Source organism: Camellia sinensis, chromosome 10, assembly GCF_055761805.1.
Source record: "Camellia sinensis isolate YWXY chromosome 10, ASM5576180v1, whole genome shotgun sequence".
Lineage (NCBI taxonomy): Eukaryota > Viridiplantae > Streptophyta > Magnoliopsida > Ericales > Theaceae > Camellia > Camellia sinensis.
Genome location: NC_138970.1, coordinates 20545802 through 20606749, shown reverse-complemented (window position 1 = coordinate 20606749; position 60948 = coordinate 20545802). Strand labels below are relative to the sequence as shown.

The 60948-nt window shown below is 31.0% G+C and overlaps 2 protein-coding genes and 1 long non-coding RNA gene across 12 annotated transcripts; 2 read left to right on the top strand and 1 right to left on the bottom strand.

Annotated features, from left to right (window-relative positions):
- Positions 1-5399: 5399 nt before the first annotated feature.
- On the top strand, positions 5400-11486 carry LOC114305267 (OVARIAN TUMOR DOMAIN-containing deubiquitinating enzyme 9-like). Of its 10 annotated transcripts, XR_014341755.1 has the most exons (9): positions 5544-5726; positions 7847-7974; positions 8292-8450; positions 8544-8698; positions 8805-8865; positions 8991-9335; positions 9720-9774; positions 10473-10547; positions 10671-11277. XR_014341755.1 is itself a non-coding variant. In XM_082890982.1 (8 exons), exons 5-8 carry the CDS (start codon positions 10416-10418, stop codon positions 11314-11316), a joined length of 288 nt encoding a protein of 95 aa, XP_082747108.1. In that variant the 5' UTR covers positions 5400-7974; positions 8292-8698; positions 8991-9335; positions 9720-9774; positions 9888-10415; the 3' UTR covers positions 11317-11486. The 10 variants fall into 10 exon arrangements, 2 of the variants coding, with proteins under 2 accessions (XP_082747108.1, XP_082747107.1); XR_014341758.1 differs by lacking the exon at positions 8805-8865 and adding an exon at positions 11284-11486 and having other exon boundaries at positions 5400-7974; positions 8292-8698; positions 10671-10744; positions 10836-10884; XM_082890982.1 differs by lacking the exon at positions 8805-8865 and adding an exon at positions 11284-11486 and having other exon boundaries at positions 5400-7974; positions 8292-8698; positions 9888-10547; positions 10671-10744; positions 10836-10884.
- A 3255-nt stretch (positions 11487-14741) lies between these two features.
- Positions 14742-16124, bottom strand: LOC145800202 (UPF0481 protein At3g47200-like). Its single transcript, XM_082889847.1, has one exon. It carries the CDS (start codon positions 16122-16124, stop codon positions 14742-14744), a length of 1383 nt encoding a protein of 460 aa, XP_082745973.1.
- A 4626-nt stretch (positions 16125-20750) lies between these two features.
- Positions 20751-24987, top strand: LOC145801575 (uncharacterized). Its single transcript, XR_014343189.1, has 3 exons — positions 20751-20926; positions 21732-21770; positions 22386-24987. It is a non-coding gene; the product is annotated as an uncharacterized LOC145801575 (long non-coding RNA).
- Positions 24988-60948: the final 35961 nt, after the last annotated feature.

Genomic DNA, 60948 nt, shown 5'->3' with positions numbered 1-60948 from the left:
TTTAATCTTTTACTAATATCACTCTCTTTGGTTTTGATTTTTTAATAACTGTTTTTTAAGTTTTCATTTCATATTTTTTTTTTATAGATTTTTTAACATTTCATCAAAAAAAATTTTACTTTTGACATCCACTTAATTTTGATACACTTAAAACGTATAAAATTTGTATAAAAATCTTTCAAAAATTCATTAAATATAAAAAAAATATATAATATATATTCCGAACATTTTTGTATTTTTTTCATATTCAATGATTTTTTTTTAAATGCACAAATTATATATTTTTTAATTGTATCTAGCTTAATCAGATGTAAAATGCTAAAAAAAATTTATTAAAATGTTTTAAAAAAATCAATGAAATTTTTTTTAAAAACTATTTAAAAAAAATCAAAATCGAAAATCTATTTCGTAATTAAATAATATAAAAATTAAAATTAATATTTTGTAAAGAGTTAGGCTAAACCAGGCCGAATCAAGATAAAAATCTTTATCTCAAGTCTTAACTCACTCGAAAATGAAATAAGTTCAAAATCTCAACTCAACTTTATAGCTTAAACAAAAAAATAATTAGACCGGACTAACGTTTGTTTTGAAAATTAATTAAAATAATAAAAAAGTCAATTCTTATTATTATTATTTATTTATTTTTTGTGTGTGCACATCCTTTCATTAAAATTTTTAAAACAACCTTAACACTGTGTTTGGTTTATGAATTTGGAGAGAGATTTAGAAAAGAAAAGAAAAAGATAGATGAAATATGAATAAAATATAATCATATTTCACACACATTTTTCCTTTTCTCTTCGAATTCCTTCCCTAAATCCATGAACCAAAGGAAATGAAAATGCAATCTCACTTTTTGTTTGGTCAAAAGATTTGATGAAAGAAAGGGAAAAAGAATAACAATACATTCTTACTTTTTGTTTGGTTATAATAAAAAATATATGAAAAAAGAAAATGAGAGCAAAATGCAATCCTACTTTTTGTATTAACTTAGACTATTTTCTTTCTCTATTTCCCAATTTAACCAATAATAGTTTGAAATTCGAATCCTATTAATTCTTTCTTCTTCTTCTTTTTCTTTCTATTTATCTCTCCCTTTTCATTTCCGTTATCAAATCTTTCAACTAAATACAACCTAAGTAAATTGGACACCCATCAAACCAATAGCCGCCCTACCTACCCTGGTCAAAACCCATCTCAGCCCAGATGTGGATAGTGACTTTTATTTATTTTTATGATTATGTTTTTTATTATATCTATCAATATAAGAATCTCTTCGGTTGAAATGGAGCGTTTTTATTTTGTCGAAATTATTCTCAACAAATGGTTGTATTCTTTTCAAAGAGTATGTATCACATTTGCTTTATAACTAAAGAAGAAAATGATATAATTTCATATTTTTTAAGTTATAATTATAAAAAAAAGAAAATAAAAGAAGAAGTTATAACCAAATACTACATGAGACGTAAGCAAATATATCAAAATAATGTTATAACTAAAGAAGAAAATGGCATAACAAAAAATGCATATGATAAAGAGCGTGTATTGTGAAATTCTTCTACATATACAATTACAAAACAATAAAAGTCAAAAACTAACAATAAATACCTGACAATGTTGGTTGGATGATGTGGAGATAATATTCTTCAAATCAAATCGGACCAACTATTATTATTGACTGACAAAAACGAGTAAATCTTTTGTTAAATCTGAAGTAATAATAATGTTTCTTTGCAACTAAAAAGTATGAATGATGACTAGTTAAATAGCCCTTTCCAATTCTTTACTTGCTAAAGAGATTGAGTAAATAATAAATTTTGAAAAGTTAAAGATTCTTTAAATCAGTTCACAAGTAATATATCGATTATGTTTCTTGGAAATTACTTTAAAGTATCTTTTAATTTTTCAAAATTTATTACTTGCTTTCCTTGTTGGACTTATTTTTTTATTCTAGGCCTCCTATAAGTCTATTTTTAAGTCATATTTGAATGACAAAAGTTTTTAGGGGAATGAGAATCTCATTGCTAGTAATGGAATCACTAGTAATAAAATCCTTGTATCAAAGTTATTTAGGCATTGAACCAAAAAAAAAAAAAAAAAGTTATTTAAGCATTTGGTTTTGTTAGGAGTCTGAAAGTGATATATTTTTAAATATTGTGGTCCAAATTATTATTGTTTTACACTTAAATGGTTAAAAAAATATGAGATATTTATTAGGAAAAATTATGCAAATAGTCCATGTAGTTTACACGATTTGTCAATTTGATCCCTATTATTTCAATTTGCTCGATTTTGCCCCTTAATTAATTTAACGGATTGTGTCATTTTAGTCCAATAAATAACAGTTGTTAAGTTAATTTGATGGAAAGTCAAACAATGTGTCAATTTGGTCCTTGTATTTTACGCAATATGTCAATTTGGCCCATGTCAAAATCGAGAAAACTATAACAACAATGACCAAATTGACACATCGTGTAAAGTACAAAGACCAAATTGACACATTATTTGACTTTTTGTTAAATTAACTTAACAACCGTTATTTATTGGACTAAAATGACACAATCCGTTAAATTAATGGGCAAAATCGAGAAAACTGAAACAATATGGATCAAATTGACACATTGTGTAAGCTATAGGGACTATTTACATAATTTACCTTAGTTATTATTAAAGTCAGAGAAGACTAACTAAGGCATTTTGTTGTCTATATGTATGAGTATGGGGTTATATTTATGGTATACAAAAGGGGGTCTTCAAAGCAATATAAGTATTACGAAACAAACCCGCCCCTATAGGTTTAGCGTCGTAACTGGTCAGTAATCCTTAGATTACCAAAAGCCTCTGTACAGAATAACATATAATTAAGGGGCTAGCAGAAGCAACTTATAGAAAATAATGCCTATAGAGCTGTGCAGACATACACGAGACAAAAAAATTTAAAACTTTATATAAATATAAGTGACGTCAAATAAACAACAGTCTTACATCACCTGATATACAAACAAAACAGAATGTAACTTAGCCCAATATTCAGATACAAAAGAAAACAGAAAGACAGTGAACAAAAACAGAAACTGTCAGCATAGAATTTGTCCACACTTAAGCTTTTTAGGAACCTCTTCGTGAGGCACAGTGGTTTGGCTGACTCAGATAGATCTGGGCAATCATCTTCCAGTCTAGTCACATGCCTGATCACCTACATACATAAATAATAGAATGAGTTGGAGCCCAGTGAATAATAATAGAGTAAATGTGTCACGATCCAAACCCGCCCCTATAGGTTTAGCATCGTAACCGGTCAGTAATCCTGCGATTACCAAAGGCCTCTAAACAGATTAGCGGAAGCAAATACATAAATATAATCGTCCAATGAGCTGTGTTGACTTATATGAAACAGAATATTGAAAACTTTATATACATATCCAAAAATCATTCTCATGTTATATCCACACACTTAACTATAGCATCTTAAGTACAACCAACAAAAACAAACAAAGTCTTATATATAGAAACAATCGGAGCTTATAACACGTGACACATCAAGAACCTCCACGTGAGGCACAATGGTTGGTTGACAACAGAACACAAATCCAGACAAAAGTCTTCAGGCCTGGTCTCCAGAACGCTCACCTATACATATATATACACACAGTGAGCTAAAGCCCAGTGAATAACATAAAGGTAAAGATGTTAGTGAACGAATTCCGAACATATCATATTCATAAAACAGATCATAACAGAATCAATTCTCATATCCGAACATCATAATGGTACATCTAATAGAATATATCACATTGTCATTTGACTAGAGTAATCGGTTCCGGATACCGATTAAACACATCACTAATATGACAAGTGGCTAACGAGATCTTGTAATTACATATATGTCATGGACTTGCATTAACATCTCGTCCCCCATGCCTTGGGACTATCTATGGATGCCATAATAGATTTTAAATATAGGACATCCGTTCGTGTAAACAAATATCATTTCAGAAATCATAACTTATCAAATCACATTTGGAACATAATTCATATGAACATATCTTTACAATAACGTTACTCACAGTGGGCTTCCAGAAACAGTTGGTCAGTCTTCGAGTCTTGACCTACAAACACAAATGTACATAGCACAAAACATGTCTCATTATTACTTATATGGCCATTCATGGCTTACCTTTCTTCCTTTAACTTCTTATTCATTCCATGCCATGTAATTTGTTCATATTGAACACATACTCGGATTTGACACATATTTTTTAATTCACTTACGTATGTTATTTCTTAGCTTATTAATCCTTAATGACTCACAAATCATGCCTAAAAATGCCCGGAAAGAGATGGGAATGAAGATATATACTTAAAACATCTTTTGAAAACATGTTGAAAATAAGTTGTTGGCTAGAGCCTACTTTTCGTCGCTAGAGCCAACTGAAGGCAAAAACTGAGCTCACTCGAGCCACCATTTGGTCGCTCGAGCCAGCTTTTGCAGAGTTCAAAATACTAGGAGCTCGCAATGTTGGTTCGAGCCACCACTTCCTCGCTCAAGCCAACACTGAATTTTCTGGGTTTCTAGAAAAAAAAATTGAGTTCCAAAAATGCATTTTAACATGTAAAAGCTTTCATGGCCATTCCAAACTCATGGAAACACTTTGATAACACATAGAAACTTCTTTAAAATCATGAATCAAAGGTCAATTTACTAAATCAATGCTCAAAACTTTCATGCATGCAAGATTTTTAACCCCTTTTTATCTCATACCCTTCAAAACATGGATTTGAGCTGCAAAACAATATAATTTATGAAGTAAAACTCTTGAAGCTTTCAGAAATCAATGATGCATGTGTAAATTAGCTTCCAAATCATCATGGGTGATAGGATTCAAACTCAAGAATGGAAAAACATGGAAAAATCATGCATGCATGTGGAGTTACTTCAAATTCTTTTTCCAAAGCTCATAAAACATGAAATTCACTCCCAAAAGCTTTGTGAATTATGCAGGCATGTACAATTCATCTTCTAAATTCAACATGGATGACATGAATCATGTTCAGAATGATGAAATTAAACAAAAATAAGCATGCATGTATGAATTGCCTCTAAATTCATCATCTTTAGTTCAATTCTTGCACATAATCACAAATTCCTCTTGAATTGATCTAATTGATGGCTTAAACTCATAATTAAGTCTTGAATTCTCACCTAGAGTCTTGAATAAGCCAAATTCTTGTAAATCTTTGAGCTTCTCTTCTTAATCTTTAAGAATCAAGCCTTAATCTTCCAATTCTTTAGCTTTCTCTCTCTAAAAGTGAACTCACTCTCTCTCTAGAATACAATCTCAGATTTTGCTCTAAAAAATTGTGAAGTTGAGCTCACAAATGAGTTGCCTTCTAGCGGCGGCGATCTCCGTCGGCGTTACCACGGTGGTTCTCTGGTGTGGTAAGTTTCTCTATCTCGTTCTCTTGTTCTGTGTGTTGACAAATTCACCCATTCGATCCTCTTCCTTCTCTCCCACTCTTGTTCTGTGCATTTTCCCATCGTAATTTGCATTATTTTCTTTTTCTTTTCCTTTCCTTTTCCGTCACTTTCTCAGCTTCCAAACAGCACTATTTTGGTCTGCCCCCTTTCTCAGGGAGGTTGGTTAAGAGAGCATATGATGCATTGTTGTTGGACGCTGGTGGCACTCTTTCGCAATTGGTGAAACCTGTCGAATAGACTTACGGTTAGCTTCACAGAGTTGTTGCTTTGATTCATGGAAATTTTAACTCAATGTTGTTTAAAGCTATGGATTTAAATCAGTTGTGAATTATGATGCATTTGGAAATTGTTAGCTTTGACTTCTCATGTGGAAGATGAAATTGATTTACTATCTATCTATTTTCTTGGGACTTTTGCAGAGTTATACATAAAATGCAATTGAACAAAACCCTTTTTAATTCAAATGAATTGTAGAAGTTATTGTTAATGTAAATTAGGGACTCGTTGAAATTGATTAGCTGGAAGTGAAATAGTTAAGCATACACTTTTCCTTTTCTTTTTCTTTTTTTGAAAAAATCCTCTTATGTTAATTTTACTAATCCAAACACAACCTTAATCTTCATACAAAATCCAAGGCAGCCCTTGACATATGATAGTCGTCATCATTAATTAATTAGGACTATAGGCCATGTTTGATTCCACAAGACTAGTAGTGAGGTATTAATAATCCAATCAAATTAGTGTGGTATTCACAATGCCACCCCTACCTCATTACTAATAATCCTACAAATTTGTTAGATTAATTATCCATTGGATTGATAATCCTAAAACAAAATGTCAAAACAAACATAGGATAATTGGGCCCGCGGATTAATAATCCCAATCCCATGTTCTAATCCTTCTAATCAAACATGCCAAAAATGTATAACAATGTAAGGTTCTAAAAGGCCAATGCAAATATTTTCCTGGAATGTGAATGAGTGGTGGGTGTCCAGCCTAGGTCTCTTGCAAGTGGGATTGCAACAAAATCACAAACTGGACTTGCTATTTCACACATTTTGATTGTCAACCAAGTGTAGAATATATATTAATATAATATAATATATCTGCAAAAGTAATATGAATTCAGAGAACAAAAGACACTTGATTGAACCATGGTGGTGGTTCTGGTTTACCATCATTTGCAACAATGGTTGAGACATATTCTTTGGTAGATGTGCTCTTTTTTGAACCATGGTGGTGGTTCTGGTTTACCATCATTTGCAGCTATGGTTGAGGCATATTCTTTGGTAGATGTGCTCTTTTTTGTTCCAGTGCAGATTTTTTGACTCAGAATATGCCTCAAGTTCGTTTACCCTTTTCCTAGATTCTGTTAGGAGGTGCATAACTCAAAAATCTTTTGAATAAGTTGCAAAATTGTTTGGTGCAATTAAGATATGAAAAAATTGAACCTATTTGGCAGATAAGTTGTTTACTAGCTTGTTACTGTGTAAATATTCCAAATGCCTTAGAAGTTCTGGGTGATAATCCAACCAAGCCCCTTTATGGCATTTTTGTCCAACTGATAAAAGTTAAAAAATTTAATCCAAAAAAAAAAAAAAAACCTCTCTTGTAGTTTAAAAAAACTAGCATTTTCCCTAAAAAGAAATAGATTTGTCACTCCCTCTCTAGAACTGCAGTCTGCAGTTCAGAGCTTGAATCATGTTAGAAATGTGTTTCAATCCAGAGACAGAAACATGACTCAACCTAGAAATATATATATAATGATCTACAACTCACTAACACAGACAAAGGAAGAAAAAGAGAAACAACGGATCATACATCAACACACCTTACAAAAAAGTTCTCCATGAAACCCCCCTGCAACCAGAAAATTATCCCTCACTGCTAGCGTGTTGATCTGAGTTTGTGTAAAACCTTCTAACAAGCTCCCCGCATGTCTCTAAATTACCAAGCAAAAGAAAAATTAGCTACACCGGACATTCATTAGTTTTTAAAAAAAATGAATGCTGGCCACCAACCTAGAAATTACTTACTGAGTCTGAAGATCGCTTGAAACTGAATGCTGGCCACTAGCAATGGCTATGAAATTCTTCCTGACAATCACTTTTGGGTTGTACTCAAAGATTTGTAAATCAAGCCACACAATATTCATGATCTAAACAAACTTAGAGTCTTCTATGTACCCTCACCCCCATCCCTGCTTCTTGCAGGTATTGTATAATGTAATATGTTATTACAAGCTCCATACAATCAGTAGTCAGAGTAGCTAAATTAGTTATTTGTTTCCATCTTTTGAGCTTAACAGACAGTTTAGTTCCGTTTAGTCATTTTGTTAGTAAATTATGGCTTTATGTTCTCCAGGATTTGCAAGCATTGAAAATGTTTGAAGCCGAAGCAAACTCTCAAGCTAACTCCCAACTACCCGTTGATGGTTTTTCATAATATCATTAACATTTGAAGACAATCTGAACAGTTGTTGTAACAATAAGGTGTGTTGAGTGAGTTGAATTGAGCTCAGTTTCTATTACCAGTTTGTTGCTGCTGCCATCCCTTTCTTCCTATATTAGTGATAGTAGTAATATCACACATTTAACTTAATGATTTATTTAATGAATTTTAATGCATTTGGAGTTTTAAATAAGCCATTCCAATTGGAAACAGCGGCATACTTCTATACTCATGTGCTTGCAGAAGTGTTTTTGCATGTGGATTAGTGTCTAGGAGTTGTAAGTCTATCACATGATGGCAACAATTGGCTTCTGATTTAAATTTTTATTAATAGACTTGCTTCTTGTTTTTCACACAGATGCTATGATCAAGCATTTGGAAGCAACTGTATCTGCTACCAGATTGGATATGGAGAGCTTAAACTCAAAGATGGAAGAGTTGCATGTTGGTTTGAAATTTAAGGAGGACGGCATTCAACGTTTGAGAATCTCGTAAGAGATCTTGAAGAAAGAAAAGAGTGATCTTCTATCTAGCAACAAGAGATTTTCTAGCAAATAGATTCCCCCTTGAAAAAATTCTGATTTCTGGGTTATTTTCGAACCTATTACAGCGATGGAGAAGCCTATGATAAGATTCAATATCAACCAAGTGAGCAATTACAGCTATGGAGAAGCTGAGGCATTGACTGATGATATTGAAGAAGAGAGTCAGGTTTTTGGGGAGGTCTTGAGGATCAAAAAGATTATTGATAATTGTCAAGATGAGGTTTGTCTTCATAACTTGTACTAAATCTTTCTCTTTTATGTGAATTTAATTTTCATTTCTGTATTTTGTTGCTTTTGAAAGTTTTTTTTTTTTGTTTTTTTGTAAGAACTTTGATAAATGGGAGATTAAGCAGAAATTCCCTGTTATATTCTACATTTTGCTTGCTGGTGCGCACTCAGTTCTTTCATATTTTTTTGTCTCTTTTTTGTTGTTTATATATTCATTTTACAGTTTGTGGGCACCGATTGACTTAGGATCGAATCATTTGTTTCTGACATGTATTGGTTTGTAGGCATTAGAAATTACTGTTTGGTGTGATGGAATGGAATACCAGTAGAAATATTCCCGTGGAAAGCCTGTTTCAACTTTAATGTGTCATGAGCTTCCTGATGAATCAAAAGACCACTAAGGGGCACACATTAAGTTTTGGCCTGACAAAGCAAGTTAGTCTCGACTCTCAAAACCCGACATGCTTTTGATGATTCTATTGATTCAATTTGTAGCAATAATTGTATTTAGGGGTTTTCATAGTCTTTGTCTAACTATGAACTTTTTTGCATTATTCATTACTGCAATTCAGTTTGATTACAGCACTATAGCTGGACGGATTACGGAGCTGGCTTTTTTAAACCCTGAGGTACAGTCATTACCATCTGCTTATTGTTCTATGACATCTTTAAACCTTCTAAGTTGTTATTCTAATTTTTTTTCTTAAACTTCTCATTTATTTTTCAAATGTAGATTTTTTTTAATTTTTAAATTTTTTAATCTGGTAACTTGCTGCATCTTTTGCAATGGAGAAATACCTTCGGTTGATGAAGCAGCTATTGTTTTAGGACAGGACAAAAGCTCCCCTTCCCCTCGTCTAGAGAAGAAAAAGATTATGCGTCTTTGTCTCTTTTGCCTTCCTTTATTATTATTATTTATTTTATTTTATTTTATTTTATTTTATTTTTGCGGCTGTGGGATTTTTATTTCATATATATAGTTTTTGATGCTGGAGATGTCTATTTTTCTTCAGATTGCAGTTATATGAGATAGTGGAGTTTAAGGTTCATGGAGATGGAAATTGTCAGGTTAGTTTCTTACTACACTGCACCTCATGTTGTTGCACACCTCAAGTTCCATGTATTTGTGATGTCTTTTGCATGCCATGTGATTAGAGTTGCCTTTGTCTCTTGATGAACAGATACCGCAAAAGTCGATTTCTTGAGTCGCACTAATCATTATTTTTTGGTGGGATGATGTGGTTTTGCCTTCAGTTTGCTTTGTTTCCCCCTCTTGCTTGTTTTCTTTCTCTATACGAGATGGCGTACTTCAGTACTATATTTTTCAATTATTTTTTTGCTTTCCTTTGTCATTTTCCTATTTTCTATCTATGTAACTCATTTTTTGATGAAGCATTTCTTGCGATGGAAGAAGATTATGTACATTTTTTGATATCTTCTTTCCATTTTTTTAACACTCTGTCTTTGATTTCTACTTTTTTATGTTTCTTTTGATGATTTTTGTTTGTGGCTCTTCATTTGGTATTTGGTTTGGTAATCACATTAGACTTGATAATAACCAACCTGATATTGTAATCTAATTATTTCTGAATTTAATATTTTAGTAGACAATGTGGTTGTAGTTGCATGGTCTTATTCATAGTTTACTTCAATTGATTTGATTTGTTTTTATTTTTCCTAGTGGAAAAAATGCCTGAATATTATTCAATATGGTGCTTAACGTTAACAACTTGTTTCATATCTCATTAGTGCCATATTTTCCCCAGTTTCGTGCTCTATCAGATCGGTTTTATCGCTCTCCTGAGCACCACAAGTTTGTGAGACAACAAATTGTAAATCAGGTTGGTAACCTGTCATTATAGCAGTACTAGCATATCAGTTTGCCAGCTATGTTTTAGAATTGTATGAATGTAATTGTTGTGTACTTGTGCTGTTTCTTATGTTGCAATATATTGGTTTATCAGCTTAAGTCTGCCCCCGAGATATATGAGAGATATGTCCCCATGGGTTATGGTGACTATTTGAAGAAGATGTCCATGTACTTTTCTACTCCTTTGTCATTGATTTGGTCATTTAGTTTTTGTGGGTCTAAATTTAACATTCTTCTGTTGTCATATGATGGACATTAGGAATGGTGAATGTGGTGATCATGTCACTTTGCAGGCTGCTGTAGATTCTGTATGGTTCTGCAACTTCATCTTTTCTTTTCTCTTCATTATTAATATAGGCTTGTTGGTATTTTTGTGTACTACCACTGTGGATGGGTGGTTGAGGATTTTGTAGACAATCACAGACAGAAATGACACTTCTTCTCAAAGTTGCATGCAAGGATGAAGTTTTGGCATGGTAATAGAGCCCATTTTAACAAGACTTGGTCCCTTGAAATCCTATATTTGGAAATTTATGGGACATTCCGAACAAATGCAATATTATGTCACATTCTATTATGGTCAAAGTGTACATCCCACAAGCTTCATATTTTTTCTTTTGTAAGACAAGAAGAGTGTCTACAAAAATAGTAAGTTTATTCATATGTTTTTAGTAGTTTCTGAATTAATTTGTGTTTTTATTTTTCAGGTCAGAAATTTCTTGGAGAGATGCAAAATATAGTCAAAGAATTCAAGAACTTAGTTTTTTCAAGTTTTTTCATTTTTTAATATATGTGATCACAGTTAAATTTTTTTTATTAATTCCTTTGTATATACTTTTCAACATTTAACTTTCATTTATGGAATATATGACGTTATTTCATTTAGTATATGGTTGTGATTCAAAATATAGTATATAGTGTGTATTATATTCTTCAAATGCGCGTACAAAGATAATATTGATTATTCTTTAAATATGTCGAATTTTTTTTTTTTTTATCACAGGTTTTATTAGTTATTAATCACACTTAAAAGATGTGATCTAAATATTTTTAATCACATTTAAAAGATGTGATCTAAATGTTTTTAAGCACACTTAAAAGATGTCTAAATGTTTTTAATCACACTTAAAAGATATGATCTAAATATTATTAATTACACTTAAAAGACGTGATGAAATTATTTTTTAATGACACTTAAAAGGTGTATTTAAAAATAACCTATTTTAATCACACTCTCAAAGATCACATTTTAATAAAATTTAAAAGGTGATTAAAAGACATACATCACACAAAAAAAGTGTGATCTTTATTTATATTTATAATAATTGACTATGTACATTGATATTTTATGATGTGCATTGATGTACCATTTTTGATTAACACAAAGGATTTTTGAAGCTGCGATTGAGTATTTTTACGAATATGTATGAGTTTTAATTTCTAGAAGTAGTGTGAGTTTATATGTAGGGAGGGTTATACTCTGTTTTTGTTGTTGATGTTTTGTTCAGAATAGACAGTAAAATGTTCCTGTCAGCAATCAGAGTAACATGTTACTGTTTATGTCAATTTCGATGATAATTTTTTTTAAATTTTTTTTTTAAAAAGAATTTCATAGTCAACCTAGATCTTATTTTATATATTTTGATGAGAGGATTATAAAAATATTAATTTTATGAAAAATTGATATTTAGATCAAAAGTTATATCATTTTAAAGTTTAAAATATTGAATTAGTCACTAAAGATATTTTAGTAATAGTAGTGCATGTTAAACTTTTCAAGAAATTTTTTTTTTACTTGTCCTTAATAAATTAAAGTTTTATTATGAGAAAGTTTTGACAAAATCTACCTTTTTAAAAATAATTTTTAAATTTATAATTCTATTTTTAAAAATATTTTAATCAATATTTTTTACTTTTTAGATCCACTTAAGTCTCGTTTTCCATTTGGCTAAAAAAATAAAAAAAAAAGTTACTATCAAATCATTTTCTCTATTTTTCTGCATGTCTCTTTGTAAAAATCAAAAATTAATTAAAATAATTAATTTCCAAACGAGGCCTTAATTTAAATACAGTTAAAAAGAATGAAATTTATAAAAAAAAAATAAAAATTTACTAAATACTAACAAATATTGAAAAATACAATAATATTAGTACATTTTCGTATTTTTTATATTTATTAATTTTTTAAAATATTTATTTACAAATTTTTACTTTTTAATTACATCTACATTAAATTCATTTAACAAATAAAAAAAAATGATCAAAATATAAATTAAAAAATATGAATTTAAAATTCAAAACTCAAAACTAAACAAAATTATTGGCACTGCAATTTGTGCTCTCATATTATTGGTATCATGATTTGTGAGAAACGCCAATAATTAAATAAATTATAATTAAATGATTGATTGATTGGTTTTTTCTTTTTATAAATGATATATATTAAAATTCTTACAAAATGAACGTTTTAAATCATTAAAATGAAACTCATAAGAGTGTCTCCAACGCTTCATCAACTTTGAATAAAAATTTGATAAAAAATTTAATCTCATATGATGCATTGCAATGATAAACTTAAAATTTTCATCAAATCTTGTTACAAGCTCGGTTGCCCAGGACGATGTCCTGGCAAACATCCGTCCATAAGTGAAAATTGATGTTCAGATAAAGAAAGCTCGGTTGTCCGGGAAAACATCGGGTGGACATTCGGCTCAACGGTCACTTATAAAATTTGATGAAAGATAAAACTCCATTGATCTAATGAAAATTTTAATTCTCTCTTCATTTGATATTGTTTTGATGAAATGATTGAAACACCGTTTTAACCAATTTTTCATCAAATTTAAATTTAATGAAAGATTTGATGAAGGATTAGAAATGACAGGTCTGACAGACTCGAATCTATACAACCATACTGAATTTATGTGTACACCTATAACCTTTCATATACTAGTCTTTGTAACGTGTTATTTTTAAGAGTTTTTCTAGTAGACCCAAAGAGGGGCACTAAGAGCTTCTCTCTATAGCGATTTTCAATGCCTTTTCGACGAATTTCCAACGAGTTTCAAAAACACTTTTATAGTGTAGATATGGATTTTTATACCTACAAAGAATGGTTTGAGAGTTTCTCTTTTCATTTTGCATAAATTTTTAGATTTTCAACGCCTACAAAATATCCCCCACTTCAAAGCAATATAAATATTTAAAGGCAAATAACTATTCAGTAGTGTTTGAAAAAAAATAATTACAAATAAATGGTAAACATTATAAATGTTAATAATTATAATTATAATTATTTTATGAATTTGTAATATTGGAAAAATTACCATTTAGTGATAATTTTTAAAATTTAAAGGGGAAATGAAGGACGTCTAGTTGAAGGGAAAAAAAAAAAAACAAAAAAGAGGGGGCAATTTAAATTACTTTCTAAACTTTTATGGGTAAAAATATAGGGTCCGTTTGATTTAGTTTTAGAATAATGATTGGAGTATGGAGTTGTGTTTTGAGGGTTGAATTTTTGAATCATGATTTGAAAAGAGAAAATTTGTTTAGTTATGAGTTTTGAAAATAGTTTTGAGATGATTTGTAATTTTTTTATTCTTTTTGATTGCTTGATATATAGAATGTGAGGGGAGAGAAGAGAGAGAAAAAGTGATTGATTGATTGATTAATAATAATAAATAAATAAAAAGAGAAGGGAAGATTTTTAAAAGTAATTTTGAATTATATTTTAAAAATATGTTTAATTAACATTTTTCATTCAAATTATGATTTAAAAATAAAATTAAAAAAAAGAAGAAGAAGTAAACCAAACGCTACCATAATTTTGAAGAAGGGCATTCTGCCTCCCCCATCCGTCCCTGATCACGGGATAAGCTAGAATTCTAATATAAAATAGACAAAAAGTAAAATCATACTTCATTTTAACAGAAGAAATCACAAACATATAAACCAAACGCACAAGAAATCACAAACACTCACATATCACATTTAATATTTTAGTTTGTAGGTTAACTTACTAACCACTACACTTACTCTGAAAACACATTCACTCTCACTCAAATTGACACAAACAGAGAAACTGTCTATATATGCATATGCAAAATATTTTGTTGAAATAAAAAAAGTGGATGATAGGGTGGAAGCCTAAGCAAACAACATTAGATCAGTGTCGGGACGGGGGTGAAATAATAATTGTAATTAGGGCAATGACAGTTTGTGTGAGAGTGAGAAGGAGGAGAAAAGCAGCTGCAATAGTAGCAACAGTGACCCATATATTTTTGAAGTAATCACGCTTCAATGAAGCTACTCCTCTGTTCCACCATTTCTTGCAATAAGCGTTCACATTGCTGCACTGTTCAGCGTAGTAGAACGATGGCATAATGATTCTTCCTTTACCTAGGTTGTTGAACATAAGTGCCACCTCTTCGTCATCACCAAGCCAGTTTTCAAGAATTTCGTGGCCACGAAGTTGGCTCACATCTTCTTTGGTGTTGATAAGTTCATCCATGAAAGAAGTATAATCGGTGAAATACCTGGGTTTGTCATCTGAGGAATGTTGTTCGTAGGCAATAATGTTACGGAAGAATGTTTCTGTCGAATCGTTGACTTTAAACTTTGGTATTTTAAAATGACTGTGTTCGAAGCATATATCGAACATGCTGAGGTGGTGCTCATCATCATCGTCTATAGCCTTGAACTTGATACCCGCATCCTTAAGCTCTATCACAGACGGCATTTTATAGCAAGTTCTCTGATTCTTGTTTTGGCGGTCATTTGATTTATCTCTGGTGGAGGAGGAGGAGAAGGAGGAGGAGGAGGAGGAGGGAAGACAAACATTATGCACCAAGTCAAGAAAATGCTTGCTTTCAGAGACGGACTTATTTTCAAAATCCGTTTTGGAAAAGTCAATCCCTCCCGGTAGCTTCTCAAGTATAGGTAACATTGCCAGCTCCGTGAGGGTGGGGGTCAAGGTAGGATCAGGATGAATCTGGTTTGGATTTTGGGTCACTATCATGCCGTAGCTCATGTCATAAAATTCAGATATAACAAAGAATGGAAGTTGGTTTTCAAGTAACATCAAGTCATTGCAAATCTGTATGCTCTTCCATGATACTTTGGCTTCATCACCCGCGTGTGATTGTTGATGTTCATCCTTAACAACATAAAGCTCAAACACACCAAGAAGAAACTCAATAACAAAGCAAGCATCATATAGCATCATTTTCACAAATTCATCACTATCGAGGTGGTCAACTGGGTCTGCATAATACTTGCGAGCTCTTTCTTCTAATTTCTTCATAGAGTCTAAGTAATTCTCCTTACGCAGATTGTTGTTACGTTGAAGGAGCAATTCCAAATAATGCTCTTTACGTTTTTCCATAGCAAGTAGTTTGGATTGACCACGGTGGTAAGGCCCTATTGAAACTAGCTTAGGTGTGTATGCTTTTTCATTTGCATTACGCAATCCTTCATGCACCCTGAAGATACAAGCTGCTTCATCGGCCAAAGCTTCGGTTTCTTCAATGTCAATGGTATGTTGTTCCATATTATTATCTATTAAATTTAAAAGATAACGTGAAATCAGGGTGGACCCAGAAATTCTAATTAGAGGGGGGCGAAGTGTGTGCAAAAAAAGAGAAAAGTTTTGACATGACTAATCGAAGACAATTTATTACATGAGCGCTGTGAAAATAATATTTTATAAATTATATTAAATAAATCTAGCACGTCATTTTTTATTTTCAAAATTGTAAATTATTTTGTTTGTTGGCATTGTTGCGCCAATCGCTCTTTTAATGAGGTTAAAGGGATCAAAGCTAATTTTGATGGCATAAAAATATAAAGATAAACAAGGTATTCATTCAAGTGTAAAAAAAACAACAATATCATTTTTTCAACTATATAACTAATGAATTATTGATGAAAAATAGGCCAAATATTATGTGAATTAAACCTTAAGAAAGCCCAATGTAATCAAGTCAAATTTGTAGAGTTTATTATATTTTTTTCAATTTTTTTGGGAGGTTAGTGTAATTTACTATAAATAAAAGGAAGTGACATGTAAATCTTTTACATATAAAATCGAGTTGATAACATTGATAATATTAACTAGATTATAAAATAATTGGAAACCATCTCATTAAACATTATAAAATTATGATGAAATCAAAAATTAATAAGTGATTTTCATAAAATTATGAAATCATTTCATTATACTTTTATAAATATACGCAAAACATAGGGTACTATTTTAATTTTTAAAATCGGGGGAGGGGGGAGGGGTTGATGGTGGTGGCATGGCGGCAACGATGATGGTGGTGGTGACTATGGTGATGGTGGTAGAGGTGAGAGTGACGGTAATAGTATGGTAATATTGGTATGATTTTAATTTGGAAAATATAATCTGTGTTTTAAAATTGAAATATTTTGTCCAAGAAGTTTATTTTTTGTTGATCATGAAAGCGTAATAACCTTGAGGTCATGAGTTCAAGTCACGGGACAACCATTTTATGTACTATGTCAAAAGTCAGGTATGTACCTAATATTTCTCCTCCTAAACACACATTAATGTGTACTAATTGAATATTTCTTTTTATGAAAGCATAAATACAACGAGCCATAATCAAATCGAAACATAATGAGCCATAATCAAATTCGAAGACATTTTCGATTACAACACCAAAATGGGTCATAACCAACAAAAAAAATAGCTCATAATCAAATACTATTTAAAGCATAACCAAAACGTGATAAACAAAATAATAATCACAAAATCATAATTAGTGGTGGTTGCTGCTACAGATATACACAAAAATGTATATAGAACATATAGACTCTATACTTATGATGTATTTATTCTATTAATTTAGCAGAATTCATCTCTGCCCCCTTGTGTATAAATAGAGGCCACTCTCCTTTGGATTTTGGACATAGAATTTCTTGCTTTCTTGTTATATTGTCGGTCTGCCTAAATTATTCTTCCGAGTGTGAGAGAGTGTTGCCATCGTTAAGTTTACTAAAACTATTCAATATGTGTTTCTGCACTAGCTGATTTCAACCATCGTATCCTGAAAAACAAACGTCGACGTTCCTCCAGCACCCATCAGTGAGGTAGCAAATCTGTTTTAAAGAAACTGTGTCCATCACAAGCTTTGGTTTGCTTTCTTTTTCGTCTCTATTAATTATTTTATGTCAAAATTTGCTTTGTCTAATATTCCTGTTCTTCAAGTTGTAATATTTGGGTTTCAATCATTTCTATATTTTTAATTCTATAGTTTATTTTGTATTTCATTGTTTAATAAATAAATAAAAGATCATATTGTTTCTCCATTTCTATTTAGTTTATTTTATATATTATTATTATTACGGAAAATTACCAATAATAACTAATACAACAATAAATTATAACTAAATCTTAATAAATATTACAATTAATCATAACTAAATACCACAAAAAATCGTAATTGGCATAAGATACACTTATTATAGAATTTCCTCGGCAATATGATATCCAGCTATACGTAGCCAAGTGCATCGGCTCCACCAAACCTTCTCACCCAAACGTGTGATTTTTGTATGTGGATAAAATATATTTATGTGGTATCTTTTACTACTATAATTGGTGAAAAATAGTGGTATATGAACCATATTATTGGAAATTTGGAGAATAGTAGAAGGCACATATATTTATGATTAGTGAAAGAATAGTGTCACTTGATACTCTTATACAAAACTTTTTCCATTCAAACCTTCTTTTTATTGGGGTACTCTTTCTATCCATATCTCACACAATGTGCTTCAGCTTTAAGGTTTTACAAAATTAGAAGAAAATATATATATATATATATATATTTAATGATTGGGTTTTGTTCTTGCAAATACTTTTACAGATTTTGACTTTTCTTTTTTGAAGGAGGCCTTGGTTTGGGAGATATCCCTAGTGCTTGTTTCAAATCTCTGTTCAATTTGTGTCTTTTATATGTATGACAAAATGTCAAAACCACACTCAACAAAGATAATAGATGGGCGTGTAACTTGTAAGTTGTAACCCAATTTTGATGCGTCCCATTTTTATGATTTAAATTGTTTATTTTATTAAATATTTTGCATATATAATTTATAAAAAAAATTAATTCAATTCAATAGTCATAACTTATTTAATTTATTGTATTAGTCATAAAAAAAATGAAATTGTGTTTCTAAAAATAGACAAATTTTTTTGTGACAAACGTAATAAATTAAATATGTTATAATTATCGGATCGAATTAATTTTTTTTGAATGATATATGCTCAAAAAAATGAATAGCTTCGATTATTGAAATGGGATGAAGTTTATGGGCTCAAAGAGCACTCTCTAGTTGAGATTATGAAATGAAGAGAATCCTCGTCATAATTTTGATTAGTTGTTTGGTTTAATAGAATTAGAGGTGAGCATGGTCCGATTTGGAATAAAACCAGAACCAATCTATTGTCTGTGGTTCCATAAAAAATCAATCTGAACTATGTTTCACATAATTTGTTTACAAAAAAAAAATCATATAACATTTTCAAAAAGATTCGACTTGCCATAAATTTTAAAAATAATAATATGTCTATCAAACATACTACTATCACAATATTCACCAATTATGCAAAAATATAACATCAAACAAACATTGTTCAACATTAATCTATCATAATTTTTCAAAATATAAACATGCATATTATTCCACCATTAACTTAAACAAACATACTAATATCTAACAAATAAACGTATATGATTTAAATTATACAGTCCAATTTGGTTCAAATTGGAATCATGGACCTAAATTTGAAACCACTTCAAGGAGACCTGTTCCCCAATTTTCTAAACCAATACCAAATCAAAAAAAAAAAAAAAAAAAAAAAAAAAAAAAAAAAACAAAAAAATCAGACCTACCGGATTGGTTCAGATCGATTTAGTTTGGGAATTTTTTTATTTTCATGCTCTACCCCAAAGAATGCATAAATCTTAAAATCCTAAAGAGTAAATATTTGGTAGTCTTGTAATAACGCTTTACTATTTAATTTGTGACCCTGGATTTGTTGTTATTTGTAAAAAAAAAAAAAAAAAAACTGCATAATATTCTTGAATTCCAAAAATTGAGAATAAAAAAATAAAAAAAACTGCTGGGTTGCTAGTGGTGTACATTGATTGGCCGATTTGTTTGTTTGGAAAGTCCTTGATTTTGAAAATATGAGGTAAAAAGAATTGAAGTGATTGATAATGATTTTTATTTTTTATTTTTATGAAAAAATATACAAAAAGTAAAAAGAAAAAGAATATATATATATATATATTATATCTTTTGATTTTTTTTTTTTTTTGATTGTTTTAACCTATTGCCAAATGACTCCTAAATATGCTGTTTGGTGAGTGAGTGTTAAATAAGTTGAATTTGTACTCACAAAAATTAAAATTTTAAAATCTTCCTAACCCCATCATACGTATGTATATATATATTCTAAAAAAACTATTAAAAAATAAATAGACAATAAAATAATGCCAAACTTTGTTCCTATTGTACTCTTTTTCTTAATCCCATCTTTGTCTTCAAATTACAACAAAAGTTTGGAGGACCAAATTTTTTTAAGGGGTATGATCTATTTTCTATACAAGTAACACAAGTTTGGAGGATCAAACTTTCTAAAGAGGGGAAGACTGTGATGACCCTACTCTGTATTATGGTTTAATTCCCTAATCGTGCATGTGATTATGTGTTTGATGGGAATTTGCATGTTTAATTATGTGATGATTTTGAATTCATATATGTTCTTCGTAGGAAAACCTGTTGAAATTAAAACTTTGAACTAAAAATTGAAGGTCTTAGAGGAGCCAAAAACCAAAACTGATTAATTATTTGTTACAAGCATAATTTTTAAAGCCTAATGAGAAGTTTGGTAAAATTTGATTCAGAATGATATAAATTAAAAATAACTGATTAAGCCTAAATTGATGCTAGATTAAATAATCGGATCAAGTGTTAATCATAGTTTGTGAGTCAAATAAGGGAAGATTAATTAATGTGTCATACTTAATTAGAAGTCAAATTAAGAGATTGATTAAACTTAATTATCAATTAATTTAATCTAAGTTAATTAAACTAATAAGTAGCCTAGTTATATAAGTGTTGAAGACAACTCTAGAGCCTTAACGAAGACTCTAGAGACTCAAGTTTTGTGCTAGGAAAGGCATAGAAACATAGGAAGAAAAGAAAGAAGGCTCAAGGAAAAGAGAGAGAAGAGAATTCAAGCTTGAAGAAGAAAGCTTAGGGGGAAACTAGGGAAATTGGAGGAATTGAAGGGCGAATTCCAGAATTTGACTTGAGGTATGTATAATTCAACTAAAACTCTTGGAATAACTCTTACATTGTTCAAAATCAAGACTTAAAATGGAAATTACACACTCAAATGAGTTAGGGTTTTGAATCATAAGCTTAAATGAACTATATTCATGAAATTGAACTTGGATTCTTTGGATTTGCTTGATCTAAGAGTCAATTTCTTTATATTTGCTTGCTTTGAGTTTGATTGTGAGAAGTTGGGCATTAATCCTTAGATTTTGTGTGATTTGAACTCAAAGAGTTACATACAAAGTGAAGATCTAATTGAATTTGAAAGGAAATGAAGAAACTCATGCAATCATGGAAGCTAGGGTTAAGATTTTGGGATTTAAGTAAGGTTTAATCCAATTGAGCTTGATTTATACTTTAATTATGTATATATGTCATGATTTTGAAGTGAATTTACATGAATTGAGGCTTAAAAATGAGTTTGGAAGCTTAAACCAATTTCAGACTGCTCATTTTAACCCACAACTGCACATGTAGCCGTGAGTCTTGCACGTGCGGAACACAGGACAAAACAGGGCATTGTATTCTATTTTAATTGCACGTGTAGCACATTCCACACGTGCAGCCAGGGACTTCTGTACGTGCGAAAAACAAGGAAAATCCTATTTAACTCTTGTTGACTTCTCCGACCTTTCGGACATGTTTCTGACCTCATGTGGACCCTCTAGGAAATTAAAAGAAAATTAGAAACCTATTGAGAAATAAAGTGAGTGAATAAAAAGAAAAGTGTATGAATTGAACGAATTGTTTATCGAATTTGTATTTTTGTTATGTTATATAGGTTGTTGGCATGAAGGATCATCGCAAGGTCTAAATCACTGTGAGCAATAAGTTTGTACAAATATGTTCTTGATTATTATTTTGAAAACAATATGTTGTATATATAGATTTATGAAATTGCCTAATGTTATGATCTGAATAAGTTTTGATGAATGCAGTACGAATGTAATGGAATGCATTAGGAATGTTATATGAATTAATGATAAGTAAATGATATGTGAACCCAAGGTCGTTCCATTTACAATATGATGCAATATGTTGGGTCTGAGGCCGTTTTGTAATATGTTGGGCTTGAGGCCGTTATGTAATATGTTAGGCCTGAGGCCGTTTTATAATATGTTGGGCCTGAGGCCGTTCTGTAATATAATATGTTAGGCCTGAAGCCGTTTTGTAATATGATATGTGAGCCTGATGCCGTTCCGTAATATGATATGCGGGCCTTAGACCATTCCGTAATAAGATTGGACTTGAGATTGTTTTGTCAATGTGATTAAGAATAATGTTATGAAGGTTATAATCCTGAAAAAGTATTGATTAATATATATATATATATATATATATATATGTTTTCTTTAGAATCTGAACTCATACATTGACCCTCTTTACCTTATTATTACTTACTGAGTTTCGCTCACTTCATATTTTATATGTGTAGATCATCAACATGGAGATAAATCATAGAGTTAGCCTGAGAGGTCGCCTTTGTGAACCTGAAATGTCATGCCTCCAAGTTGGGGGGCTTCTTGTGTCTGTTGACTTTTGAGTGTTATGTTGTGTTTTGGTTCTTGTTCAACTGGGTTTGGATGTATAATCTTAAGTTTAAAGGCCTTTATGTATGTAGTTATGTATGGGTTTAATGCCTATATATGAAAATGTTTTGTCTTGATCATTTAAGCACTGCTCAATAGACGTTATATTTTATTATTTGCTTCCGCTTCAAGCCCCATAATCATAAATATTTTGTAATTTGTATAAGGCCGTAGGTAATTGAGTGATTACTGGCTGGTTATGATTTAAACTATTAGGGATGCGATTGGGTCATGACACATTGTGTCTTTAAGTATGATCTATTGTATTATTAGTTATGACTTATTGTGATATTAATCATGACATTATTTTGATTATGATTTAAAAATTCTTTATTATATTTTATGTAAAGTTTGATTATAACCTTATTTTATAGTTACTCTCATAATGTTAAATTATATCATTTGTAATAATTAAACTTTAAATTGTGTACCATAATATTTCCCAACTGAGAGAACCTACCATATCTAAAGACAGACATAAAACGAGTAATTTAGGAGTAGAACACTAGAAAACTATTATAAGGGTTCTAAGATACCTCAAATTTACTCGTAACATTGGGCTTAATTGTACTAGATATCCAGCAGTACTTGAAGGATACTGTGATGTGAACTGGATATCGGATGCTAGAGACTCAAAATCCACCAGTGGGTATGTCTTTACTTTTGGTGGGGTGGCTGTATCTTGGAAATCTGTCAAACAGACTTACATTGCTAGGTCTACTATGGAATCAGAATTCATAGCTTTAGATAAAGCTGGGGAAGAAGTAGATTGGCTTCGCCACTTCCTTGAAGATATTCCAATATGACCAAAACCAGTGCCTGCTATATGCATACGTTGGGATAGAAAATCAACAATAGGTAAAGCACAAAGTCATATGTATAACTGTAAGTCACGACACATTCGTCGTCAATATAACACCGTGAGACAACTACTCTCTAATGGAATTATTTCCATTGAATATGTAAAGTCTAAAGACAATATAGCAGATCCACTAACCAAAAGGTTAGCAAGAGAGTTAGTTGAGAATTCATCGAGGGGAATGGGACTTAAGCCTATTAAATAAAAGTTACCATAACAGCAACCCAACCTAGTTGACTGGAGATCCCAAGATCTAGGTTCAAAGGGACAACCGAGTTGTGTATGACTCATAAGGATCACTAGGGAGTCAAATTCCTACCCATTTCTATGATGAAATAGTAATGTCTGTAGTGTTTTAGGTTAAGTAATAGTTTTAATGATTCTTATATCTAGGAATACTTAGTGGAGTATGGCAGGATACTCTTTATAAGAATCACCTATATAAGTGTGAATTGGACCGGTTCTATAAAATTTGTGAAAGGCTAAAATTCTTTAGAGCACTCATGAAAGACCAGGTTGTTCAGGGCCAAAATGAACACAATAGTGAGAACTAAACTATGTCTGGTAATATATTGTGTAAGTTCTATTGTCTTCGTTTACACAAATAGCTTAACAGTTCAAAATATCATGTTCACTAGTTAGCTAGTAAATCTGATAGTGTCTCATAAGGGAAGGTTCAAAGCCAAAAACTATCTATCCTTTGCAGAATATTTCTAATTTTTGCATTCTCTATAATTAGATCATGTTGTTGCATTTTCTCTCCGTCAAATTCCATTCATGTGGGGATTGTTGGAAATAATGGTTTTATAGGCTTATTTTGAGCCAACTTTGAGCCCAAATTTGAGTGGGACCTACACGTCTTTTGGGGTGGGTCCAAAGAGGTGATCTGTTCCTTGCCGCATGGTAAGTCACACGATGAAGACGGTTCGTCAAAACCATTTTATGAGTGAATGGGAAGTTGACGTTGTTTTCGGGTTGATAGAATAGATAATTGAAGAATAAAATGTGGGTTTCCTTGTAAGTCTTGTCCCACATTGAAACTTTTAGAGAGCTTGTGTATGTATATAAGCTCTAGGTGGACAAACTTGCGTTGGGCCCCAAGGGCACCCCAAGTTTGTAAAAAGGAGGAGTTATAGACAAAGTGAACATTGGCTCAAACCATCACACATGCGCACGTGCCGCCGTCGTCTGACCGGCCGGCCGGGCGTGGATGGGGTCGGTTCTAACATTAATTTTTCCCAAAATTATTTTTCTAAACAAAATTAATTGAAATTTGAATTCAATTTTTTTTTGGTCCAAAAATAGTGCTCCTCCAGTCCATTTCCAGCAGTCCAGAAAGTTCAAACAGGTTGAACCGATCTAGCAGGTGCAAACAGTCTGCACCTGTTCATTTCAAACTGTATCTGTTCAGTTTCAAATCTGTACTTGTTTCGAATTTCTGAACAGTCACCATTTGTCCTATAAATAGAAGTCTCATTCTAGTACAATCAGAAACATCCAGAAATTTGTATTCTCTCCCATTTTTGCTCTTGTGCATTGTTATTCTTCATATTAGTTTTAGGAAAAATTCAGAGAGTATAGAACACAGTTTTTGTTCACCGTATAAATTGTTTTGAGTGCTACTACAATTTGTGTAAAGATCATTGTATCTTAGGAGATAGACGCCATTAATTCGTAAGTGCCGAAGCGGAGCGAATCTGTCTTAAGACAGAATGTCACACACTCGACTTGATCTCTTTTTATACTTATTCATTGTGATAAAATAAATTTGGTAAGTAATTTATTTTTATTTGTTTGATTTGTTTAAATTTATTTATTTTACACAGAAGATTGTTTCAACAAAATATTCCTTTCCAACTTCTAGTAGTAGGAGAGATCTAATATTTTTTCCTTATTAGTTAAGCTCCCTCTCATTAATAATATCAAATAAATTTCAGCTCTTTACAGAGAAATTTCACAAATTTCCTTGTAACGAATTTGTTTATGACAAGATGAAATTTCTTTGTGAAATTTCTAAAATTTCTCTGTAAACTTTCTTTTTGAAGAACAAAAATTTCTCTGTGCTGAAATTTTTATGTGACAATGTTGAAGAACTCCAACTACTATAAAAATATTTCATATCTTTTATCTTATAAAATTTTAATATTAAAAACCTTAACCTAAAACCCCCTTAAAATTCCTAAACATAAAAATAGGATTGGCTAGTATGCTACTAGGTTGCCCATTATATACCAAGGTAAATTACACTTCGTCTCCCTTAAATTTGATAGTTTTTCTCACTTTTAACTTTTAAAGTATTTTTTTTTATTATTTTGCTAATAACATTTACAAATTTTCACAATTTATTATCAAAATTAATTATTAAATTTTATATAGAAAATTTAATGTGGGCAACTATGTGGCAAAATGAATAAACTACACTTTGTCCATTTAAGTTTCATAATATTTTACTTTGGGTGTTGCTACAGACCGCCAAATTGAGGCGTTATGATCCTCTAGAGTGATTTTTTAGAGTGATCTCCTATAGTGAAGAGAGGATGCCCAACACATGTCCCGCTAAGCCTTTAAGGGCTGATATTCAAACTACCAAAAACAACGTCGTTTTAAGTCAAAATTTCAAAATTTCAAAAATAATAAAAAAAAAAAAAAAACCGAACGACTGTCTTCCTCCTACCTTTCTTCATCTTCTTTCTCATTTCTCTATCTAAAACCTATCAAACCCATCAGAGTCATTCCGGCAGTCTCACCAATGTGACCAAGCGACCATCGTTGTCCAATCGTCAGACTCTTCTATTTTGATTCCTCTTTGCCATTGCAAACCCAAACACAATCTGAAAAACATAGATCTAGGATTTGTGCTCTCCTCTTCCGTAGCGACCGCTGCCATTGCCGTTATCGCAACAACTAACCTACCTCCGGGATCAAAAGAAGAAGAAGAATAAGAATCATAGTGGGTTTTCTCTCTTTCTCAATCTCAATTAAAAAAAGTTCAAAATTTCATCCATCAATTTCTCTCTGTTCAACTGGGTTTTCTTTATCTCTCTCACCATGGGTTTGGCAATTGGGTCTTAGTAAGCTTGCTTGGTAACATCCAATTATCAACTCTTGATTCAAACTTCAGATCTATTTTTGGGTTTTCCTGTATTTTTTGTTTAATTTGATTCACTGAGAACTCAATATCATGTTCTAATTTAGTACTCAAGGACCCAAATCCCATATCCTGGTTAGGATTCTTCTTGTTGTTTCATTGTCTTCTTCAATGAAACAAGGCCTTCTTCAATGAACCCAGCATTGATTTTATTTTATTTTATTTTAATATATATATTTTTTTCAATTTACTCACCAAAGCAATGTTGTTTTGGTGAGTTTGAATCTCAGTCCTTAGATGCTGAGTAGGACACTTGTCGGGCATCCTCTCTTCATTGTAGGAGATCACTAAGAAATAACTTTAGAGAATCTTAACGCCAAATTGAGAGCACCACCACAACCCCAATGACGTGGAGATGGTTACACATTTTCAAAGAAGTTTTGCAACTGCAACGCATGTGTGTACTATCTGGTTAAAAAAAGGAAAAGAAAAAAAAAAAAGTAGAAGAATACAAAACAAAAGGGTGATATTATTGCTCAAAAAGAATACAAAACAAATGCTTTGCTCTCCTCCTTCTCCTCTATCTCCGGTGACTTTCCTCTCATCCATCTTTGACATCTCTTACTCTCCTCCATCTCCAATTTCTCTCTCTCGCGAACGCTGAGATCAAGATCGCGATTACAGTGGCGGCTAGGTTGGAGATCGCAATAGCCGCTAGGGTAGAATTTTGAAGGGGTTTCAAGTGTCTCCGACGAAAGGTTAAAATTTTTCTGATAATGGTGTCGGAATGATAGGGAAAGGAGCAGTGGTGGTCTTTATAAGACTTATTTCCTACAAATTGTTGGAATTTAAACCTCAAATGCATCCTAATCTTCAGTATTTTTATTAGATTATATTGAAATTGCTATACATTGGCAAATGGGTTTGCTATAGTATACTGGTACATAATATTAATGGGTTTTTGATTTGGCTATTTTTGATTGAATTTGTTGAACTAGTGAAGAAGAAAATAAAAAGAGAAAGAGAAGCATAGAAAAAAAGAAGACAAAATAAAAATAAATAAAAATCAATTTGCCAGAATTCATGGTGTTGCCGACATTTATGTTGACTGTGTTTGTTTGGGGGCAGTTGGATCAATTGGTAAGTGTTGAAATTATGAACAGGGCTTCCATGGTGGTGGCCGTGGGTCTTGAGCTAAGCCGTACGTTGTTGTAAGTGTTCTTTTGGGAGTTACCTCTTAGTCATCCTTCGTCGCAGTCAAAGGAGGGAGGGAGAGAGAGAGAGAGAAAGAGAGCCAAGCGTCCTTTGTCAGAGTCAAGGGAAGGAGGGGAGTCGGGCGTCCTTCGTTGAAGTCAAGGAATGGATTATGGAGGGGAAGGGAGAGGGAGAGGGAGAGATGAGAGATTTGTAATGGAATCAGATTTTGAATTTTGAATGAGAAGAGAGAAAGAGAAGGTGCCTAGGCTGCAGGTGCACGTGAAAGATCACGTGACTCATCCACTTCAGTTGGGATTGTGGGAGTCACCCATTTTGGGGGTCGGAAACATTTTTGTTTTACTTTAACTTTTAAAGTATTTTTTCTTACTTTAATCCTTGAAATTCGTAATTTTTCTCAATTGACTCGCAAAATAAATTTCTGCCAAAGTTTAGGATCCAAAAAACAAAGTTGAAACTCTAATTCGACCCCATCTCTTTCTCCTCTTCAAATTCACTTATAAATTTCCATTGCTCCTTCAATCTCTTCTCTACCCCAACTTCCACCACCTCTCTACCTTTATCGCCCGAAAAAAGTTAGGGATCATGAAAATTTTGTCATGAAAAATATCATAAAAAATTTATGATCTTTGGATTATCTTGATTAGTGTGTGGTACTTTATTCTAAGTGTAATCCAATGGTCACAGAGCTTTCATGTTTATTTTCATGAAATGTTTTTCATGATACCTAACATTACTGTTATCGCCCCGCTTTATCCCATTCTTTCATTGTCCCACCCTATACTATGACCATCATTCATGTACACCCAAACACATCTCTATTAATTATTTGAGTTTTTATAATTTATTTTTTTAATTCAAAATTTAGTTTAGTGAAAAAATAGAGAATACTAGTATTTTCGTATGATTTTCTCTTTTGGAGGGGAATTTTTTTAAAAAACTGAAAATAATATTTTTTAGTATTTATTTTTATCCAAGTTATTTCCAATAATTTTTCAAAAATAAAATAAAATCAGAAAGTATAAAGATATGAAAGATTACTCACTCTAACTCATCCTCTAAAACCATCTTCAAAGGGGAATGGTTTATCTTTCAAATATAGAGAAAGTATCAAAATGGAGGATAAACATTATTCATTTTTTTAGTGTAAATTGCAAGCATACTCTTTGAGATTTGTCTAAAATATGAATTATTTCTTATAATTCTAAAAATTACACATTGTTTTTTGAAAATTCTAATTTCATAACAAATGATAAATTTTATTAACCTATATTTTTCTTTTCTTTTTTAAAATCATTTTTCAAATTCATAAACCACCACTACTCAATCAATTCAAACCCCAGTATCTAGACCTTCTTTTACCACACTTTAAGCTGTGATCATAAATTCAATGGGCCAAGTCCAAGTTCCAATGCATAGATCTTAAAATACTAAAACATAAGAGTAAGCTCAAGGGTTGCTAGTCATGTTACATGTATTGACTGATCCAAGCTAGCAGCTAAACATGCTCCTATCCTAGGTTGCTCTACTGATTTATATGAGCAACGATCCCCTCCTTGAATTCTCTCTCCTTGACTTTTTACTTGATGAGTTATTGAGTTCACTTTTGGATCTAATTTCGATAATTCGAACCGTTTATATTTTAAAATTTATCATGTATATTATATTTGTAAAAAATTAAATTGATCGAATATCGAAAGAACTAAAAACCATTTATTAAAAAAATTTAATAGACAATTTTATTGTTTAATAAAACTCTTAGTTCACGTAATTTTTGATATCTGATCGACTTGATTTTTTACAGGTATAATATACATGAAAATTTTTAAAACGTGAACGGTTTGGATCATTAAAATTGAACCCAAAAGCCATCCCAATGACCCATCAAATAAGAAGTTAAGTAGGGGATTCAAGGAGAGAATCCTTGCTCCATTTGATATACTATCACTCTTCAGATTATATCATATCATACAGGCAATGTTGACACAATTGTAGAGAGAGAGAGAGAGAGAGATCATACCTTGTAGAGCTCACAACCAAATTCATAAACCACCGCTACTCAATCAGTTCAAAAAAGCTAAAAAATTCAGACCAAATAAGATTAAAAAAGTCAGGTTAAAAAAGTCTCAATATAAAAAGTTGGCTATATTAATCAATGCCAAATGAAACTTAAATATGCTCCTATCCTAGGTTGCTCTACTCACTTATATACTCTCACTCTTCAGATTATATCATATCATACAGGCAATGTTGACACAATTGTAGAGAGAGAGACAGAGTTCATACCTTGTAGAGCTCACAACCAAAAGGGTTCAGAGGAGCTTTCTGCATTCTCGGTGTAGACAAGCTCTGTGTTGCTCTTTATATATCCTCTGTGTTCTTCCTCGACAACCCCCCTTCTTTGTGTATGGATTAATTTAAAAAAATTTAATTTTAATTTAGCTCACATGCCCAGTAAATTAGGAGGAGACTTAAAAAGTCAACAGCAGATAAACCAACAATGCAATCAAACTTGTCTCTCTCTCTCTCTCTTTAATATGAGTAAAATTTTAATATTAAAGTAAATGTAATAAATAATTGTTTATTATTCATGAATGAAATCAACAAATTAAGAAGTTGTGAAGTTAAAGATAAATAGTACTAATACAATAAATATAAATAACAAAAATGCTACCTACCTTAAATTCTTTTACTAAATTTTGGTGCGATTTATTTTCATGTGAGTGTTTAACAAAAAATTTATGTGAAATGACTCATCTCCATATAAGGGTAGCAATCGATTCTTTAGTCTGCCCAACTTACCTAGTCTAACCCGATATTTTTATGGTTTGAGATAATTATTTTACCCATAAGGCCGGACTGAACTAAGATTTTGTATCCCTAATATGGGGAATGGCTCATCTCCATATATGATGGCCATCAGCCCGTTGGCCTACCCAACCCAGCTAGTCCAACCCAATATTTTCATAGTTTGGAATAATTATTTTAGAGAGAATTATTTGAAAATGAGGTAGAAAAAAATTACAAAAACATATAGAGTGCAAGTGAGTCTGTGGTGAGGTGCAAGTGTAAAGTTTGTGTATTTTCTTTTTCTCTGTCCAACTGTTAAGTAATTCTCTCATTATTTTACCTATAAGGCCGGGTTAAGTTAAGATTTTGTACTCATTTAATATTCAGGTTGAGTTCAGGATAAAGAGTTCCATTCTAGCCCAATCCAACCAACCCATTTATAAAATAAAGTAGAAAAAATGAAAAAGACAAAAAAGTATATATTCTTTTTAGGACTTAAATTAAAATATTTGTTAAAAATTGCACCAGCTTATTTGGTTTCACTTTTTAGGATTTACTTTTCAGAAAATTATTTTTTTTTAAATTTTTCGTGTTCTTTTTACTAAACTTTTTTAATATTTTAAACAATTCTTTTTTTTTAATTTTTTGATACACCTAACACAAATACACTTAAAAATTATAATATTTGTGAAAAAAAATCTTTAAAAAATTCACTGAATGCCAAAAATACAAAAAAAAAAAGAAAAAGAAAATTTTGTACATTTTTTTTTTGTATTTTTGTGTATTTATTATTTTTTTAAATATTTTAATTTTTAGATATATCTAACTAAAGTACATCTAAAAAAGTAAAAATTTTGCTTAAAATTTTAAAAATATTCACTAAAAATAAAAATAAAAAACAAAAAAACTCAATTTTTAGAAAATTGAAACCAAATACAGTGATATTTACCTTCCTATTGAATTTTGTTAACATTCTAAATTAGGGCATTTATTTATAAATCTCTCTTCACCTATTTATATTTCACTTAGTCTAAATTACTTTCTTATGTTCCGATAAGTCCTATGAATGACATAGTTACTATAGTGCAAGTTCGGCCCGAGATTTGTCCATCCTATCACTATTACCATTGGGGGATTCTATTTGCATCTAAAAAATCATTTAGTATGCCTAGTTTTTTAGTGCACCCTATTAAATTATTTAAAATTATAATTTACACGCAATACACCTTAGTTTTTTCAAAAATTTCCTTCAAGTTACACTCATATAATAAACCAATCAAAAACTTCTTTGATTATTATAGATAAAGGGAATCAAACAATACCGAATCAACCTATCCATAGATAAATGCGCCCATTATTTCTTAAATCCGCCAACAGAATGATCAAATTCAATATGCCCGTTTGAATGTGTGTTCATCCGGTTTTTTGTTTTTATTTATGCTTTATTTGGTTGGAAGATTTGAAAAGAGATTTGTAAAGTGAAAAGAAAATGATAGGTGAAATATAAATAAAATATACTTATATTTTACATAGATTCACACACATTTTTTCTTTTCTTTTCTAAATTCCTTTCAAAATTTCCTAACCAAATATAACTTTAGCGGAAAATACATTAAAATTGTTTGGAGTACTATTTCCAAAAACTGGTTTAGGAATAACTTCCTGCAACAATCCGATTATAAGAAAAAAATATACGCAGTTTTTGGATTTTCAAACATTGTTTCCCCACAAATATGAAGGATTTTTGAAATTTTGTTTTCACACAAATTTTAGTTCATATTAACAATGATATTGATGATAATAGTGAGTTTTAATAAGGTAGATTGGAGTTTTAGAGTATGAGAGAAGATAAAAAGAAAACAATTGAAATTTGGGAAAGAAGATGAAGGAGTTTAATATAAACAATAAGTATAAGTGATTAGAGTATACCATGAAAAAAAATAATTTTAATATTTAATATATATTGTCCTTATTAGTAAATTTATATCAGAATATTGAAACTAAAAATTTAAAATTTTAATTAGATGTACTGAGTTATTAATTGGATGCAAATAGAATCACCCATTAACATTATTCTCGATACTCCTCCATGTTATATTTTATGGCCTTATTTTAAATCCACAACAATAATCCAAAGCCGATCATCTCGTAAGACTCGCAGTAAAGATCATCTGTGCAAAAAATTAATTTCATCAAATATCGATGAATAGATGAACAAATCATATTTTGTTTTATTTAATAGATAATTTAAGTTTAAACCCATAGTTATCGTCTATTTTAAAAAAAAATAAAATATAATTTATTCATGTGTCTATTGATATCTGATAAAATTAATTTTTTATATAGCTAATCTTAATTGCCAGATTTACAAGATGAGTGGCTTGGATTATCGTTATGAACTCAGAATACGACTCACAAAATATACTGTAGAGAAGTATAAAAATTAGGAGGTCTTACGTATTAGTCATTATAGGTGGATTTATTATCCAATAAGTTCTATGATAATTAATGACGTTTTTCATCAAACACTATTAAAAACGTCACTAATTGTTAATTTTCAGGAACAGTTTGAAAATTTTGTCACAAAAAATGTTAATTATAAGTTTTAGCGACAGTTTAAAAAAATCGTCATTAATTTGTAACTTTCAAGGACAGTTTGAAAAATTAATCACAGAAAAATGTTACTAATTGTAAGTTTTAGCGACACTTTATAAAAATAGTTCAAAAAAGTCACTAATTGTTAATTTTTAGTGACATGCAAAAAAATTGTCACAAAAAAAAAAAATTTAACAATAATTTTATTAAGATTTATTTTTAATAAAATTTGATAAGAATTAAATCTAATGATTAATCCCTATTGATAATTTACCTTAACAATTAATGATATGGAAGAGAGGTCATTCCTAATGTTGCTCTATAAATACAATAATGCTTGGTCACCTGAATTTACATGGCTCGAATGTCTCGAAACGGTATCGTTTTGGGAATAAAACGACATCGTTTGATACATTCAAGCTATTCGGGCCATACACAATAGGGCCCCCAAGCATTTTTCATAATTGTATATGTAGAAATTGAGTGATTATTCAATACTCTCGGAGTATGGACACGTTGTGTTTCATAAAGTTTTAATTGATGGAGAGGCGTAAGGACCCACAATTCATGTTGGGGATGGAGAAACAACATGAGATTAAATAATTAGTGATTAATTTGAAATATGATCACATGATACTCCGAAAGTATTGAATAATTTTTCGTAAAAATTAGCGTGAAATGTTGAAAATATTACACTTGTTTTAATGGATAGACTTTGCGTGGTGTGATCATTGTAATGAATAGTGCATTGAAATGAGAATTACATTGAATAAGAATTGGTTGTTATATTTCGGGTTATTTTGGGAAGGTAGTTAAAAATTAATTTTTTTTTTAAATAGCTTTTTTAAAAAAATTGTGTAAAAGTTGTGAGAGATGATGTGATTTAAAATAAGTTAAAAGCTGAAAGATAGCTTTTAACCATCTTCTCAACATATGAATGAATTCATAGTGTCAATGGTGAGTGATTTTTCTTTTATTTATATATACAAGTTTCAAAAGGCTCGTATATTATTACAGTATATTTAAGTTTTGTATTTTGATAATTTTTTAAAAAAATTAAAATATTGTTCTATGAAATTGAATAGAACAAATCATTAGATATATGATAGAATTACGTCGTATGATATGTATCATTTTTTGTTTTGTTATACACCCAATGATGTAGACTCCAATTCTATTACCATATCATTTTGGGTGAATTTATGAGTCTTTAACATTTTTTATGAATTTATAAAAAGAAATTATGGTGTGTAGCTTTTCTCAACAGATAAATATAAAACAAATACTAAGATAATTCTCTCATCTAAAAAAAATTACCAAGATAATTCACTGAACTAATAAAGAAGTAGAAGAAAATACATATATATACAAATGACTAATTTTATTAATATATAAATCACATTCACATAATAAATGACCAATTTTATTAATAAGTAAATTAACAATTTTTAATAGTATGGAAAATATTTTCCACTTAACCATTTTGTTAATTAATAAATCATTAAGTTAATTAACAGTTTTGAATGATATGAGAAATATTTTTCAATAAACAATTTTGATAATTTATTATTACATAGGAGAATATTTTTTTTTCCCCCTGACTATTATGTTAAATTAAAATTTATAGCAAACAATAATTGTAATTTATAGTATTATAGGACCGATTCATATTTAAAAAAAAACCTTATGGGTATATTTGTAATTTGTTAAAAAATAAAAGATTTATATTTCATAATTGACAAATAATATTTGCATAATTACGAAAAATCTGTGGCATAATTGGCCAAGAATATTTGCGTAATTACGAAAAAAAATATTCACTTAACATATAGGTCACCATTAGTAAATTATTCAAAATGAAATGACAAAATCGGAAAGAAAAGACAAATCTCAAGTAGCTAAGAGGTTCTTATACATATATATATATATATATATATATATATATATATATATGCATTGGTCCTGCTTTACTTGTAGCCTGCAATTGTTAAGTCATTCAAGAGGATGTTAACTTTGGGGAAAAAAGATTAGTGACTAATTGAAAATGACAATAATTTTCTTTTCCTCATAGTCACTACAATATAGAAGGATTTTGTAAATTAAATTTTTGTCCCCAAAAGTAAAAATTTTGTTGTAAAAAACTTAGGAGACCAATTCTTATTATCACGGGAGTTGTCATTAAAAGGTTACCTGAGAACTAAAACAACTCTAGCGACAAAATTTTAAAAATGCCGATAATAAATGTAAGAACAAAACAATTTCATGCCAAAAGAGTTTTTTTTTTTAGAACAAAAAATTTGGTTCAAAAAATATCTTAATTAACCACTAGATATCCAATTTTGTTGTTAAAAATACAACGATGACACTATTAATGATTAAAATATTTCGTCTCTAAAAAGTATTTTTATTTTTAAATTTTTGATTCTAAAAATTTAATTTTTGTGTTGTGATTGTTTCACTAAATTAGAGAAAATTGGACAAGTTGAATGATATTCCTCACAAAGTGGACATGTTATTTAGAACTGATAAAATATTGAATAACAATTTTTACTAAATAACACCTTACCACCCATACATATTAAATAAAAAAACACCTTACCAAATTATTGTACTAGAAACTGGAAAACTATACTTATTATTAAGAGTGAAAAATAAAAAATAAATAAAAAATTGAATGATGTGTTTTATATTGCGCAAATTTGATTTCACACGGAGATGTTGACTTTTGAAATACAGGATTAGTTTACTAATTGAAAATGTGAAGTTTTTTTCCCTAGATTGTTTCACTAAATTAGAAAAAAATGGACAACTTGAATGGTATATTCCTCACATAGTGGACATGACATTTAGAATTGATAAAACCTAAATGTCAATTGGTTAGATTGTTTCTCTAAATAACACCTTCCCAATTTGTACCGGAAAGGCGACAATTGGACTTGTTATTAAGAATAATAAAAATTGAATGATGTATTGTGTATTGTGTAGATTTGATTTCATAGGGAGATGTTGGCTTTTGAATTGAAAGATTAGCTACTAATTGAAAATGAAAATAAATTTATTTTTTCTCCTATATTGTTTCACTAAATTAGTTAAAAATGGACAAGTTGAATGGTATTCCTCACAAAGTGGACACGTTTAGAATTAATAGAAGTGACATTTGGATAAATAAGTGATATTTGAATACATAAATAAGTTTTGAACAAATATGTCATTTTGAAAAAATAATAATGTCTTTTTTGTCCAAAAAGATTTAAATTTTGGGTATCCATGGAGACCCAACCCAAATACATGGGTTTTCCCCTCTTTTTCTTATCCATTGGGTAGGGTAGGTGATATTCTTTAAATATCCACAGGGGATGGGTTGGGGATGGGTACCCACTAATTTCCCCATATGTTTTTTTTTTTTTTTTTTTTTTTTTTTTTTTTTTTTTTTTTTTAAGATTCACAACTAAAACTAAATATACATTTAATCTTTTTTCTTTTTTTTATTTATTTATTTTTTCAGGTTCACAACCATTTTTTTTTTTTTTTTTAAGATCCACAACCAAAGCTAAATATACCTCCAATCTTTTTTTATTTTATTTTTAAGGTTCACAACCATCTTTTTTTTTTAATTTTTAAGATTCACAACAAAACCTAAATATACATTTAATTTTTTTCCTTTTTTTAATTTTTTTTAAGGTTCACAACCATTTTTTTTTTTTTAAGATTCACAACCAAAGCTAAATATATATTTAATTTTTTTTTTCTTTTTTTAAAATTTTTTTTTTAAGGTTCACAACCATTTTTTTTTTTTTTTTAAGATTCACAACCAAAGCTATACATTCAATCTTATTTTATTTTATTTGGCTCAACAATAAAATCAAACACACATTAATTAACATTGTCACATTATTCTTGTCAAATTTTATGCATATCTAGAATTTTTTAAATTTATTTAAAAAAAATTAAGGACATTGTCTAGTGTAGGTTTCGGTTTACTTTTCTATGTTATTTTATTTTGTTGTGTATTGTAATTTTCAGAATGGTTTGCTTGTTCTGAAATTTCAATTAACGAGTATGAATCTATTTGTTTTATGTTATCACACAATTTATACAACATATATATATATGAATGTATTTGAAAATAAGAAAATTGTAGAGAATCAAAACAAGCATGAGTTGTGATTGGTTAGAAATGATGGGTACATGATTTATTTGCTAGAAAAACAGAAAGGGGATACAAAGTCATACTAAATAATTTTTTTTAAATTAAAAGAATTTTTCTTAGTTATGAACAATTTAACTGAAATCAGCTTGTTTCCCAATGTTATGCTTCATTTATTTAGATAGAAAATATTTTTTAATGAAAAATATTTTTTATAAAAAAAATTCAAAATATATTTTTTTATATTTGGTGGTGGTGGTGATGGAACGAAGGTGAAAGTAGAAATTGTTACATAGTGGTGGGGTGATGGCGGCAGTGATGATGGTAGTGGCTATGGTGATGGTAGTGTGACAGTGAAAGTGAGAATAGTGGTGATGGTGTTGTGAAATTAGTAAAAATTTAATTGAAAAAACATTTTTTGTTTTTTAAAAGTAACAAACAACAAAATTCGTAGAGGACTAAAGGAAGAAGATGGATGATGGATTGGGTGTGGTAATGTATAGATATCTTAAAATGAGTGGTTCAGATTTGTTAAGGTATAATTAGATTTTGGATAAATTAAAATGAATTGTTCAAATTTGCTAAGAGAAAGATGGTTTAATGTCTAAATTGTCTGTGGCTAACAATTCCTTGTTTATGCCCTGATGCAATTTAATATGAGTCTTATAACACTTTCTTCAAACAAACTTTTTGATTTTCTCAAAATTATATATTTGATTATTATAAAACAAACTTTTTAATTAATTAATTAATGTGTATTTGATTTTGTTGTTGAACCAAATAAAATAAAATAAGATTGAATGTATATTTAGCTTTTGTTGTGAACCTTAAAAAAATAAAAAATAAAATAAAAAAATAAGTTGTTAACATTAAATATATTGAAAAAGAAAGAAAAAAGATTGAAGGTATATTTAGCTAAAACCTTTATAAAAAAAAGACAAAAGAAAAACAAGAAGGTTGTTAACATTAAATATATTAAAAAAGAAAGAAAAAAGATTGAAGGTATATTTAACTTTTGTTGTGAACCTTAAATAAAAAATAAAAAATAAAAAAAAAATTGTTAACATTAAATATATTAAAAAAGAAAGAAAAAAGATTGAAGGTATATTTAACTTTTGTTGTGAACCTTAAAAAAATAAATAAATAAATAAAAAATAAATAAATAAATAAATAAATAAAAATTGTTAACATTAAATATATTAAAAAAGAAAGAAAAAAGATTGAAGGTATATTTAACTTTTGTTGTGAACCTTAAAAAAATAAATAAATAAATAAAAAATAAATAAATAAATAAATAAAAATTGTTAACATTAAATATATTAAAAAAGAAAGAAAAAAGATTGAAGGTATATTTAACTTTTGTTGTGAACCTTAAAAAAAAATAAAAATAAATAAAAAAAAAATTGTTAACATTAAATATATTTAAAAAGAAAGAAAAAAGATTGAAGGTATATTTAATTTTTGTTGTGAACCTTTAAAAAAAAAAAAAAAAAAAAAAGTGGTTGTTAACATTAAATATAAAAAATAAAAATGGGGATTAAAGTGGGTTGGAGAAAATCCATACCCATTAAAAAATGGGGAGGGTGGTACCCATGGGGAATGGAGAATGGGGAATGGGAAAAATTTATTATAGGGGAATGGGGATGGGGAATTAATATCCACCCCATTGCCCCCCATTGCCATTCCTATTTACAAATGGACCTCTGACTTGAGTGTTTTTTTCAAAATACAAATTTCAATTTGAAGTTGTATTTTTAAAATCTAATTTTAATAAAAAAAAAATTGTTGAAATAAAAATACCACATCATGAAAATGGACCTCTGACTTGAGTGTTTTTTTTCAATATACAAATTTAAATTTGAAGTTGTATTTTTAAAATCTAATTTTAATTAAAAAAAATTGTTGAAATAAAAATACCACATCATGAATTGGTGGTAAATTAACCTACCAGAAGTTTGTTTGCACAGCACTTTATCTTCTTCCTACTCCCTCGACTTCTCGTTTCATAATCCCAAACTTTTATTACTACACATGCGAGTTGTACATTTTTTTTATATTAAAATTTGATTTTTTGATTTTTAAAGTAGTGTTTGTTTGGCGGAAAAAAATAGTAAAATATACCTTATATATTTATATAACATCATTTTATTTCACCTATAATATTTTTTTATGAACTCTTAGATTGTATTTGGTTAATTAGAATGAGATGAAATAGAATGATTGTGTGCTTTTATTACAACTTTAGTTATGAGTCTATATTCTCTAAAGTAATTTTAGATTTTTTTTAGCCGATTGGTATTTAATTCTACAAAAATTGAGGATACAATAGTCAAAAGTTAAGAGTATAACAACCATACAAATAATCGCTCTAACATCACTTTTTTTTTAATTTTTTTTTTTAAAAAAAGATAAATTATAAATACACTCTTGAAATTTGCTTAAAACACGACTTGCCCCTTGTGGTTTGCAAAATTACAAATACCTCATTGTTAGAATATTTTAATTAACATAATTAATTGAAAAAATAAATTTTCTAAGTGCTCTCATATATAATAATAAAATTACATAAATTATTATTGAAATAAAATTTTGACATTACTAAAAGCTTTTTACACTATAAAAAGAAAAAAAAAATTGCAATCATTCTGTTTGTTTCTAGTTTTTAGAATTCATTTTTCAAAAAATTCTACTTTTTTTGTTTTTTGTATTTTTTTTTTGTTTTCATTGAATTTTTTTTAATATTTTAAGCAATTTTTTTTTAAAAAAAATTTTTAGACACACCCTACATAAATACACTTAGAAAGTATAATATTTGTGAATTTTTTTTAAAAAAATTCACTAAGTACCAAAAATATATAAAAAAAAAAATACACATAAATTTCATACATTTTCGTATTTTTATGTATTTATTAATTTTTTAAAATATTTTTTCATAAATAATTTACTATTTAGATATATCTAAGTAAGGTACATCTAAAAAAGTAAAAAAAATTGTTTAAAATTTAAAAAATATTCATTAAAAAAAAAATTCAATTTTAAAAAAACTAAAACCAAACACATTAAATACTTTTTACACTATGAAATTACTTCCTATCGATTTAGACCATAAGAGATTATATGACCACATCTATTATTATTTTTATTATTATTATTTGTGTTATTAGTGCATGATATTTGGCACACTCTTGGTCACTTGTAAGAAGTTGTTAAGATAAATTTTAAAGATTCAAGGGATGAAGGTTAAGTGGCAATATAAAAAATAGAAGTTATACGAGTGGTTGGGTGATAGTAGAAGTTTTTTCATATATATATATATATATATATATATATATATTTTGTATAAATTGCTATTGATGGCTCCATTATAATGATTCCAACAAATGAAATATATGACTTGATTTCCATTTCCTTTTTATCCTAGGAGTACATTTAACCTACATAGGAGTAGTTTTAATTTTCCTTTCTATCCTAGGAGTACATTTAACCTACATACGAGTAGTTTTAATGTACTTTACTTATAATTTGATTGTTCATTCATTCATTTTACTTCACCTTCTTCTTCTCTCTATCTCTTTTTTAGTTTATGTTTGTATTGTTTGAACAATTTTCTGTGTAGAGAAAAGAAGTTGAAATAAAAAAAGTAAATTACTTATAGAAATATTCTTGTATCGGAAATTAGAACAGCAACCTTTGAACAAGTCGAGCGTGTAACACTCTGTCCTTAAGGCAGATTCACCGCCACACATGTGCTTAGGAGGTATAGGCGCCTATCTTCTAAGATACAATGATCAAAAAACACAAATTGTAGCAGCATTACAAACAATCTACCAAGCAAATCAAACCTGTGTCTTGAAACTCTTTGAAATCTCTATGAACTAATATGAAGAATATATGCAAGAAAGGAGAAAAATGGAAGCACAAATGAATTAATTGGATGATAGAAACTGCTGGAAAGGGTCTGTATTTATAGGCAGTGAGGTGCTTGTTCGGAAGGTCCGGACAGGTCCGAGTTTGAACTGAACAAGTTCGAATTTGAACTGGTGCAAGATTAAATCTGTTGAAACAGTTTGAATCTGCTGGGAAAAAGAAGAGAATTTCAGACTGGTGTGAAAGGTCACATTGGTTGGAGTTTGGATTTTCAATTTTGAATTTAAAAGAACATTCCAGCCATAAATTTTGGAAAAAATTTAAATGAATTTTGTCTAAAAAATTAAAGTTAGAACCCGACCTGACCCACGCACGGCTTGGCCAGTAGCCAGCGACAGTGAGCGTGTGGTGGTTTGGGCCACTTTATCTATAACTCTCCTCTTTACAAAACTTGGGGTGCCCTTTGGGGTCCAACCCAAGTAAGTTAACCTAAAGTTTATGTATTCACACAAGCTCCTTTAAAGTTTCAATGTGGGATAACCAATTTAAGAAAACCCACATTTGACTCTTTAACTTCTCATTTCACGAACCCGAAAATTGTTGAAAAATAATGGTTTTTCAGCGACTTCAATTCGAAATTAAAGTGGGATCCAACCGCCGGTTGGGGTGGGTCTGAGTGGTTTTGTATTATCTTAAATAAGAAGATTGCAATACAAAAATAATGAGCCGAAACTATTGAGTTGTGAATGAGAATTGTCTCATAAAGTGGGCATCAATAGAAGTTGGGCTTAGACCTAGGCTTGGACTTGGACTTAGTTTTAGTCTTGGTCTGGACTGGCCTAGGCTTGTGTATGTGCATGTGTTGGACTTAGTCTTGGGCATGGGTTATGTGCTATGCTAGACTGGGCTTGTCTTGTGCATATGTTTTAGACTGGGTGTGGATCGGGTTGTGACCCAATATACGTAACCATTTTGTGACCCATCTAGTTGGATTATTTAAATAGCATTATATTTATTTATTTATTTATTTATTCAACCATTATAACTCTCATCTTCTAATGATAGAGTTGATGATCATCATGCATATGAGAGTTTTGCACCTTTGTAACTTTAGCCCTAAAGGCTAGAGTTGATGGCTATTGATGCTAGTTTTTATGGTAGCCTTCATGACTAAGACCTCTTCCCTACAAGTATAAAAAATGCCTTTTCCCTTCAACTTAGAAGAAGAGTTTAAGAGAGATTTTTTATGGAAAATGGAAATTTTGTTTTGAGATAAAAAAAAGTTGGAGATATTTTTTACATCAAAGAAAAATTTCCTATCTTCTTTTGCTAGTTCCTTTTTTGGTTCTTGTTAGAGAGAGTGTAACCATTATCAAGTTCACCGAAGCTATTCAGAAGGTGCTTCTGTATTAACTGGTTTCGACCATCGTATTCTGGGAGATAAACGTTGGCGTACCTTCAGCATCCATCAGGAGGCGATGAATCTGTTTTAAGAAAACTGTGGTATCACACAGGCTTCGGTTTGCTTCCTTTTACTAGTTTTATTTTATTATGATTTTCTGTAAATTCTAACATGTTCTTGTTTATGAAATTCCAATTGTTTGTTACATATGAATCTATTTGTTTTATGTTATCAGACAATTATACAATAAACTTAAAATAGATCATATATTTTTCATGAAATTTGAACAAATAAATTCATAAGTAATTGGACTAGTTTTTTTTTTCCCCACGGTTGTACACTGTTCTAGAGTTGCTCACTGCTGATGCATACAAATTGTAATTGTCCTGCACATGTTCTCAATTGAGTGGTAAATAACATGTGCACAGATTCTTTTTCATTTATTTAATTAAGGGTACTGTTACCATGTTCATCATGTGAGATTTAAATAATTATAAAAAATATATATATGCAAGCTGTTGGAATAGGCCCTGTATGGGAGAGTAACTATTAATATATATAAATATTTGCATGGGCACATGTCTTTGGAATAGGCCCTGTATGGGAGAGTAACTATTAATATATATAAATATTTGCATGAGCACATGTCTGTGCTATTTTTTATACCTTATCTTTGCTACTATGTAGTTTCGGTCTATACAAGGAAAACAAAATTGGAGTGCATGTGTAGAGATATTTATATTTAGTTGAATAAATTAATACATGGTATAATATTTATTTTATTAAGAGAACTAAACAAACAACATTTGCTTGCCACTGTTTTGTCTTTCCTACCATAGTCACTACAAGAAATTTATGATTTTACGGCGTTTATTTAATGGTGTTTTTTTAAACGTCACTATTTTTAATATTTAACGACATTTTATAAATGTCACATTTTATTTTAATTAAAATGGTACCGTTTACGGAATAGAAGTCGTTTGAAAAGTGCCTTCAAATGTGTTAGGGTGTTTCTCTCTTTCTCTCTCTCTAAACCCTCAAATCTCTCACCAACTTATTTGAATCTGAGAAACCCTAGAGTCTTAGAGAAACCGATCCCTCAAATCTCTCTCTCTCCTTCTCTCTTTCTCTCTCTCTCTCTCTCTAAACCCTTCAGCTCCTTCAACTCGATTCAACCTTCTTCAGCTCGGTGATTCATCATTCAATCTATCTAATGCAAATGGTATGAATACACAACTAATTTTGATTTCGAAGCTCCACCACCACCGTCGCCACCATCTGCATTTGTATCGTCTACTAACCATCTGCACGATTTCAATTTCAATCCAATCTCAGTTTCGTCGATTCTTCTCTCTCTCTCTCTCTCTCAATCTCTCTCTCTATCTTTGTCTCTCTCTCTCTCTCTCGATCTCTCAATCTCTCTTTCGATCTCTGTCTTTCACACAATCTCGTTCTCTTCGTACGCATTATCTGTACTTTTTTTTGGATAATTTTTTTTCTCCTAAAAATCTCTCTATACAAGTATATATATGAATCTATATATGTATCTCTATGTATTGATTGAATAATCATCCTTATTTTGTTTTCGGGCCCTCGAATGATCCAATTGTTGATTGGCAGTGATGAAAAAAAATCAACTCCTGTGAGAAAAGAAACCCTAACTTCCTCATTGGAGGCAAGTTCTAATATATTTGTTTACATGTTTGTTTTGGCTTTGATCTTGTTAGATTTGTATTGAAAAACTGTGTGTTAGCTTTTTGTTCATTGTTTGGGAATTGATATCAATTTATTAGCATTTGTAGTTTGAATGCCATGTTTATTGATAAATGTGATCATTGAAAATATAGTTAATTTGAGGTCATTTTATTATTATTATTTTGTTTCACTCTCTAATTCTCTCTCATCCCTGTTAATTTGAAATTTATAAACATAATGGTGGAATTATTCCTAAAGTGATGGAAACTATATTCTCCAGAGAAGAGGCAACTAAGGACTTAACTGAATTTCTAATTAGAGCATCTTTTATTGAGGTATCTATACATTCTGTTTGATTTTATTATACTATTTTTTTTCATTCCTTCTGATAAGGATGTTGACTTGCTTCCCAATGAATTTGTGTTATTGCAGATATTTAAGGAAGACGTATTTGATCTACTGGATCAAAGCCCACCAGTTCTTTCCCGAGGAGATGGGGTGTCTCTAGCAAAGCCTGCTGGTGGGCCTGCAAGAGTTCCTATCCAAATCAGATAAACTATGAAGGGGGGTCGGCATTTGGTACTAAACGCCACAAAAAGGATTAGCGACGTTTTTTATACCTATAGCGGCATTTAAAATACCGCTAAAAGTGAATTTTCCGGCAGTGAGTGCATAAGTTTAAGTTAATATACTTTTCTAGTATAAGTTACTTATTATTTTCCAGAAGTGTAATATAATTTGCATGCTCTTTATTTGATTTTACTATTATAGTGTGATTTTATGAGCATGTGGCTTTAATTCCCTACCATGCTTTGCTTGTCTTTTAGTTTTATAATTTTACATGCTTATGGATGTTATAATTTAGTAGTTCATTGTTTTCTATGGACATGGATTGATATTTGCACAGTTTCAATAGGCTGGCATATTTGGATAATTTGTTTTTTATGTGGTCTAGTATAATTTGATTATATGAGTACTAATTTAGTTTTGTATCTTTGCATGCTCATAATTTATAACTGTATAATATAATTGGCATGTTCAAAATTTCCTGGATTTTAATTTTTATCACATGCTTATTGTTTCTTCAGTTATGTATATTTATTTACATGTTAATTACCCACAATTATGTACATGTTTAATGTGTAATAAGTTCATATGTTACTCTTGCCAATTTAAAGTTTTAATTTAATTGTGGAGTTACAAATTTTATTTTAAAGTTTTAATTTAATTGTGGAATTACAAATTTTATTTTAAAGTTTTAATTTAATTTTGGAGTTACAAATTTTATTTTAAAGTTTTAATTTAAATTGTGAAGTTAAAAATTTGATTTTGGTTTGTAACTCATCTAGCATTTTAATTCATTGGTTAATTGTATTATTCAATAGTTGGCTAGATGGTTTCAATTAATTTATTATATTACATTTTGTTTAGATTATTTGGTTTGTATTTTTTTGTGTTTTTCTGCTAACCTTTTTTACAGGAATACCTATGCGAAAGAGATTGGAAAAACAAATACAAAGCCAAATGAATAGTATTTGGGATGTCAAAACAAAAAGTATGGACGACTAACCTTTGTGATGAACAGGAATTTCTAAGCGTGAAAAAGATTTTGGACTATATAAAGTCCTTATGGATTGGTTACTCTATTTATAATTGAAGCAATTTTTTGCTTGGATTTAGTTTGTTTTTACCAATTGTGTAAAGCAAGTTTTATTTGCTTGTACTGTTAGAAGCATTTTATTTGCTTAATCTTTGTTGTAGCAATTTTTTACATCGTTTGTAATTTGGTTAGCAATTTTTAAATTTCTTGTAAGTTTGGAATTTGGTTTGGTTTTCTATAATATCAACCGAAGTGTTTAACCTTGGCTAAATAGTAGGTCTTATTTGTTCAAAAATGACAACTAAGACAGATTTGGCTTTAAACCTTTGGGGTTTGAGGTTTAATCATTTTATTCCCAAAGTGTTGGAAAATCAAGTTTAGAGAAAGTCTTTGGTTAAAATCTGATTATTTCTGTAACAACCCCGACCCATGATTAGCGTTAATTCATGTTTAAGTATGCCTAACGAGTAATTAAGAAGAAATCTTGAGTTAATCACATATGCGTTGCATTATTTTGTGTTTATATCTGTTTAATATGGAAAGATCTGTTCATGCTTTTATTTCGGTCTGCGAATTGAAGGCCTTATCGGCATCCGACTCAGAAATCGACTTGATTTATGTGTTAATTAGAATTTTTAGAATTTATCGTAGGATCAATTGAAGTTTGATTCGGAATGAATAAATTGGATTAATTTAATACATATTTGATTAGTTTTAATAAACCAACAATAATGAAGCCTATATAAGGCTCCATACAAGCCCCACTCAACTCTTTTCTTCATTGTCAAACACACTCTTGCGCTGATACACACACGCAACCGTGAGAGTGAGAGAAGGGGGAGATTGGAGTCAATTTGAAGCCAAGCTAGCAAGAATTAGAGGAATTGAAGAGAATTTAAGAGTTACAACTTCAACACTTGTGAACTCAAGCCTCTAGGTAAGAATTTTATCCTTAAGCCTTGAAATCTAGACTCTAATGCATGAACACAAGAGAATTATGTTGAATAATGCAAGAATTGATTAGAAATGTAGAATGTGGAGCCATACCATGCATGAATGTCCATTCCTTCACAAATTGATTATGATTTCCAAGAATTTCCCCATGCATGTCTTGAATTCACCTTAATTTTGGGGGGTCATCAAGTTTCAAGTTGTTTTGTGGCATTTGATCATGTTTTGAGAAGCTTAAGGTCAAGAAATTCATGCATGTCATGTTCATGGATCATTCATAAATTGAGAAGCTTAAGGTCAAGAAATTCATGCATGTCATGTTCATGGATCATTCATAAACTTTAAGTTGAATTTGCATAATTGGCAAGCCATTGGGCTGTGATTTCTTGAAATGATCTTTAATTCATGATGTTTTATGAGTTCCTAAGAGTTTCTTCAAGTTTTGGCCCAGAAAAATCGAGTTTGATGCTTTAAAGTTTGAGTTTGAGCTTGAAGATCAAATCTGAAAATTTCAGAATTTGCATCCACGCTCGAGCGTAGGAACCCACGCTCAAGCGACCACTTTGAGTGCGTGCACTTCCGCTTGAGCCACCTGAGTTACGCTCGAGCGTGAAATCCAAGCCCTTAGAAGTTCTTGTGTTTTGCAGCATGCTCGAGCGACAGAAGTCAAGCTCGAGTGAAGGTCTGAGTCTCACGCTCGAGCGGGGATCGAGTGTCCGTCGAGCGTGAAAATCAAGCAACTAGTACTTTTTTCAAAGTTTATAGACCGCTCGAGCAAAGAAAGTTACGCTCGAGCGGACCCTCACTTTTTGCATACTCGTTCGAGCGAGGAAATCCATGCTCGAGCGTGGACCTTGTTTTCAGCAAGTTTTGAAAAATGTTTTCAAGTGCATTTTTGCATCCTCGTTCCATCCTAGGCATTCCTAGGCCATGATTGAGACACCATAATGAGGATGAAGGTTAGAAACACACTTAGGACAAGAAAATGTGTTATGTGTAACTCGAGCGTGCGTATCAAGGTATGTCTCTGTCATGTTATGTAGGTCACGCGCCATGAGCTAAGTGAATTATCTACTCTACTCGTCTACTTGGAACCATCTGTTAACTGTGAGTAATAACTCTGTAAAGCTATATTTAATTACAAGTATTTTTTGGTTGGTATGATACAATCTATTTTCTGAAATGCTATTTTATGAATTACGAATGAATGTCTATTTTTCTGAAATGTATTTGTGGCATCCTTAGCTCACGTGGTCCTTGCTTGGGGGTAACAATACCTTGGCCAATATGCACGCAGCCCTTGCCCAGGGGTAATAATACTGTGGCTTATATTCATGTGGCCCTTGTCCGGGGGTAACAATACCGAGGCCTATGTTCACGTGGCCTTTGCCTGGGGGTAACAATACCATGGCTACTTGCGTGCAAGATATGGACCCTTATGGTTGACGGTACCAACTATATATATGTGTGTGTTTCAGGATCAAGCTAATATGATAACTAATGGATGTACCACGTATGATCTTATGTGAAATCCGAATATGAATATGAATGTGAATTTGAACGTGTATATGAACCTAATTCTGATTTGAAATATGAATATGCATAAGAATCTGTTTCTAATATAAGCTCTGATTTTTAACTCTGTGATAGACATCATTCATTAAATCCTTTACCTTATTATTATTCACTGGGCTTCCGCTTACTATTTATTGTATGAATGTAGGTGCGTAAGCGCGTGACCGGGCCTAAGTTGCTGCCTAGCAAGTTTTGGTGTCAGCCAGCCATCATGCCTCCTGTGAAGGTTCCCTTTTGAAATATGCTCAAGGTTTTGTGTCCTTGGGACTTTTGTACCTTCTAAATGCTCATGTCTGGTCTGAACACATTTTGGAAGTTTTGTATAAGTGGCTTGGGTGACATAAGACTAATGTATTTTTGACGCCACATCTGTATATATATATATATAAGTTTGTTTTGAAAATCTATTGTCCCATGTATGTCTGCACAACTCTATGGACTATGTATGTTTAGTATATTTGCTTCCGTAGCCCCTGTCTATATATTATTCTGTTCAGAGGCCTTTGTTAATCTAAGGATTACTGGCCGGCTACGATGCTAAACCCATAGGGGCGGGTTTGGGTCGTGACAATTTCCAAAGTGTTTTGGTTTATAATCTGATTATTTCAAAAGTGTTTTGGTTTTGAGAAAAGAAACCAAATTTTAGCATTAGCTATAATATTTCTAATTTTATTAAGAAATAATGGGCTCAGTTCCAGGAATACCGGTTAACTTTTATGAGTGGTGTAATTTTGGTAGCAAATTTTATTTGCTTGGAAAATGGTTTGTTTTAACCTAGTTTATCCCTTGGAAAACCTTAATTCTAAAAATTGTTTCCCATGTACTAAGAGTCAACATGCTCTTGAAAGTTATGTCAAAAGGTTAACTGGATTTTAAGTGGGACCGATATGACCCCTACAATATTCCTGGGAACATTCTTGACCATGTTCGATTCTAGGTTAAGTTGTGAGACTAGTTTTGAATTAAATTTCCAATTGTGGGATTTTCTAAGTGTTAAGTTTAATTTTTGGAAATGCAGGAAGTGAAATTCAGTTGGGATTTTTCAAAAATGGCTTCAAGAGGTGACAACAGAAATGTTGTTTCACCTGCCAATCTTAAGCCTTGTGAGGTTCTTAAAAGAATATCTAGAGAGATCAAGTGTGATTATAAGAAATCATAAAGATTGCATGATAATATCTCTAAATTAATCAGAGGCAATTAGTTTGTTATCCTTGTGTCAATTATAGCATATATGATTGCTGTGTGACTTTGCTTGAAAGTAAAGATGAGACAACCCGTTAGGGTGGGGAATATGTTTTTGAAATTTTAAATTCCAAACATATTCTTACATTGGTGGCTCCTAGTGAGTACAAGATCACTGATCATAGAGATAGAAAACTAGTGATTCCTAGGAGGTGTTAGACTACTAGCTATACAGTTATAAGATTATGGTTCCTAATAATGAACAGATTACTGATCACATGTCAAGATATGATGGTTCCTAGTAGTGGAGAGGCTATTGATCATATGTCAAGACATGATGATTCTTAGTAATCAAAGAGTCTATTGATCCTATGTTAGGACGTTGTGATTTCTAGTAGTAAAGTGACTACTGATCACAGGTTAAGACATTGTGATTCCTAGTAGTAGAAAGTCTACTGACCACATGCTGAGAAATTAGTGATTCCTAGTGATAAGACTACTGGTCATATTATGAAGTTTCGAATAGTAGACTATTGAACACTAGATTTATGTTTTCTAATAGTAAGACTATTGGCTTCAGAGTGATAGGTTGGATCAAATATGTTTGGATGCCTAATTCGGTTGATGACATTCTGGGAATATATTTATTGTGATATGATTTTGAGAGTTTCATAATCATTGTGACACAATGAATTGTTTAAAGACCCTGCATGAATTTTTGGAAAAGGCCAAAAGCCTTTGTATAAATTCTACAAATATGGGGGTCTCATGCAAAAGGTGGCAATACCTAAACCCAAGAGGGTTAGGGTAAGCCTTAAAATCCGTTGACTTTGTATTCAACTGTTATGCACAATATAGTAGTGTATATTGATTTCTTGTGTATAAGTCTGCTATTCCAGATATACATATGAATATTATCATGGAATCCAGAAATGCATCTTTCTTTGAAAATGTATTTTCTTGTCGTATCCAAAAAGGGGTTCCGAGTTCCATGAAAGAGGTTGAAGGTGACAATGATCAAGTAGTTGATCAAGTTGATGATCAAGATGAGGAAAAAGATGAGCCAAGAAGGAGTAAAAAGGCTAGGACCGCAAAGTCCTTTGGTTCGGACTTCTTAACTTATATGTTAAAGGGAAAATCTTGAACTTTCTATGAAGCTGTGAGTTTATCTGAAAGTCCTTTATGGAAAGAAGCAATTAAAGAGTGAAATTGACTCCATTTTATAGAACCATACTTGGGAGTCGGTTGATCTACCCACAGGCAGTAAAGCCTTGGAGAGAAATGGATCTTTAGAAGAAAGGTGAAAGCTGATGGGTCAATTGATAAGTATAAAGCTAGGTTAGTTATCAAAGGATACATGCAGCAAGAAGGCCTGGATTACTTTAATACGTATTCACCTGTGACAAGGATTACATCCATCCACATGGTGATTGCGATAGCAGCTTTACGTGGTCTAGAAATACATCAAATGGATATAAAGACAACTTTCTTAAATGGAGATTTAGATGAAGAAATCTACATGGACCAACCCAAGGGGTTTTTAGCTCTCGGACAAAATAAGAAAGTCTGTAAGCTCGTCAAATCATTGTATGGTTTGAAGCAAGCTCCTAAGCAATAGCATGAAAAGTTTGACAACGCTATGTTGTCAAATGGGTTCAAAATCAATGGGTGTGACAAGTGTGTATATGTCAAAGACATTGACAGAGGTTATGTCATTTTGTGTCTATACGTTGATGACATACTCATTGTTGGTAGTAATGATAAGATGATTAGAACTACCAAGAGATTATTAAACTCCAAGTTTGAAATGAAAGATATGGGCCTTGCAGCTGTCATTCTGGGTATTAAGATTACCAGAACATCTAGGGGTGTTGTACTTTCTCAGTCTCACTATGTTGAGAAAATACTCGAGAAATTTAATAAATCAGATACAAGTGTGTCTAGGACACCGGTAGACGTGAGTCTACATTTGGCCAAGAATAATAGAGAGAGTGTTTCTTAGCTAGAATATTCTTGAGTCATTGGAAGTTTGATGTATTTAATGAGTTGTACAAGGCCAGATATAGCCTACTCTGTTAGCAGGCTTAGTAAATACACTAGTAATCCAAATGTTATTCATTGGAGGGGCATTATGCGAGTGTTAGGTTATCTACGATACACCCGGGATTAGGGGTGCAACTCGGGCGGGTTCGGTCAGGTTGAGAGGTTGTCCAAGCTCAGCCCAAGTTGTGCTAAGACCTGCCCAAGCCCGCCCAAGCCCGAATTGTAACCCGAGGTTGTCTGCCCAAGCCCGACCCGAGTTAAACCCGAATTGCCCGAGTTGCCCGAATTGTAAATGAATTTCAATTTTTTTTCCCAGCTGCATTATTAAATTATTAAAATTTGACTCTATTTACAATTTTAAAAAAAAAAAATAGAAAATCATTAATACCATCAAAATAAATAATTTATATAATGTAAGAGATGCCACTATAGTAGTCCTTACAATTTATAAGTGAAAATAAAAAGAAAAAAAGTAAGATTTTATGTTATTTATATATATAATATATATTCAATATGATTTAACAATATAAATTACTTTAATATCATGTAATGACTAATAATTTATGTATATATATTTAATATTTTTATATATCTATATATGTATAATTCGGGTTTCGGGTTGCTCAGGTTGCTTGACGTCTTCACCCAAGCCCGCCCAAATTTAATTCGGGTTTCTGAATTTTTGCCCAAGTCCGTACCGAATTTGAAAATATTTTGTCCAAGCCCTAAAAAAATTCGGGCTAGGCTCGGGTTGCTCGGGTTGAGCCCGCCCAAGTTGCACCCCTACCTGGGATTATGGGTTGCATTATACCAGATACCCAGCGGTACTAGAAGGGTATAGTGATGCTAATTGGATATCTGATGTAAAGGACTCCAAATCTACTAGTGGTTATGTGTTTACCTTAGGGGAGGTAGCCGTGTCTTGGAACTTTTCCAAACAAACGTGTATATCAAGATCAACGATGGAATCTGAGTTTGTTGCTTTAGATAAAACAAATAAAGAAGCTAAAAAGCTTCGCCAGTTCATTAAGGATATTCCATGTTGGCCGAAACCTGTGCCTGCTATCTGTATTCATTGTGATAGCCAATCGGTGATTGGACAGGCACAGAGTAATAAGTATAATGGAAAGTCTAGACATATCCGTCGTAGACATAATTCCATACGACAACTACTCTCTAATGAAGTTGTCTCTCTAGACTATGTAAAGTCTAAAGACAACATTGCGGATCCGCTAACCAAAAGGTTAACTCGAGATTTAGTAGAAACGTCGTCACGAGGAATGGGGTTGAGGCCTTTAGTAATGTTATCGGAATGGAAAACCCAACCTAGTTGACTGGAGATCCCAAGATCTAAGTTTAAAGGGATAACCTAATTGCATGTAAGGGATGAGTCACTGTGGAGGTAAATCCTCCTGCCCATTCCTTTATACAGTGATACCCTGTGGGGTGGAAGGTTAAGTTGATGCTTTTAATGACCTAAGTGTTGTGAATAGTCAATCGTGGTATAGAGAGATACCTTATGTAGGTCACCTATGTGAGTGCGAAGTGGGGCCATTTCTTTAAAAATTGACAAGGCTGAATTCTTTAAAAACACTCACTGAACTAGGCTAATGTTCTAGGGCCAAATCGAACACACCAGTGAGAACAAGAATAATGATTGGAGTAACTCTTGTGTGAGGTCTATTGTCTCGATTTACACAAATGCCAGAACAGTTCAAGACATCACGTTCACTGGTCAGTCAGTAAATCCGATAGGCTTTCACTACGAAAGGTTCAAGGCCAACAATTACCTTTTCTGATGCAGGGTTATTCTGTGTGCTCTCTCTTCGAGTATTTCTTGTTAAGTGTTGTCCGTTTTTCTTTATTCGGCCAATTTTATTCATGTGGAGGATTGTTGAAAAATAATGGTTTTTTGACAACTTTAATTCGAAATTAAAGTGGGATCCAACCGCCAGTTGGGGTCAGTCTGAGTGGTTTTATATATCTTAAGTGAGAAGATTGCAATACAAAAATAAAGAACCGAAACCATTAAGTTGTAAATAAGAATTGTTTCATAAAGTGGGCATCAATAGAAGTTGGGCTTAGGCCTAGGCCTAGGCTTGGACTTGAACTTAGTTTTAGTCTTGGTCTGGACTAGCCTAGGCTTGTGTATGCATGTGTTGGACTTAGTCTTAGGCATGTGTTATGTGCTATGCTGGACTGGGCTTGTCTTGTGCGTATGTTTTAGACTAGGTGTGGATCGAGTAATGACCTAATATCCGTATCCATTTTGCAACCCATCTAGTTGGATTATTTAAATAGCATTATATATATATATATATATGTATTTATTTATTCAACCTTTGTAACTCTCATCTTTTGATGATAGAGTTGATGATCATTATGCACATGAGAATTTTGCACTTTTGTAACTTTAGCACTAAAGGCTAGAGTTGATGGCTATTGATGCTAGGTTTTATGGTAACCTTTATGGCTAAGACCCCTTCCCTACAAGTATAAAAAAGGCCTTTCCCCTCTAACTTAGAAGAAGAGTTTAAGATAGATTTTTGATGGAAAATGGAGATGTTGTTTTGAGATAAAAAAAAGTTGGAGATGTTTTTTACAGCAAAGAAAAATTTCCTGTCTTCTTTTGCTAGTCCCTTCTTTGGTTCATGTTAGAGAGAATGCAACCAATATCAAGTTCGCCGAAACTATTCAGAAGGTGCTTCTGCATTAGTTGGTTTCGACCGTCGTATACTGGGAGATAAATGCCGACGTACCTTCAGCATTCATCGGGAGGCGGTAAATCTGTTTTAAGAAAATTGTGGTATCACACAGGCTTCGGTTTGCTTCCTTTTACTAGTTTTATTTTATTATGAATTTCTGTAAATTCCAGCATGTTCTTGTTTATGAAATTCCAATTGTTTGTTCCTTATAAATCTATTTGTTTTATGTTATCACACAATTTATACAACATAAACGACGCCAACTTTCCATTCACTTATAAATGATTTTGACGAACTGTCTTCACTGTGTGACTTGCCATACGGCAAGAAACATGTCATCTCTTTGGGCCTACCCCAAAAGACGTGTGGGCTTTATTTCAATTTGGACTCAAAGTTGGCTCAAAATAAGCCTATGAAACCAATTTTCCAACATGTATTGCTATTATTTTTATTCCAAGAAAGTTCTTAAAATTTTCAAAATATAGAATCTCAACACAATTACTTGATCATTGTATTATTTGATGAAATTTATGTTAAGACTATGTAGATTTAAGCCTAATGAAAAATTTTCCTAACAAATACATAGGTATAAAATAAATGAACTCGATCAACATTGACATTGTGATAAAAAAATAAAAATAAAAAACAGAGATGGTCCTATGTTATGATCAGTTTCTGAGTAGAAGAAATGGGATTAAACTAATTACAAATGGTGCTACAATTACATAATTACACCGCACTTATTCAAATTTAAATTCACATAAAAACTTTAGGGAGAGGCTTCTCAGTACCTTAGATCTGTGAGATCCATCACAGGTCCTAGTTCGATGATTTGAGCATGTAAAACTCGTCGAATATTTTAAGCTTATAAAAATTTATATTGATCGGATATCGATAATTTCTTGATCGGAACACATTTTTTTGTCAATGATAAATATTATTTTAAAAATAAATTATTAACAAATTATGGCATAAAAGTGGGATTGGGTTGTTAGAATTTTTTTGTTTTTGAATAAAAGTGAGATATTATGATAATGATGGAGGTGCTCTGAGAGTGGAAAAAAATATTTTTTGAAAAATAAGAAAAAAAATTTAATGATAGATTTTGCAAATTATTATTAGTATTGAAAAAGTGTATTAAAATATGTAAAAAAAACTATTAAAATTATAAATATTTTGATAGAGGTTTGTTCACAGCCATAACAATAATATGAGAAAAAAAGTCAAAATAAGAAAGAGATGAAAAGTCCTGAAATTTAGGGCCATTTCGGAACATGTCAAAAAAGTTAAAAATCAGCTTTTAATTCATTTTGGGTTATATCACTTCTAACATAAAAAAAATTAAAAAATCAAAAAAAATAAGTTTTTAATCATTTTCCCAAACACACCTCTTAATGGAATGAATGAAATTGATAGCGAATGAGTGAGAGATAAGGATAATATGTAGTCGCCAATTAGATGGCGCCACATGCACGGACAAGATTTCTTTATGGATAGGTTTGGTCCAAGTATATCAATTTTAAAGAAGTAAAATGTTTGGGTGCACTAATTAAGTATTATTAATTTATTTTTAATGATATGAGATGGACCATATAAAGGGGTAGACTCACACTCTTCTTTTTATTTATCTCTATTCTCTCTCTCTCTCTCTCACTCTCTCTCTCACACACACACGACATTAGGATATGCTAAGAGTGCTATATTGGTAGGATATAATATGGTTATTTAAAAAAAATGATATACAAACCAATTTTGTGGATCTATTTTTTAGATTTAATATTGTGTAAATGATATGATTAGTTGATAATTAAAAAAAAATATGAGAGGTGTTACCTTTAATAATTGATTGTCATATTATTAAACTTGAAAAGAGAATTTAATTTTTGATGTTGAATAATAATATTTTAATTTTAATGTTAATATTTAGAAGAATTTCATATATTTTTTTGTGTGTTACATTAGAGTGTTATATCAATGAATTTTTTTTAGTGTTATATTAGGGCGTTATGTTTGGAAAAAGTACACTAACGAGTTTTTTTGCATATTAAATTAGAGTGAGTTGTTATATTAGAGTGTTACGTTTGGAAAAGTACATTAAGAATTTTTTTTGGATTACAGTTTGAAATTATATATTTGCCCAAAGCTTTTGTATTCCTTTTGAAATATTTAAAGAATCCCACATCCTTTTAGAATATTTGAAGAATCCTATATTTTAAGTCATTTTTGTATTTCTTTTGAAATGTTTTCCAAATAAAAAAGATTATCATATAAAAATTCATCTCAAATTTGATTCACATATATTGTGTACGTGTACCTTACCTTTTTAGCACAAAAGAAAAAAAGAGAAGAAAACATAATAGAAATAAGGGCATAACTGTAAATTTAATTTTTATATAATATATTAAATATACCATTTCAAAATCAATTGGACTAATTGATCTATAAGAAAATCTTTGAGACTAAATGAATCACCATTTCTCAATATAGAATTTGTAGGTAAATTTTCCTATATTTTGTCCCCTCAACTATTGTTTTATATTGATTTATCCTCTTGAATTAAAAATTACAACATCAACTCATTTTATATATTGAGTTGTCATTTGGCAATTAACTTTTTTAATTTGATTTTTGATTTTTTAGTTATTTTAGTTCAAGGTAAAAAGTTTGTTTAGATTGATTTTTTGATTTTTATGAGAAAAAAAGTGAAATAATTATGATTTAGATGTAACATTTTATTTTATTGACTTTTTAACTTATTTTATCTTTTTGTGACTAAGGCCTCGTTTCGGAATAGGTTATTTTAGTAATTTTTTTAATTTTTTAGCTAAAATATGAGATAAAAAAAACTAGTATATTTGGAATGACTTTTTAATTTTTTACAAAAATATGTGCAAAAGCTAGAGATAAAAAGAAATCTTTGACTTTTTGATATAGATAGTAGGCTTTTTAATTTTTTTAATAACTTTTTTGACTTTTAGATTAAAACAAATACATGCCAAACGAGACCTAATTTAACCAAAAAATCTATTGCCAAACGAAACTTAATTGTTTTTTAATTTAGACTTTAATAACGAAAATGCCCTTTTAAAAGCCTATTGTCAAACGAATCTTAATTGTTTTAATTTCTTTATTTATTTAATTTAGTCTGTTTCAACTATCACTATATCTATCCTATTAAATTTGGTCAAACCATATTAAATTTGGTGTCTTTTAATGGTAATATTGTACTGGCTCTATTTTTTATTTTTACCCTTTATTTATTTTTGGATAAATTATATTGATATCCTTTACGTTAATTATTTTGGTCTTTGTCATTTAAGTAAGCTCAATTTTGACCATTAATCTTAAATGTTATATCAATTTGATCTAGTTAATAATGTTAATTAGAGTTTTTGAAAAAAAATAGTTACCAAATTAGTTGAAGATAACTTGCTAAGTTTAAGAAATTACAATTTTGTTTATAAAAACATAGTTACATATGATTTATGAGTGAATTTTTCATTAAAAAAATTAAAAAATTATAATAAATTAAGATAAAATTATAAATTTAAAATAAAAAGTAAACTAATTAATATTAAAAGAACCAAATTAATAAATAACCAATCTGGCCAGGTGTAACTAGGAACGGTAGCTTCCATCAAATTGCCAGGCACAAAAGCGAGACGGTTGTAAGCATTTTTCTGTGTTGCGTTTTGTTTTGTATGGCACACTTATTTATTTATTTATTTTATTGCATCATTAATTAAGGCAATAATATGAGAGCACAGTTTTGTAGGACTCTCATATTATTAATTTTTTGATTGGGGCCCTCATATTATTTATTTATTTTGAACCGTGGACTCTCATATTATTAGTAATCACAATTTGTTCTCTCATATTATTGGTACTATGATTTGTGATAAATTTGATAAATTGAATAATTTATAATTAAATTATTTTTTTGAATGATATATATGAAAGTTTTTATAAAATGAACGATTCAAATTATTAAAAATAAAACTTTTGATGAATCTCACAAACCTGAATCTATACTACCATGCAGTAAACTTCCAAATACAAGGGGCGCCGGAGAGCTTCTCTCCAGCAATTTTCAATGTCCCTCCAATGAGTTTTAAAAACACTTCTATAGTGTAGATTTGAATTTTTATGTCTAGGAAGAAGGATTTGAGAGTTTCTCTCTTAGTTTTCTGGATACCATTTTAGATTTTCAACCCCTACAATAGTCTCCTCTTCAAAGTAATATATACAAGGGGGAAATGAAGGGGTTTAGTTGGAAAAAGCAAAAAGAGGAGGCAATTTGAAATTCTTTTCTAAATTTTTATGGATAAAAACATAATTTTTTTAAATTTCGAGGAGGGGCATTTGCCTCTCTTTGGTCTAGTGTAGATCTGCTTAACTGGAGAAGCTATAATTCTAATAGAATGGGCATTGAAAGTAAAATTATAATCCATTCTAACAAAAATCTTAAGAACATATAATATTTAAACACATAAAAACTGAACGTAGAAGAAATCACAAATACTCACATGAAGTTTATGAGTTAACTTAATAATCACTACACTTATTCTGAAAACACATTCTCTCACTCAGATTAATACAAACAAAGAAACTAAGAATATTTTGTTGAAATGAAAAATGGAAGCAAACAACATCATATTAGTGTCGGGATGGGGATGGGGACGAAGTAAGAATAGTAATAAGGGAAATGGCAGTCTGTGTGAGAGTGAGGAGGAGGAGAAAAGCAGTTGCAATTTTGAAGTAATCACGCTTCAATGAAGCTACTACTATGTTCCACCATCTCTTGCAATGAGCGTTCACTTTGCTACACTGTTCAGTGTAGTAGAACTACTCTTCAATTATTCTGCCGTTACCCAAGTTGTTGAACATAAGTGCCACCACTTCGTCATCGCCAAGCCAGTTTTCAAGAGCTTCATGGCAACGAAGTTGGGTCACGTCTTCTTTGCAGTTGATAAGTTGATCCATCAAATACGTATAATTGGTGAAATATTTGGGTTTGTCATCTGAGGAATGTTGTTCATAGGCAATGCTGTTTCGAAATATTCTTAGTTTATTTGTTTGTATTAATCTGAGTGAGAGAATGTGTTTTCAGAATAAGTGTAGTGATTATTAAGTTAACGCATAAACTTCATGTGAGTATTTGTGATTTCTCATCAATGCCTTATAGTGGCAAGAAGATGCTCTATTCGCCGGTCTGAAAGCTTGGTCGGTGTTAGAGATCGAGACGGCGAGTCCATCCATGCAGACAATGGAGCGATGTGCAGACACACATCTTGCCGCTGATATCTGTGTGGACTCAGAAGATGTGTCAAAATCCGGCTGTAGCCTTAGGAATAGTAACACATAATTGTATACGGCCCACTATTCCTCAATAAAATAATTTGTTCAATATAGGCCCAATTATTATATTTGTATAATTGTTACTAGTGTCCACTTCTTTCATAGTTTGGATGGGCCTATGTCTAATGGGCTGCTAGGCCATATGTCTGGGCCTATTTTAATTGTTCATGCACAACATTAGTTGGGCCCTGTGATTGTAATTGGTCCTTTATGCTGTCTACCAATTACAGCCCATTAAACATTAAACCTGCTCAGAAATGGAATTTATTAAGACAAAATAAATTCAAGAAAATTGCAATATTATTTAATCATAAAAATGTACATAAATATTTTCCCATCACCAATCTTTTACATAATATGAAAGTTCGTCGAATACAATGGTGAGTGCGAGACAATAATTAACTGTACTAATAATCCCAAAGCTGGATAATTTGTTCGTCATCCTACGAGCAATAAGCTGGGTAAATACAGTCTCCATCAGGCTTCTGCGACCATTGGATGTCAACCACGTATACATTGTCGCGGTAAACGTCCGGATTCCCAATGCTTTCCGGAGGTTGTAGTTGAACAGGCATTCTATCTTGTACACCCCCTGATTGGTCGGTCTGGACATGTCCACTGCTTTGAACCACATCGGGTTCTTCAAAGTATTGTAGAAGACCCCTGATAGCGTCCTCTCTCTCCAATGGATGTCGTTTGATACATCCGTTGATGTGGAATAACAAACACCCGCATTGGAAGTGGAATATCTTCCTGCGTTGGGCCTTCTTGTTGGCATTACGATGCCTCTTCTTGATTGGTTCTGGCGAACAGGGCTGATCGACTGCAAAGAGCTCTGCGTTTTTGATCATCCACGCTTGGAGCTCGGCGTGTTCATGTTTCTGCAGAAATTCCTTATAACTGGAGTCAGCTCCGGGATTGCATAATATAATGGATGGAATCCCGCCCTTTATTTTCCTTGGGTGGGCATATTTGCAATTTGAAATCCAATCCCGTTGGGCTCTAAAAAGTTCTTGCCAGTGTTTCAAAAATTGTGGGGCCACGTCATCGATTACATTATATAAAGCAGCATCATTGTGGTCCCGTAAATCGATGTGGCCGAAATAATAATTATGTGGCCCCAAAGAGCGGGCCCAACATGGTTTGCCAATCCTAGATGGGCCTTCAATTATAACGCTCTTGGGCCTGTGTGGTCTTTGGGCCTCGTCCTTTATATTTTCATCAACCCATTGCTGTAGATCTCCTGGGATGGCCTATACCGTTTTTGCAAATTGATGAACGTACGGCAATGGGGGTTTAAACGATATTCTTTCATAATTAGATGACAACTTGTGATA

What these genes read in the sequence shown, in the direction of transcription:
- LOC114305267 (XM_082890981.1), top strand. Translation starts at nt 10,416, where the DNA reads ATGGTGCTTAACGTTAACAACTTGTTTCATATCTCATTAGTGCCATAT. An exon ending in GACAACAAATTGTAAATCAG is followed by an intron (nt 10,548 to 10,670) that starts GTTGGTAACCTG and finishes TTGGTTTATCAG; the next exon opens with CTTAAGTCTGCCCCCGAGAT. An exon ending in TATTTGAAGAAGATGTCCAT is followed by an intron (nt 10,745 to 10,835) that starts GTACTTTTCTAC and finishes GATGGACATTAG; the next exon opens with GAATGGTGAATGTGGTGATC.
- LOC145800202 (XM_082889847.1), bottom strand. Translation starts at nt 16,124, where the DNA reads ATGGAACAACATACCATTGACATTGAAGAAACCGAAGCTTTGGCCGAT.